The sequence below is a fragment of the Alexandromys fortis genome, unplaced genomic scaffold (assembly GCF_014885135.2).
Source record: "Alexandromys fortis isolate MF-2015 unplaced genomic scaffold, M_Fortis_MF-2015_v1.1 scaffold_6, whole genome shotgun sequence".
Classification (NCBI taxonomy): domain Eukaryota; kingdom Metazoa; phylum Chordata; class Mammalia; order Rodentia; family Cricetidae; genus Alexandromys; species Alexandromys fortis.
In genome coordinates this window covers 16,693,548-16,763,778 of record NW_026067902.1, presented here as the reverse complement: position 1 = coordinate 16,763,778, position 70,231 = coordinate 16,693,548, and the positions used below count along the sequence as shown (strand labels likewise).

General features: G+C 45.0%; 5 protein-coding genes across 6 annotated transcripts in view; 3 read left to right on the top strand and 2 right to left on the bottom strand.

The window, feature by feature from the left end:
- The window catches only part of Spg11 (SPG11 vesicle trafficking associated, spatacsin), a 63,067-nt gene extending 57,995 nt beyond the window's left edge, over positions 1-5,072 (bottom strand). The window contains exons 1-2 of the mRNA XM_050132577.1: positions 4,784-5,072; positions 907-1,085 (exon numbers count right to left, since the gene is read on the bottom strand). Of these exons, the coding sequence (XP_049988534.1) occupies positions 907-1,085; positions 4,784-5,031 (427 nt within the window). The 5' untranslated portion in view covers positions 5,032-5,072. The remainder of the gene's footprint in view (positions 1-906; positions 1,086-4,783) is intronic.
- Positions 5,073-5,595: 523 nt separating this feature from the next.
- Positions 5,596-16,415, bottom strand: Patl2 (PAT1 homolog 2). 2 transcript variants are annotated; one of them, XM_050131477.1, is made up of 15 exons: positions 16,082-16,415; positions 15,066-15,376; positions 13,984-14,064; positions 13,131-13,240; positions 12,598-12,672; positions 12,230-12,371; positions 11,747-11,867; positions 11,561-11,658; positions 11,322-11,375; positions 11,081-11,214; positions 10,796-10,955; positions 10,182-10,322; positions 8,371-8,465; positions 7,765-7,914; positions 5,596-6,803 (listed from the first exon to the last, which is right to left on the bottom strand). In XM_050131477.1, exons 1-15 carry the CDS (start codon positions 16,152-16,154, stop codon positions 6,785-6,787), a joined length of 1,764 nt encoding a protein of 587 aa, XP_049987434.1. In that variant the 5' UTR covers positions 16,155-16,415; the 3' UTR covers positions 5,596-6,784. The 2 variants fall into 2 exon arrangements, with proteins under 2 accessions (XP_049987434.1, XP_049987441.1); XM_050131484.1 differs by having other exon boundaries at positions 15,165-15,376; positions 16,082-16,414.
- Positions 16,416-38,808: 22,393 nt separating this feature from the next.
- Positions 38,809-44,585, top strand: B2m (beta-2-microglobulin). Its single transcript, XM_050133790.1, has 4 exons — positions 38,809-38,958; positions 41,362-41,640; positions 42,147-42,175; positions 43,209-44,585. Exons 1-3 carry the CDS (start codon positions 38,892-38,894, stop codon positions 42,158-42,160), a joined length of 360 nt encoding a protein of 119 aa, XP_049989747.1. The 5' UTR covers positions 38,809-38,891; the 3' UTR covers positions 42,161-42,175; positions 43,209-44,585.
- A 3,898-nt stretch (positions 44,586-48,483) lies between these two features.
- Trim69 (tripartite motif containing 69) lies at positions 48,484-61,089 on the top strand. Its single transcript, XM_050133798.1, has 7 exons — positions 48,484-50,247; positions 52,186-52,662; positions 54,214-54,309; positions 57,221-57,454; positions 58,210-58,232; positions 58,316-58,440; positions 60,499-61,089. Exons 1-7 carry the CDS (start codon positions 50,242-50,244, stop codon positions 61,035-61,037), a joined length of 1,500 nt encoding a protein of 499 aa, XP_049989755.1. The 5' UTR covers positions 48,484-50,241; the 3' UTR covers positions 61,038-61,089.
- A 5,643-nt stretch (positions 61,090-66,732) lies between these two features.
- Terb2 (telomere repeat binding bouquet formation protein 2) overlaps positions 66,733-70,231 on the top strand; it is an 18,155-nt gene continuing 14,656 nt past the window's right edge. The window contains exons 1-3 of the mRNA XM_050134339.1: positions 66,733-66,796; positions 66,914-66,995; positions 68,803-68,942. Coding sequence (XP_049990296.1) covers positions 66,733-66,796; positions 66,914-66,995; positions 68,803-68,942 — 286 coding nt within the window. The remainder of the gene's footprint in view (positions 66,797-66,913; positions 66,996-68,802; positions 68,943-70,231) is intronic.

Genomic DNA, 70,231 nt, shown 5'->3' with positions numbered 1-70,231 from the left:
AGTTTATTACATACAAAATATTCTAATATGTTAGTTTATATAAAAATTATTAATGATCTATTTTAACTTTCCTTCTAGTAAGACTTGAAAACCTGGTATGTTAGAACCAGTTTGGTGTGCAGGCCTATAATCCCAGATTTTCAAGAGGCTGAGGCCGGAAGATTTTAAGTCCAAGGCCAGCCTCTGTAGCTTGGTGATAATCTTTCTGTAAATAAAGGCAAAAAAAAAAAAAAAAAAGCCTGGAGACTTGGGTATGTGGCTCAGTGATTGAGTGACAACCTAGCATGTATAGGCGATAGGTTCAATCCCCAGTATCCCCTGAAAAAGAAAGATTTTTTTTTTTTTGAGACAGGGTTTCTCTGTAGCTTTTGGTTCCTGTCCTGGAGCAAGCTCTTGTAGACCAGGCTGTCCTCGAACTCACAGAGATCTGCCTGCCTCTGCCTTCCGAGTGCTGGGATTAAAGGCGTGCGTGTTTTGAGACAGAGTCTTACTATGTTTCCCAGGCTGCCATCAACTTGAGATCCTTCTGCCTCCCAAGTGCTAGGATTACAGCATTATGGCCACCTCACTTGGCTGGGACATTTAAAGTACACTTTTAGGGTGAGGATGTAGCTCAGGGACCAAGGGCTTGCCTAGCATTTGTGAAACTTTGGATTTGATTTCCAGCATTGCAAAAACTGAAAGTACAACTTAATTATATTAACCCCATTTCAAGGGCTCAGTAGCCCAGTCTGGATAGTGGCTCCAGTGCTGGACAGTGCAGACTGGTCACGGCGGCATACTCCTGAGTCCCCAGCACTTGGAAGCTGATGCAGGAGGATCGCATTTGAGGGCAGCCTCCACTACACAGTCAGACTGTGTCTCTAAGAAGGAAACAGAGCAGAGCGAACTTAGCAGGACACTCACAGACTCCTCGGTCTTCAACAAGCGTCTGCAGTGTCCGCCCACAGCAGCTGTGTAACAAGGTCGACTCGCATCGCCCGTCCTTCAGATCAAACTCATACACGCACAGTTCATAATCCTCACGGACGGCGAGCAGCTTGGGCTTGTCTGTGCCGTGGTCACGACACTCCTCCCATACGAAGCTAAGGAAAAAAGTCTAGATTTATTATATTTCTACGCCCACAATCCCATTGACCGCAAAGGCAGGGATCAAAGGGCAGAACAAGAGCACTTACCTCACTCATCAGCACCAGTTCTGCAACCCAACTTAGGAGAATGGAACTGCTTTAGGGTCTCTTCCTTCTCCCCACTTTTCCCTACTCTGTCCCCTACACTGTCTGAGAGTAGGAGATGAAGTGAGCTTAGAGCAGAAAACTGCTTCCTCATCCCTTCAGCTTTCTTTCTCTCTTTCTCTCTTTCTCTCTCTCTCTTTCTCTCTTTCTTCCTTCCTTCCTTCCTTTCTTTCATTCATTCCATTCATTCACTTATTCATTCATTCATTTATTTGTTTTTTTTTTTTTTTTTTTTTTAGACAGAGTTTCTTTGTAGCTTTGGAGCCTGTCCTGGAACTCGCTCTGTAGCCCAGGTTGGCCTCGAACTCACAAAGATCTGCGTGCCTCTGCCTCCCAAGTGCTGGGATTATCCTTCAGCTTTTAAAAAAGCCTTATTAAATCCATTTATTCTTTTACCTTGAGCACCAACTGATATTTTTAAACAGATTGTTATCATGAAGAATAAATACCAACAATCAATCTTGTTTTTTTTTTTTTTTTTTTTTTGACATAGGGATTTTTCTATGTAATCCTGGCTGTCTTGGTACTTGCTCTGTAGACCAGGCTAGCCTCAAATCTGCCTGCCTCTGCCTTCTGAGTGTTGGGATTAAAGGTGTGTGCCACCAAGCCCAGCTCTAAATTTATTACTTATAAATATATTACTTATCACAATTAATAAAATGGGCTTACAGAGATGGAGAGATGGCTCAGTGATTAAGAGCTCATATTAAGAGCTCACAACTATCAGTAACTCCAATTCCAGGGAATATGACGCCCTCTTGTGGTCTCTGCAGGCACCACCAGGCATGTGGCACACATACATGCATGCAGGCAAACACTGGACACATAAAATAAATATTTTAAATGGGCTTTGGCTGAGTTGAATTATTTCAGATTTTAAAGATTCTTTACATATAGTTTTTGACTACTCCAGAATGTTATGGTACAGAACAACCCTGTCCAATAGAACCTTGTGATAATGGAAATGTTATTTTCCATTTCAGTGCTGCCCAAGGCAGCCACAACCAGTGGGCAGATATTGCTACAAAGCACTTCAGCTGTGGGCACTGCAACCAAGGAACTGGATTTCAACATTCATTTTAACAGCCACACGTGGCTAACGACAATTATTCTAGACAGCACAGTCACCAGTGTGGGCTAACAAGGGTGGGGAAAGACCAACTGTCATAAACATAAGGGTTGTAGGTGGCTAAGGGGTTAAGGAGCCGGCTCCACAAGCTTGAGAATGGCAGTCTGGGTACTCAGAACCCACATAAAAGCCAGGCAGGCATGGCAGCCTGGCCACCTGTTAATACCAGCACTCAGAAGGAAGAAGTAAGGGATCCTAGGGACAAGCTAGCAGCTCAGATCTGTCTGATCCTGTGAGCTCCTCCTTTCAGACACAGACTCTGCCTCCGGAAGTGAGGTGGAAGGCCAGCAAAGGCTCAGCAGGGAGAGGCACCTGCAGGCAAGTCTGGCAACCTCTGCTGGATCCCTGAAATCCATGTGAAGGCAGACGCAGGGAACCAACTCCACAGAGCTGTTTCCTGACCTCCCAAATTTGTGCAGCGCCACGGGTTCATGAGCATGTGCACACACACCCAAAAACTTATAATAAAATTTAAAAAACATTGTGGAGAGCAATCTACTAAGATATCCAGTGTCAGCATCAGGCCTCCACGTGTGCATATGCACACATTCGCACACATGTACAAACAAATACAGAAAGGACCCAAGCCAGGCATAGCAACACGGACCTGTTAGCTGCTCAGAAGGCTGAGGAAGGAGGGTCTCTGGAGCCCAGGAACTGGACAGCCTAAGTCACATAGCAAGACTATCACTAATACACATGAGCCAGATGTGGTGGCTCAACAATAATCACATTCCTCAGTGGCTGAGACAGGAAGACTGAGACTTTGAGGCCAGCCTAGGCTACAGAGAAAGACCCTTTCTCAAAAGCAGTGGTCACTCCGAAAACAACGCAGTTCGAGGAGATGAGGCACCCTCTGAGAGTTTCAACTTCTTTAAAAGCTTTGTTTTCTACAGAAGTAAGTTTTATATTAAATGGGGCGGCTATTAGGTCCTTAGTAGAAAGACTTGCACTTCAATCCGGGCACTCGGGAGGCAGAGGCAGTCACTGTTGGAGGCCAGCCTGGTCTACAGTGTGAGTTCCAAGACAGCCAGGGTTACAAAGTGAAACCCTGTCTTGCATCATCCCCTCTTCTCCCCCAAAAGGAAAAGACCAACAGTTCACATTTCTGCCTTTTAAATAGCAGGAATTATTTCTTTTTTACGAACACCTAATTTCTGTTTACACTGGAAATTTGGGAAATAACCTAAATATCAACCCTGGAAAAGGTTAAACAAAGTAAACTATTTAAAGGCACTGCACTATCCCAAAGGGAGATCACTGTGAGACCTTATCAGACAAGGCATTATTCAAGGGGCGCAGGTAAAATACTTGCTGATTTACCAAACTTGCCTTGTGTGTACAGAGCTGTTACAGAAGTTGGAGTATCTAAAGTGAGATACTTCTTGGCTCTACAGGCTCACACAGACTGGTCCTAGAATACTTCCCACTATTAGAAAGGTCAGCATATAGTCGGGGCATTCCTAAACTTTATGATGCTGACTGTCCACCCTGGATAGGATTTATGAAAATGGAAAGTAGTACATTATTGTAACTGTCTACCTTTTCGGTTCATGGGAACCTCGTGCCCAAGAAACAGCAGGCATGCAAGTACGGAGATGGAGGCACTAGAAAGGGTAAAGCAGGAGGATTGCGACTTGCAAACCAGCTACCTGGAGACTGTGATCAAATCCGTTAAAAGTGGGACTGGGCTAGTTCAGTGACCCCAGGGCACTTATGTGCAGAGTGGGGCTATGTTTGCAAGAAAGCATTATTTCCGTAACAAAAATGGATATTTGAAATGAGCCAGATCATCTGGCACTTTTGTTTGTTTGTTTGTTTTTCAAGACAGGGTTTCTCTGTGGCTTTGGAGCCTGTCCTGGAACTCGCTCTATAGACCAGGCTGGCCTTGAACTCACAGAGAGCCTCCCGTCTTTGCCTCCCAAGTGCTGGGATTAAACACGTGCACCACCACCGCCCAGTTTACGCGGCGTCTTTAAACAAGGTCAGGTGTGGTAGTTTAGGCAGAGGCACGTGGATCTCTGTAGGTTCAAGCCCAGCCTAGTCTGTGTACCAAGTTTTAGTGCTGCCTGGGCTGCGTAACGAAGGGGGGGGGGGGAGAGACAGGCTTAGTATTCCTTTCTGTAACAATCTGTTTTAAGTTAAAGAAACGGTTCCTGGACTGGGACCCATCCAGGGTTATCTTCTCTGCCCATCCAGAGAGTGAGTTAGGGAGATGCAACAAGGTGAGCATTTCGCTCCGGGATGGGAAAGGTTCCTAGAGGAATGGGACTCACAGTTTTGGGGTGATTCCCCCGCTGTCACCCCTCTCCCACCAACCCGCGCCGCGAGGAGCACGCAGGCTTCCCGCTCAGGAGCGGCCGGGGCAGCTCAAGGTCCAGACGCCTCCCGCACTGCACAGCTGTCCCGCAGCACTTACTGCCCAAAGGGGCCTTGGAGGCAGCAGCTGCTTCCACCCCTGCTGCCCGGCGCCAGGGAGAGCACTCGGAGACTGCCCGCAGCCGTCAGGCTCCCCAGGGCCTCCTGCTCTCGGTGCAGCTGCGCCCGCGCTCCGAGCTGCGCCGTCTCCTCGGCAGGGAGCTGCACCAGCAGCACAGGCAGAACCCGCTCCATGGCCCCGGCACAGCCGGGGGAGGCAGCACTTCCGGGCCCCGGTTCAGCGGCCATCCCGGCCCGGGCGCTTCCTCCCGCAGAGACGCCCGCCCGCCCGCGTGCGTGCGTCACGGGCATGCGCGGTGTTCTGTGCCTTATGACTGTCACCTGAACTGCAAGGCGTTCCTACCCCTGTAGTCTTCTTAGCTGGGGGTGGGGGCGGGCCTAAGCAGACCCCGTGAAACCACACCTGCGCTCCTCTCTCAGCTCAAGTCAATAAACGCCAACTCCTGTCAATTGCTTCTGCTGTACTTGTTACTACCAAAGCTTTCTGAGACTGACTCCTGCTCATTAAAACCCAGTTGCTGGCCCCTCGTCACTTTTTGTGCAATTGCTTGGAACAACAGTCATGCGGTTCTTGGTAGCAAGGACTTTTTAATAGACTAGGATTAAAGAACTCTTTCCTCTTAAAAACAAAAACAAAACAAAACAGGCGCACAAAACAGAGCCCACCCTTCTCCCCCGGGCTTCAAGAAATCTGCTCCCACGGAATTTTGCAAAGTTGCCATTCCCATCAGATGCCCTGGAGCCCAGGGTTTGCAAAAGCAGGCCACCTGATTTATCTCCCACCAGGCAGTTTTGAAGAACGTTTTTTACCCGAAAAGCATTCGCCAGCCTCTGCCTACAAAAATTGCTTTTCAGACCCCCACATAGTGAGTTTTTCTGTACCCCTGGATACATAACTGCACGGTTTGGGGGTGCTGACCTCTCAGACCAATAGGCCTCCTTTGGGGGACAGTCTATTCTTTATGGTCCTCCACCACTGAGTTTTCTATTCCTTACAAGCCTGAACGTTAGCGTGAATATCGGAGTCAAATGATATCCTTTGTAACAGATGGATTGAGTACAGAGTGAAGCGGCTCACTCAGGGACGTACAATCCAGTATAGAAAAGGGGGGAGAGCGCTGAGACGTGCTGGAAAGGCTTGGGAGAAATTGAACAGTACCTTGCCAAGTTTTTTTATTTGATAAAGGCTCCCTGGTGGCCTTGGACTCCCGTGGCTTCTTCCCCAGCCGTCTAGCTACTCAGGAAGTCAGGGGTATGTCTCCATGCTTAGCCTTGGTAATGTGGCCACTTCCACAGTCTGAGGATTGACTCAACAGCAACCTGTTAAAGCAGCGTCCTAGCCAATCCAATCTAAAGCCTCCTCCACTCCAGTCGCTCTCAAATCATCCTGCTTCCCGACAGTACTTATGACTGATTGATATTTTCTGTCAATTCTTACCCAGCCTCTATGTACATCTGAAAGTAGCAGAGACTTGTGCGCCATTGTTATCCTCCTACCTGGAACCCGGCCTGGTGCATGAAAGGTTCTCCAGTGTTCCTCGATGAATGCAGGACTTCATCTGACAAAATGCAACCAAGCCAAGGAAGATGCTTACATCCAAATCTCTCAGCCTTAGCTCAGCTGTTTGGTTTACATAAAATCTGGCACACTGAAACAATGTCCCAGATTACATATTTATTACACATAACAAGGCCTTGCCCCTTATATTGACACACTCACAAAAAATGGTCTTCATTGTAATTCTAAACTTACAAACAAGTTTCAACATATCATTTGATGTTTCTCTAATTATACCTAAAGTCATGCCTTAATTTTAGGCAAGTCACTTAGCTTTTAAGAAGGGCTATGACAAAATGGCAGGGTCCTCCAACATAACAAAGTATGGGAAATGACTTGGACTGTATCACTGTAGGCAGGTGATGTGATGTAGTTTCATTTCTGAGATTCAGCTTCTCACACGTAAGTTCAAGAACTCATAAATCAGTACATACAGGCAAGCCTAAAAAGAGAACAAGAGTTAACTGCAAACAATCCCATATTTACAAATATTTATGGTTTAATTCATGCTTGGCTCATTCTAACAGCTAGTAAAATTCCGAGGACAGAGATTATCTCTGTGTTATTCCTGATATTCTGAAATAATCTTTCAACTATTTTTTGAATGAATTATTCAACTTTTTTGAATTACTGCTCTGAAATAGCACATACAAATGACCAAACATTGGGAATAAACCAAAGGTTTGACTGAACAGTACGAAGGACCCTAATGAGTCCAGACTGGTTACTCCACAAATACACGAGGGTCTAGATTGACTTTTTAATGTTTTGCTATGTTTACATGCTTGTTCACACGCACACAAGACACACAATCTCTTTCACACACTCACACCCACCCATACTTGCACCCACCCACTGGAACCCACCCACTCACACCACCCCTCTCCCCACACTCACACACGCACTCTCATACTCTCACACATACTCTCTTTCACACTCACACACTCACCCTCACACACACACCCTCACCCACACACCCTCACCCACCCACACTCACCCACCCACCCTCACACACCCACCCTCACACACCCACCCTCACACACTCATACACTCACACTCATACACTCACACTCATACACTCACACTCATACACTCACACACACACACTCACACACTCCACAGTGAACATTTGCAGGTCACAGGACAACTTTTAAGAGTTACTGCCTCCTTCCATGTGTGCTGCCTGCTCAGCCATCTCACTGGGGTCTCATATCTCACTACGCAGAACTGGCTGGCCTAAAACTCACCTCTGTCTGACCCGAAGTGCTGGGATCAAAGGCATGTGTTACCATGCCCGGCCCATAGAACTCTGTCTAAAGCACATTACTGTCCATGCTCACAGCTTCACTGAGATTGGATCTGCAGACCCGGACGAGGCTGTGACTGTTTCTGTAAGCACTTACTCCATTCTGGCTTCCAGCTGCTGCACTAGCTGTTTGTCCATGTGATGGCAGAAGAGGGGAAGCAGGTTCCTGGGGAAGTCTAGGGGCTCTGCCAGGGATGCTGTGGGCAACTGAGATATCTCCCACGCAACCAGAATCACCAAGTCTGTCCTGAGGGAAGGAAGAGAGCTGCTGTACTATTCAGGAAACCCCATCCACCAGCAGCCACTGGTCCCATCCCACACAGCAATTGAGAGGTGACACGTGTACATTTGGTACATACCCGGCAATGCCTATCCGATCTTAATAACTCTAAGGAGTTAAAAGCACTACTCCCAGATGAAGAAACAGAGTAACAGGTGAAATGTCTCAAAGTTACATTGCAATAGACAGGTTTGTTTGACTCTAAAATGTATCTTCTTTAATTACTATGACCCTGTTCCCCATGGGAAACTAACATTGTAGGATACTCTGTGGGGACAGGAGAAGATACAGTTCTGGGATGTCTTCTTCTCTGCCCAACTTCCTCCCTGGTCCTCTAATATGCTATTCAGGATCTCTTTGGTCAGGCTCGCCCTGCACACCCAGCAATGTTGGAACGTTTTGACAAGGCCTTTGCCATCTTACCAGGCTGCGCAGTCACTGCTGGATTGGAGGGAAGAATCCAGGGACATCAGCTGCTCTCCATGACTCAGCAGGGCATAAAGCAGAGATATCCCAAACTGTGAGTGATAGAATAGACAATTTGAGACAAAAGGGGGACAACCTAGGCATTTTGGGCTTCTCTGGTTTTGCTGGCTTCCTCCTGAAGGACAGGCTTGCGTGTGCAGATGGAGACCAATGCCACAAGAGTGGTCAGATTTTACAGCTAAAAAAGAACTCACTGCCCTGAACTTTCCACAAGCCTTTGAGAGCTGACTAAATGGGGGTGGGGGAATGTCAGTCAGTAGATGAAGAATGATTCGGATAGTTTGTGGGCCGCACTTTCAGAAGTACCACCTTCAGGGGGCTGGAGAGATGGCTCAGAGGTTAAGAGCACTGCCTGCTCTTCCAAAGGTCCTGAGTTCAATTCCCAGCAACCGCATGGTGGCTCACAACCATCTATCTGTAATGAGGTCTGGAGCCCTCTTCTGCCCTTCAGGCCTACATGTGAACAGAATATTGTATACATAATAAATAAATAAATATTTAAAAAAAAAAAAGAAGTACCACCTTCAGCAGAGAGCTACAGAGGAGATTGCACAAGAGAATTCACTAGCTATAAACACAGTCTGTCAAGTCTAAAGCGGCAATACTTACAGACTTGCTGTTGTGGACTGGGGGCAGAGTTCAATGCTATGGGAAGTGCCTAGTTTGTGACTTATTTTGGATGCTCAGGACAAAGAAAAAGACTTTATCTCTTCTTTAGAAGAAAAACCTAATGTTATAAACACATGGGGATGTCTCCATTTTTTTTTTCTCTAAAGGTACACAAAAAAAAGTTTTGAAACTTCTGGTGTGGAAGCGGTTACCACCAGCAGTCACAGGGATTCCATCACAAAGATGTGGCACCCCTCCCCCGCCACACAGAGATCTCAGATAGTCCAAGCTAGCCTTGAAGTCACCGTAAAGACAAAGGTGACCCTGAAACCCGGGTACCCTCGTTTCTATTTTCCTTTTCAAGCATGCACCACCACTCTCGCTTTGTATGGTGCTAGAAACCGAAACCAGAACTTTGTGCACACCCCACAAACACTCAACCAACGAGCCACCCCCCCCCTCCAGTCAAGATGTGTACTTCTCTTTTCTAAATGCCAGGAGGTAAGAAGTCCTGTACCACACGCCATTCCCACTGTGGCATTCGCCACAAGTCTCACCACATACTGAGAAGCAACAGTGCCAGACGGTATAGAAAGAAAAGGAGAGAAGAGTTGGGGAAAGGAAGAGAACAGAGAGGAAATGGGGGGGGGCAGCCACCCCCCCCCCCACATAGCTCCTTGTTATCTCCTGGGAGTGGGACCGAGGACCTGGTACTTAATAAGATTTATGTCCAGATGATCCTTTGCTCCCTGGAAGGTTTTGAGACAGGTTTAGGGTGTCCTAACCCTCGCTGTGATGATTAAGCTGATCTTGAACTCATGGTCCTTCTGCCTCAGCCTCCTGCATACTAAAAGTAGACCATGTCCAGTTCTCACTGGACACTGAGAAGTGCTATTGAGGATAAGATTTGTGTAGAGATGAGACTATCCTCTTTACAATTTCTAGTAGGCCATTGAGAAGTCATCTATGGGAGGCCTGTCATGGTGGCTCATGCCAACATAAAGGTCATGAGTTCAAGGTTATCCTTGGCTATCTGGAGAGTTCTAGGCCAGCCTAAGCTATATGAGACCCTGTCTCAAAAAGAAATCTAAACAAACAAAAAGCCATCTATGGAAAGAAAAGTGTCCCGGATATATTACCTGATTCTGAAGCACCACAGAGACTGGCCGCTCTGTGGTGCCAGGGGGCAGCAACATTAGACCCTGAAGTCCATGGAGGAGCTGATGGAAGGTCAAATAACGGATGTATTTTCCCAGAGGTTTGAATAGAATGTGTAGAGCCTACAAGAAAATCACTAAGCATCTCTCCCAACTCTACCACAGCTTCATCCCCTCATCTTTACCTCCAGTTCCTTCCCTGGCTGACTGGCTGTACACAGCTCCTTGGTCCGGGTCCTCGCCAGGCCTCCCACTGCTTATGACTCTCTATTCCTAATGGAGTCCTAGAATATTGACTTATCTTACAGTGGCTTTCTATAGGACGCCGCCGAGAGCCGCCCCTCCTCAGAGGACCCTTATCTCTGCTCACGCGCACTCACCCCTGTACGGCCGCTCACCTACTTCCCTCTCTCGTCATACCTGAAGATGATCTGCTGCCGCTATGGTCGTTCGTTCTGTAACTTCCTTATTTGAGGGGTGGGCAGCACACTACTCTATCTCTTGCTGGCATCTCTAATGAAGGGAAGGGAGATAGGAGAGGGGAAAGACCCCAAGCCCATCGAGACCACCCTCTTTGCCACTCACTGCCGCAGTACCTGGTCAGCCATGTCCCTCAGGATCAGGAGAGGCAGATGGTAGGTGATATACAGGAGAAGGCTAACGGCTTGATCGTGGGGCAAGAAGGGGAGCAGCCGAGCCACCAGAATTTTCCCTTTCCTCACAGACAGCACCTGCAGAAGGCTATCTGCTGTCTCCCTACAGGGGAGAGAGGAGAGTGTTTTGAGACCTGTGCCAGGGAAGAAGGCTTCATGCCAGCAGCCAGCCCCCACAGCCGCTGAGCCTCCTCTTCTGAGGCTAAGGTGGGACTCTCTCATACTCACTCCAAGTTGTCCTGCCCCTGGGTCTTTAAGGCCTGAAAGAGCTTCTCCACCTGGTTGCTCTGTTCCCCCGAGTGGTAGAGCTGTGGAAACCCATCATTCTGGCCCTCCTCAATTTCTAGCAACTGAAGGAACACCTGGAAATTCGACAGTGGCGGGGAGGGGGGAGAGGTGGTTAACTGAGCAGTAGCCCATCCTTAAAATTTTAGTCAAGAGCATCCATCTCCCAGTGAGCTTGTCTCACCTTCTCAATCAGGGAGAGAACTCGGAGCCTCTGACTGCTTGCAGCTCCCGTATCCTAGGCACAAGGGGTACCTGGCCATCAGTCACACCGTCAGTGCGGCTGGAAAAGGCTAGATACAAAGTCTGACCGCGCTGCTTCCTCATCCGTATGTCACGATGTAAGAGTGTTTAAACCCAAAACACAAATGCATTCTAGACAACAGGGGCAGGGAAAATTCTAGGAAGATCACACTCTCCTACCTGCTCTTGAGTTCCGTGAGATACGGCATCAATAGCTCGGCGAGGGCTAAAACATGTTGATACAGCTACCTGGCCCAGGGAACCCTCAATTCGTACCACTGCATAAGAGAGCCGGGAGGAGCATGTTTCTCTACAGGAACACCCATGCACCCAGATACCCAGCCCAAGCCAGCAGTCTGGCCCTACCTGACTCATAAATTTCTGCCTTCTGGATGTGAGGCGTGACCAGTTTGAGAGACTCAGCCCCGTTCCTCTGCCCAAGCAGCTCTTTGTCTGCCTGTGTCTTCTCTAGCTTCTGATAGTATCCCTGAGGGTCCAGGGAGCAGGCAAAGGGTGTGGGTGTTTATAAGGTATCCTGAAGGCTTACAAAAGTGCACAGATGTGGACAGGCCCACATTTCCAGGGTAGAAATGGGAACCTCTCAAAAGGATGGAGAGAACAGCCTTGGGTATTTAGAAAAGAGTCAATAACTCCATTAGACCAAAGCGTAGGAGACGAGGAAGGGGCTTGGGACACTAACTTTAGGAAGATGGGTTCTTTCTTGGGCGTGACTGTGCCGGCACCTAATCAGATGTGGCCCCTAGGAGTTGGAGTGAGGGTCACAAGGCCCAGGAGTCCTAACTTATCTGGCCAAGGTCTAAAGGTGGGATGAGGGGGTCGGGAGCTCACCTGGTAGTAATAATCGTCCAGGCGAGGGTTCTCACTCTGCAGCTGAACCATCTGCACCTTTATCACCCAGTCCTTCTCTTTTCGGGTCATGAGGTTAGCATAGGTGTCTGGCTTCAGAGACCAAGGCTTCTTGGCTAGGAGACTTCAAACCAGTAGAAACATCCCTTTAGGCAAGCCCTGCCACTGTGACTTCCCAAGGTGATGTGAGCAGGCAGTGAAGTGTTCTTGGAAGGACTGGAAAAGGTGCAGTGTTGGGCAACGGTGATGGAGTACCATTATGGAGTGGGGGAAGATGGCTAGTCACAAGGAAATACCAGGTATACGTGCAGACTGCTTCCCCACAGCCCCGCTTCTCATCTAGGCCTTACCTCACGGTTTGACTCCTCTGCCGCAGTAGGGTCCTTTGGTGCTGAGGGTGAAGCTGGGTCAGATGACTGGGAAGGCTTAAAAGGAAATCAGCTGAGTGGAAAACTTCTGTCCTGCATCCCAACTGTCCGTGCATTCACCGGGTAAGCTCCAGTGAACATCTAAGGCAGCCCTGTGCATCTACATACCTCCCCCACAAAAAGCAAAAAACAACACAATCCTCATTTCCCCATGAAATGGTTCTCTGCAATCTGAATGCCGACAATCTGGGCACAATAGGCAACCTTTTGGCATGGTTGTTAGCAAGTCCTAATCTGTCGGGGTAGCCCACCTCTCTTCTTTAATTCCCTTGGGGCTCTGTTTCTTCAGCTGTGAGGGAGCAGAGACTGGACTATGCTTCCGATTTTTATTAGTGTATCTAAGTGTTTTTCCGTGGCAACTGACAGAAGGTAACGGAGGTGGTCCTTGGCCACCATGTCTTATGACCTATGGGAGGAACTCAGCCTGTCCTTATTGTGCAGCCCGTCCCTGGTACCTGAGTTTAGGGGGCCATGAGGCCAGTGGGTCGTAGGACAGAAGAGGATCCGGTGAAGGCTGGTGAGGTCCCATGTGGCAGGCTGGGAAGCTGGCTCTTGAGAATGGAGGCTGGAAAGGAATTGGCCACAGATAGTCCAGGGGACAAGCGGGGGATACTCCACTGAGAGAGGAGTGAACGCTGTCCCTGCTCGGGGTTTCTCACCTGCCTTTTCCCCTCAGTGATTTCGCCCAGGGTTTTACAAAACCCTCAAGGCAGCTGTGGAGACCGTGCTTCCTGCCTTTGACAGTTTGCCACCTCCTAGGAGATGCCTTTTCCGTCTTTGAGGATGGGGAGGAGGATGCTTTTGAACATCCTTTCTGCTTTTGTGTTCTGTCTTCAGCTACTGAGGGCAGGCTCCTCAGCCTTTTTTTCTGCCTCACCCAAGCCCTCAGCAGAGCTCAGTTACCCTATAGCTCTCCCTACGGGGTTTCCCAGTCTTCCGTTCTTACACTATTAAGTATTTCATGGGCAGCCGGTGTCTTTCCTGCCCCTGAGTTCAGTACTTGATCATCTGCTGAGATATTTTATAATGTCGCAGTAGGAATCTATTGCGTGTCCCGTTCCGTATGAGTGACAGTTGTTCCCATAGCACTTACTAAGGCCATCCTGCACCACCTGTCATTTACCAAGCTCTTCTGCCTGGTGTGGCTGTCCACCCCATACCAATGCCTCACTTTGGACGCTTCATCTCCAGGGGAAGGGTAGACTGAACATAATGAAGCAAGCAAGGGACATTCAACACTTCCAGAAATGGAAATGTTCTGCGTCACTCAGTCACCTCCTCACAGGATAGAGACTAGACTCGACTCACCTGGCACAGAAAACGCAAGGAGCCTTGTGACATCCCCAGGGTACCAAGGGCCTCGGCTCCAGAGGAACCGTGCAGGCCTCTCTGGAACAGAAAGGAAGAAATGCCAGGTTCGAATGGACCCCACACTGTCTTTTGCTTTTTGTTTTCATGGGAACAATGCTTGGATAGCAAAGTCAGTTATTTCAACAGCCGGGAGAATAACAACCTGGCCTTCCCCTTCATCCTCAAAGCCAAATGTGCCAGGCTCCTTCTTCCTCCTGAGAAGAGGGCTAACATTTTAGGGGTAGGCTGCAGGAGGGCCAAGTCACCTGGCTTATATGGGAAGTCCTCGTCTTTTTCCACTGGTTGTGTGAATGTAAGGGATCACATACTAGGCATGGCCTGCCAAGACACAAGGCTAAAACAAAAGGGACGACCAATAGTCAGGTGGCTATCTGTGGGAGACACAGGACCCTGCGGGGGTTTTGAGTCCACATGAACTCCGAGGCACACGTGTGTGTGTGTGACTGTGTGTGGTGTGGAGGGAAGAGGAGGACCTCAGATGTCTACAGGCTTTTTCTACCTTTTTCTTGAAACAGGATCTCTCATTGGCCTGGAACTCTCATTGGCCATATAGGCTGGGTGAACTGAGCAAGCTGGCCTTAAGCTCCTAAGGTCCCTCTTGTCCCTACCTCCCATTGCACTGGTTAGGATTACGGGGACACACTGCTGTATACAGGGTTTACATATGTTCCCGGGATCTGAACTCAGATCCTCATATTTGCAAGGCAAGGACTGTAGTTTAGTGGCCTCCTGCCCCAGCCTTGTGGATTTTTGCTTGTTTGATTTTGGGGCACACTTGTGTGTGTGAGAGAGAGAGAGTACACGCATGCACGCCTGGTCTGTCTGTCTGTGCCTGGGTCTCTTTATGCAATCCAGACTGGGGACAAGTCATGACCCTTCTGTTTCCACCTCAGGAGTCTTAGTGCTGGGATTGCAGGTGTGGTGTGCACCACGGCACCTGGCTTCGGACCTGATTTAAGGTAAAGGACAGCTGCAGAAGCGTCAATGGGAGAGGAGAAAGCCCCAGCTCAGCGTCATACCTGAAATAATCCATGGCAACTCAAAATGGGTCTTAAAGATTGTTGAGTGACAGTCTGTGAAGGAACGTGGACGTTCAGGACCTCTCTCTCTAGCCCTACCTGCCGTGGTACTTGGGTATTTTGGATGACACTCAGGATGGCTGGATCCCCGAGATCATTCCTTTCCTCCTCCACATCTGGGGCCTGATCTGAACACACATCTTCCTCTTCGTCCTCCTCTTCCACTTTCTCCAGGTGGAAGGAAGATACTGAGCCTTCTTCAGGAGCCAGGGGAACAGAGAACTTGCTTGGCCCCTGGTGTAAGTGCAGGCCTCGGGAAGAAGATAGCGAGAGACATTGCTGTATTAATGGTGTGAAAATTCTGATCTAGACAAGCTGATGCTCCATTTAGAAGCCATCTCTAGAATCATTTTTCTTTTCCTTTTCTTTCTTCCCCCCCCCCCCAGGGTTTCTCAGTGTATTCTTGACTATCCTGGAACTTGCTCTGTAGACCAGGCTGGCCTCGAACTCACAGAGATCCACCTGCCTCTACCACTGGGCTCTAGAACCATTTTTGAACACCATGCTGTCTTAGCTCCGCCCCAGGACACTCCCAAATGAGCCTCCATTAGCACTTAACAGACACCAAACCCCTTCACTGCCCGGGGATCACTTCAGTGGTCTGAATGGATACCACAGGCCTCTCTCTCTAACTCCACCCATTCTTCCTAATCTAACTCCACCCATTCTTCCTAATCTAACTCCACCCATTCTTCCTAATCTAACAAGCCCTTCTGCTGCCTCTTTAAATGAGCTCATCCCAGCTGTCCCCCTTCAGTGCAACTTAACCCTGGATGATCCCTACCCTACACTGCACGCCTACATACAGTCATACAGCGCTGTTAGAGCACTGCTGGTAGTTTTCCCGCAGCAGCCAGGAAAACAAAAGCCCAGACAACCCTGTCTCAGAAAGCTAGCCACGGTAGAGCTTTCAGTCACGGTACTGCGCCCGGTCTCTTAACCACGCTGATGGGTACCTCTTGCCTGCGGCCTTCTGGACATTTTCGGTAGACACTCGGCCCACGTGGTAAAACCTTCAAGACATTTCATCTCGGCAGCCTGGTGGGATTCCTTGCCAGTCGTGTCCCTCACTGATAGAGAAGCCTCGAGAAGGGAAACCTGGGACGGAGAAGAGACCCAGAGACCCTCTCTTCCTCGATGAGGATGGGCTGGCCCCTAAAACGTCCATGGTCTCCTTTCAGCACGGTGGGCAGAGAATTACTGACCCAAGGCTTCAAGAAGTCAGAGTCTGAGGTCTCAAATAAGCATAAGCCCCCACCCTCCTCCCTCCCACCCGAGCAGCTCAGCCCCAAGGAGGGACAGAAGTTAGGGATCTGGCTAGGTCCTGGAAGACTACAACCAGCCACTGTTTGTGTACAGTGGCATCCTGTTGCTTGACACCCACCACGTGACTGCTGCTGTCCTTCCCACGTAGGTCAGCCATGGCAGCCAGGGCCTGCTTGTTTCCCCTAGCTTTTGAAGACTCAGCTCTGCCTCCTGCTCACCTGTTAAAGGACCAGCATGCTTCACGGCTGAGCTAGTGCAGAAGTATGAGAACGCTAATAAGAAAATTCTTAGTCAGGTGTGGTAGCACAGGCCAGTGGTCCTCACTCTTGAGAGATGGAGACGGGAGGGTTAGGAGTTTAAGGAAAGTGTCAGCTATCTAGGAAACTTGAAGCCAGACTGGACTTCACAAGACTGACCAAAACAACAACAAAATAAGAACAAACAAACAAGAAAACTCTTAACTGATTATAGGGTCCACACCTGTAATCCCAGCACTTGGGAGGCTTAGATTTAAGGCCAACCTGGGCTACATAGTGAATTCCAAGTTGGTTTGTTCACCAGAATTTGGCCTTGTCTCAAAAGATAAAAAACAAACAAACAAACAAAAACAATAAAAGCAAAACAAACAAAATCCCTCTTGACTGGGTTAGAGAAATAAACTGCATATTTAACTGTCTAAGACTCTGAGTACAGTTTGATGGGGCTCACTGCAATTTTTCGGGCAAATGCTTAAAAAGGTGTCCTTTAAGGAGGGTTTAGGAATTAGTGATGAACTTTGCTTCCATTAGATACTCCAGCCTAATTGGGGAGGAAAGTTCTGGATGCATCCTGAGGAGGTTGCTGCTGGGACGAGCATCCAAGGCTCCTCCAAGTCCACCTGAAGGTGCTTGAGCCTCACTGGGTTACAGCAAGCCGCTCACTTACCCAGCTGCCAGTGGTGCATGGCCCTTAAGGGTGAGCCCGCCTTTGCACAAGACAGCACGGATTTACAGCACCTCGGCTAGTTTCACAGAAAGAGCTGGGACTGCGATATGTAGGTATGCATTTTACTGTAGGCAAAACACAATTATATTTCCATATCATTTGCTATTACATGTGCGTGGTTTGGACCAGGGCTTTGTACACGCTAGCCAGGTGCCCAGCCACCTGAGTTCCATGCCCAGCACTTGGGAGGCCGAGGCAGGAAGATTGTCTCCAGTTTGCGGCCAGCTGAGGCTTTAGAGCTGGTTCAGGCCTGGGCTGCATAGTGAGACCCTGTCTTGAAGCAAACAAATGGAGGAGGAGAAGAGGAGGGAGAGAAACTAGCTGTACCAAAAGACTCTGAAGGGCCCGCAACCTGGCACAGAGATGGTTTTCTCCAGGGATGCCTAACTACTGTCCAACCTAAAAATAGACTAGTGCAGGGCTTGACTGATCCCTGTAGGTGAGGCTTATTTTTTAAGGACACGGGGAGTGACCTGTATTTTGCCTTCGCCTCAACCTCCTTGCATACTCACGTTATTGACTCTGGCATGGATTCCCTATTGCACTGTTCCTCCCAGATGATTCGTGGTCTCTGGAGCATCTGTTATTCAGGTTGCAGCTGCCACCCGGGTGTGTCGTACTCCAGCCATGCCTCCCTCCATGTGGTCCCCCAGGACATTGCTAAGAACATAATGATGACACCTCATTGTGAAGCTTAAAAAAAAAAAAAAACATAAATTTCACCTCAAAAAGTAAAACAACACTGAAGATATTTATGCCAAAGTAAATTCCAGATAAAGCAAAGAATTTGAGTAAATAAATCCTTAAACATACTAAAAAAATGGGAGACTGGAAAGACGCTCTGTGAGTAAAGGTGCTGCTGCCAAGCCTGATGACCTGAGTTCAATCCCCGGGGTTCCACGTGGTAAAACTCTCGACTCCTGCAAGTTCTCCCCCATCTCTTCACACATACACCAGGGTGTGAGCATGAACACACGTGTGTGCATATACACACAACAGAAACAAATAAATGTTTAAACATTCTTTTTAAAACTCCACAAGGGGGCTGGAGAGATGGCTCAGAGGTTAAGAGCATTGCCTGTTCTTCTAAAGGTCCTGAGTTCAATTCCCAGCAACCACATGGTGGCTCACAACCATCTGCAATGGGGTTTGGTGCCCTCTTCTGGCCTGAAGGCATAGACATAGACAGAATATTGTATACATAATAAATAAATAAATATTTAAAAAAAAAAACTCCACAAGGAGCTGGAGGTGTAGCCCGGTTGTTAGAGCACTTGTCTAGCATGAACATGGCCTGGGTTACAGAAGTCTCCAATCCAGGCATAGTGATACACACCTCTAACCCCGGCACTTGGAAGGAGGAGGCAAGAGGATTGAGAATTCAAGGTCACCACAGCTAGTAGAGAGTTGAAGAACAGCTTGGGCTACTTAAGACAGTGTCTCAAAATCAACTAACCAAACAAGCCCCTCCCCCAAGCCTCAAAGTTCTTATTGTTTCTCTCCATATATGCTTCTGGTTACATTATGAGAAAAGTGACTATATAAATAAGAAAAGATACTTTGCTTTTCAAACCTGTATTCAATACCCAGTCAAGTAATTCTCTAGTGATTTATAGCTCAACACATTAAAAATTTCATTGTGTTCACGTGTGTGTGCGTGTGTGCATGTACTATGCACGTGTGTTCAGATGAATGTGCTCAGGGGAGGACAAAGGAAAACGTTGGGTGTTTTCTGTCACTCTGTCTTTTTTGAGACACGCTCTCTCACTGAGCCTGGGGCTAGCCATTTCTGCTAGGCTGGTGGGCCATCGAGCTCTTGTGATCTTCCTGTACCGACCTCCAACACTGAGCTTACAGGCACAGCCGAATTTTATTTAGATTTGAACTCAGGTGCCCCCGCGTTCCCACACAACGCTCTTACCCACAGAGCTGTTTCTTCAGCCCCCACACTTTCTATTATCAATATTTAAATGCTACATTTGCAAAAGCCCGGGTAAGTGAATCTTTTGTTTTTGAGAGGTCTTGCTATGGAACTGATTTTGACCTATAATTCCCTATGTAGCCCAGGCTGGCCTCAATCTCAGGATCCTCAGGCCTCAACTTTCCAAATACTTGAATTGTAGGTGTGCACCACCACCACCACCACCTTGGCTTGGAAGTTCGGCTTTCGGCAGACGTGTGATAGAAATCTAGAAACCCATTTTGCTCTACCTGCAAGCTGGTAACTGATCTCCAGTGAGGCTGGGGGGGAATCTGGCTGGCGGGAGTAATTGTTCTAGAGCATCATGGGAGGACAATGCTAGTCACCGGAACAGGCCGGTTCACACCGCGCTCATCCTACCAGGGGATCTCAAGCTGGAAGAGATGGGTGTGCCCAAGTTGACAGAGAACTCACAGTCGACAGTGGCTACTGTACTCAGAGCTAAAACCATAGACCATAATTCCTTCCTCAGCCTCTGCCCCTTAAAGCCTCCCTTCCAAGTGTTTAATTCTAAATGAGAAACTGAATGATCAAAGTAACCTATTTATTAATCTCTTTAATACTAATGTTCGAACCCAGGGCCTTGTGCATGTTAGGTAAGTATTCTACTACTGACCTACCCCACCCCCCCAGCTTCATCTCTGTGACTTTTTCTTTCGGCGTGTGTACAGGTTGCAGGGGGATGGGGTGGGCACACACCCATGTACACATGTGTAAAGGACAGAGATTCGTGTCAGGTGTCTTCCTCTATTGTTCTACTCCTCATTTTTGGTGACAGTCCTCCTAGAACCTGCAGCTCTCTGTGTCGGCTAGCCTGTCCAGACAGCGGGCATCCTGGATATGACGCACAGATGTTCTATGTCTGTGACCCTCCCAGCCCTGGGGTTATTGACATGCATTACAGTGCCAAGCATTGATGTAGGTGCTAGGGATCTGAACTCAGGTCCTTACTTTACCAACTGAGCCGTCTCCCCAGCTCCCACCCCACTTATATCTAATTCTAACAACTGGTTGTATTCAGAATACTAGACAGAGCTCACGATACCTGTTACCACAGAAGTCAAGGAGCAAAGACTGGAGAGGAATGTGCAAATTGCTCTTTGCAGTCAGCAGCTTGAGAAGGCATCAGGTTAACATCCTAAAATCTGCTGTGGTGGTTTGAAGGAGGTATTATATTTCCGTGATGTCTTAGACATTTCAATGCTTGGTGTCTGGTTGGTGGCTAGGAGGTGTGGCCTTGTTAGAGACACGAAGCCTTTGTGCTCACAGGTGTGTGCTAGACAGTGTTTCTCAGCTCACAGGTTGAGACCCACGGCAGAAGGGGGGGTGAAAGGGTGGGGGTGATGGAGGTGGAGGTCAAGGTCAAATGACCCTAAGACCATCCTGCATATCAGATATTTACATTATTATTCATAACAGTAGCAAAAATAGAGTTATGAAGTAGCAATAAAAACAATTTTATGGTTGGGGATCTCCACGACAGGAGGAACTAACTGTATTAAAGGGTCGCAGCCTTAGGAAGGCCGAGAACCTCTGCTCTAGGAGAGCCTGGAAAGTTAAACACACAGGGCTGTTCCTTCAAGGGAAGGAATTCAAAAGCTGTGCTCTGGCCAGAAGACTGGAACAGACATGTTTATTAGTCTAGTGACTTCTGCTTTATCTGTGTGGCTAGAGGTTTTCCAGCCCTGGATCCTCTCTCTCCCAGACCCTCACATATAAATTTGTTTTTCCCAGAAAGTCTTCATGGACATTACAGAGAGTTTGGATGATTTCACGCATGATCTGTTTCTCAAGGAGATTAATGTATGCTTTGTTGTGCATGCTGCATTGAGTTAGTTATCACCACAACAGTTTTCACTAAATTGTGTTGTACTTCACTGTGCTTAAAATAAGCAATTCGAGGTCAGACTTCCAAAGTTGTAGCATGAATAATAAACACCCATAAACAGATATTGGGCTCAACCTAAAGATCAGAAAAGCAAAGCAGCCAGCTCCTGGTTCTTCCCTCTACATCAGATGGAAAATGGGTGAGATCCTGTCTCCATGAATCCTGAAGACTCCACATCCACTCAGTTCCTGTCTCTACCCCCGTATACTCCTCTCTCCGCCCAGCCTTCTTGCTCTTGTCTCAACCTCCCTAGGGCTGGGATTAAAGGCATATGATCCCAAGTGCCGGGATCGCCTTTGTGTGAGCTCTGTTTCTCTTTTAGACAGATTCAATCTTGAATAGCCCAGGGTGGTCTTGAACTCACAGAGATCCGTCTGCCTCTGTCTCTCAAATCCTGGGATTAAAGGTGTGTGCCACCACTCTCTGGCCTATATGGCTGACTGGTATCGATGCTTTGCTCTCTGATCTTCAGGCAAGCTTTATTTATTAAAACACAAATAATATACCACTATACAAAGTTTGAACCAATACCTGCTACTGAGCTACTGAATCCTTTTGAACTGAACTGTCTTTTTTTTTTTTTTTTTTTTTTGAGACAGGGTTTCTCTGTGTAGCCTTGGCTGTCCTGAAACTAGCTAGCTCTGTAGATCAGGCTGGCCTCAAACTCACATAGTCCATCTGCCTCTGCCTCTCAAGTGCCACCGCTGCCCGGCCTGAACTGCCTTTTTGCTTCTGGCAGTTTGTCTCTCTGCTCTCCATGAAGGTCACCAAGATGCCCACAAAGTCTGTCACTGAGAACAGGCTTTGAACTTTCAAAGGGCTTGGGTCATTCCCAGTGGCTTTGAGCTTTCAAGGGCTTGGGTCATTCCCAGTGGCTCTCTGCCTCTTGCTTACAGGTTGAGATGTGAGCTCTCAGCCATTCCTGCTTCCATGCCTTAACTCTGCCATCACAGACTCCAACCCTCTAAAACCTAAGCCTAATTAAATGCTTTCCAAGTCGCCTTGGCCATGGCGTTTATCACAGCAATGTAAAGGGATTGCTTCCATCCCATCTCCAGGTAGCAGAGTATCCAGGGAGAGGGTGGATGTGTGTGCGTGGGGGGGGGGGGTGTCACAGAGACAATTGATCTTGTTAGAGTTGTGTCTTGGCTCAACATCCCTTGTGCTCTTCCCTCATTCTGTGGATGTTTGGGCTCAGGCACTATTTGAAATGTGAGTCTATAGTTACTTATAAACTGGCACCAACTTTGTACTCCTCTGGCAACATCTGGGCTGGGGAGTAGTTAACTCGGAACAAACATTTAACAGCGTGTAGATGCTAAGCTAGTGACAACACGTATGTATGTATGTATGTATGTGTGTGTATATATACAGATACCGTTTTACAGTGTGCAGTACAATTAGGTCTTTATAATACAGAAATCAAATCATATCAAACCATATCAGTCCCCCCCCCCCCCCCCCCCCCCCCCCCCCCCCCCGGTTCCCTAGTCACTTATATCTACAAAGCTCTGTTATTGGAAAGGTGGCATCCTGTCCCCACGCACTCAGCTGAGGGTCAGCCTCGTTTATTGCTGGCAAGGGAATTCTCCAGCGCACTTATGCACGTCAGAGCACACGGTGCACATCAAGCAGCCATGACTTGGTGTGAACATTTCTGACACACGTCTGTGTCTGAAATAAGCAGACACAGAATACAAGCGGGGTCAAGGTTAGAAGACGCTCAGGTCACGTTAGATAAGCGCCTGTGAGAACCGTTTCTCCATAACCTCCAGGCTTCACTGTTTTCTGAACGCCTGGCACAAGAAATTCCACTGGTGTTTGGCTTTGAGACAGGGTCTTTGTGTGTAGCCAGGTTGACCTCGAATTCACCATCTTCCTTCTTAGGAACCCATGGACTGGGATTATAAACAGAAGCCATTGTGTCCAGACTGAGTTTGTTCTGACCCTGACAATCCCCCCCCCCCCTCGGTCCCTGAAGACATCATTGATTTGACCTGGATTGTCCCTTGTTTCTGGTCTGACCTGATCCACACAGGGGGTGGAGAGTGAGTGACAGAGGTCAAGGAGTAAACAACAACAACAAAAAAGACCCAAGGAAAACAATTTTTATGGCCAGTTTTAAGTAAAGGCACAAAAGGAACGGCTCTTAGGCTAAGCCCACCTGGGTCTGTTCTTGAAATTAGTTTTGTCTGTCCTGGGAGTGCTGTCCTAGTATCTTCAGAAGCACAGTCCCTGTTCTTTGTCAGGAGCTGGACTTCTGCAGAATGTCAGTACAGAACCCAGTCTTATAAGGAGAATACAACACACAATCATAAATTCACAAAGGACCAAGGCTGTGGGTGTCAAGAGTCAGAATAGCCATGCTTAGGAGGCTACACAAAGTTTAGCAAGTGAACTTCAGCACAAACAGATACTCTGACTTTGTTAAAACTTCATTTCTTAAATAGTTAAAATGCCAACAAATAGCTGAAAACAAGTCAAACATATATGTACATATATGTATGTATATGTATATACACACACAATATATAGTATCACATCATACTGGTTCTTCCCTCTTACCCTTGTCATGAGCATGTCAATCAATATAATCATGGCTTAAGCTTTATTGTATACATGACATTGAATTATTTGTGACCAGAAAGTTTTCATCAAACTGTGTCATGCTTAAAATTTCTAAAATAAGCCGCATACCTTTAGTCCCAGCACTCAGGAGGCGGAGACAGGCGGATCTCTGTGAGTTCAAGGCCAGTCTGGTCTACAGAGTGAGTTCCAGAACAGTTAGGGCTGTTACACAGAGAAACCCTATCTCGAAAAACCAAAAAAAGAAAAGGAAAATTCCTAAAATAACATGGTGTGGTGACACATGCCCCTTAATTGTAGCACTCCTGTGGCAGAGGCAGGCGGATCTCTGTGAGTTTGAGTCCAGCCTGGTCTACAGAGTGAGTTCCAGGACAGCCAGGGCAACACAGAGAAACCCTATCTCAGAAAACAAACAACAACAACATTCCTAAAAGAAACTACTCAGGGTCAGACTCAGTTGTGTTGAAAGAACTACCTTGTTGCCTCCCTTGTGTTATTACTCTGCTGACTGTAGTGATCTGAGAGACACCCCCGCCCCCCGACACACACACTATGCAGACATACACACACCCACAACCCTCCCCCACGGGAAGAGAGAGAGAGAGAGAAACAGAGAGACAAAGACAGAGGGAAACAGAATTGAGTTGAATCAAGGAACATTCATTTTAACAAATTATCTGTCCACATATTGTTAAACTATAAATTTTTGTTTGTTTGTTTGTTTTTGAGACAGGGCTTCACTGGGTAGCCCTGGGTTCTAGAACTCACTGTAGACCAGGCTGGCCTCAAACTCATAGAGATCCATCTCCCTCTGCCTCCTGAGTGCTGGGATTAAGGGAGTGGCCCCCAATTCCCATTTATAAAGTTCTTGTCTGTTGCAAGTTTAAGCAAACTTTATTGTTGTTTGGATTTTTAAAAAGATTCTTCTACATATTTTTTTGTTTCATAAAAGTCTTTGAGGTCTAAAATGTTACATTTCATCAATGACTAGCCAAGAGATCAGAAATTCCAGCCCCGTAGACAGTGGACCAGTGAACTGTCTTGTATAAGCAAGAAGACAGAAGAAAAACGGCCAAAAATCAGGCTAGAGAGATTGTTCAGTGGATAAAGGGGACTCGTGCAAGTCTGAGGCCCAGAGCCCCAGGCTTCACATAAAAACCTGGCTGTCAAGCCGCAAGCGGGACGCAGGGGTGAAGGTGCGGCCCCTGGGCCAAGTTTGCTAGAATTTACCACACTGAAATAGTCAGTCTTAGTTGGAATTGATGAGTTCCAGTCTCAACAAGATAATTAATAAATAAAAGTAGCCTGGATAAATAACTTGGAGAAAGATCCTCAGGGCTCTGTGGTGATACACTCACATGTATGTGTACCTATGTGCATGTGCACATTTGATCACATAAACATACACATGTGGGGGTTGGGGAGCAAAGACAACTTTACAAGCCTGTATTGCTCCAGTGTGGGGGCATGGGTGTGTTTTTAATAGCAGCATAAGCACAATGACCAGTTCAGCTCGCCAGAACATGCATGCCTCAAGGGACTGTCCCCAGGAACTGAGGCTGCACCACCGTTCTGATAGAGCTTCCTGAAATAAACCAAATAGTACAGAAAGGGAGGCCATAGAGACCATAACCCAGGGATGGGAATGGAACAGGAAGGGCTTTTAAACCAGAGGTCAGGCGAGTCTTATCCCTGGAAGAACCAGACTAAAAAGTGCAAAGGTTTAACTGTTCAGAAGGAAGCTGTGTCAAGTGTCAGGGAGTAGAAGAAGGAAAAGTCCTCAAGCGAAATTGTTTGCTAACTTTGCCTCTGCTTCCGGAGTGCTAGGACTAAGGGAGTGGCCCCACCCCACCCCCATTTATAACTCCAGAGGCCCCAAGTCCAGGTGCTGATCAGGACTCCATGCTAACTCAATGACTTACGGGGGCGTCCCAGAGCCCTCCCAGTTGAGTCTCCAGAATATGCAGACTGGGGCTCATGATCCCTGTTACCACCGAGGCAGATCAGCAGAGGCTGGACTTGAATCTGTAAATTAGGCTCTGTTGAGAATCAGTAATCTGAGAAGGCAGAAGGCTAACAAAACCTTAAAAACTGCCTGTCTCCCATCTCCAGGCAGCAGAGTCCACAGGGAGGAGGTGGGTGGGGGCACAGAGCTTGGTGTTGCCCCTGTTTGGGTTGCTGGCCACATTTCTGAGACTTGGGATATCTCTCTTGTTATCATTCCCTCAAGCCCTTCTCTCATTCTGGGGATGTTTGGGCCTGGGAACTTGAAAGGCCAAATTTAGTTTGTTTCCACTTGTATTGAGGGCATCTGGTGGCGAGTGTGTGTTTGTGTGTTTGTGTAACTCAGAACAAACAATCCATTAACAGTGTGTGTGTTAAGATACAAAGAACAAGTATGTCTTTATAATACAGAATATGAATCTACCTGTTCCACCTCGTCCCTTATCATTACAAATATTCTTTAAATAAACTCTTTTTGTGCTATATCAATTGGGAGGCAGAGGCAAGTAGGTCTCTGTGAATTTGAGACCAGCCTGGTCTACATAGCAAGTGCTAGGCCAGCCAGGGCTACTTAGTGATACCCTGCCTCAAAAATAAACAAACAAATAAATAAATAAAAGTTACTTTAGCCAAATGTGGCATGCACACCTGTAACCCAGCACTTAGAACTTAGGGGCCAGAAGAGCAATTCAAAGCCATTCTGGGCTACATGACACCCTATGTCAAATTTGTACACACACACACACACACACACACACACACACACACACACACACACCAGTGTCCATCTTCAGTAGCCAGGGGTTTTGGCTAATAGTACCGTAGATAGGGAATTCGCAAACAGAAGTGCAAAGAGCATACATAAGCTGCCCAACAATCACCTTTTGTTGTGGAATAATCTTTTTATACACTGTGAAGAAGTGTTACTCTGATTGGTTTAGTAAAAAGCTGAATGGCCAGTAGCTAGGCAGGATTTCCAGGCACAGAGGACCCTGGGAAGAAGAAAGGTGGAGATACAAGGAGACAGGAAGCAGGATGTACAGTATGTAGATGAGATATAATATGTAGATGAGGTAAATGAGCCTTGGACAGCACATGGATTAATAGAAATGGGTTAATCTAAGTTATAAGAGCTAGCTAAAAACAAGTCTAAGCTATTGACTGAGCTTTCATAATGAATACAAATCTCTGCATCACTTTTTCTGAACTGGTGGCCCAAAGAAAAGCCCAACTACAAATGACACCCTACGTGGGGTTCCAAATTAAGCGCTTATCTAATTACTATTTATCAATAAAAAACTCTGGAGTCAGCTACTGGGATAAGAACCTAAGTGATCAGAGAAGCAGTGGAGAAGCCACCAATGACCTCCTCTCTCTCTCATTATTTGAACCAAGAGGGACAAGATGCCTCTTTACACCCTGCCCTGTCTGTCCTCACTTCTCCAAAACCTCTATGGCTAATTTTGGTCAGCTAGTAGCTAGCTCTAAACAAACAAATAATTGTTAATGCTCTGGACTCTGAACTGAGTTTGTATCTTGGTGGAACATGTCCCTTGAGGAAGAGACCTGGTCAGTCTGTCCTCAGCAATTCAGACCTTGAAACCCAATAAAAACAGGCTGCCCCATGCGTGCTTCAGCATTGCTGGGAAGGTTTCACTTTTGTTTCAGTAGCTAGCTCCGCCCTCTGAATCAAAAGAAACTTTTACCAGCCGTATTGGGAGTGTCAGAATGAGATCAAAATATCACACAACAATCTTTAAAGATTTAAAGTAAGGCCATTTTTCAGTGGCAATAAACCATCAAGGGAAGGTATAGGGAGCTAAGTAGATCTTTTGGTTAAGGTGGGAAGTATAACTTGCTACAAAGTCTCTGGAAGACAGCTTCATGATACAGAGGATGGGCTATAGTAAGGAAAAACTGGAAATGCCCCAATGAAGGATTAGGTTTAAAAAAGCATGGTCTAAACTGGGTGTGGTGTAGAAGCTGATAATCCCAGCATTCAGGAGGCTCAAGCAGGAAGACATCTGAGCATTCACGGCCTTCTATAATGAGAACCCACCTGTTAAAAAAGTGTGATGTATTTATATAAGAAAATATTATGAAAGTATAAAGCCAAAGTGCATATCTATACTGTCAGAGAAACAGTATCCATGACATATGGTTACTTAAAAGCCAGTTTGCATAGAAATATACGCAGGAGGATTAGACTTTCGTTAACATGTGTATCCATACACATATCTGTGTGAGCAAAGTCCAGGCATAATACACCAGTGGACTGGTGGTGGATATCTTGGAAGGTAGACTAACATGTGATCTTATTATTATCTATACTGCCTGAAATTTTCTTATGGCTGTGTAGTTTATAACAAGAAAAAGGGGGGCTGGGGATGCAGCTCAGTGGTAGAGCTAGCATATCTGACCCCCGAATCTGACTCACAACACCCCAAAACAAAGAAGGAAAGTCTTAAGGACCAAGGACAGGGGGGAGGGATGGGGAAACTAAACAAATAACAAACCCCGTCTTTAATCCCAGCACTTGGGAAGCAGAGGGAGGCACATCTCTGAGTGTGAGACCGGCCTGGTCTACACATTAAGTTTCAATCAGGGCTATATAGTGAGGCCTCACTCTGCGACATAGAAATGTCTAGGTTTCTAGTTACATAAACATGGTTTCTATGCTTTGATAATTAGTTCCAGAAAGGTTACATAGATAAACCCTGCCTGGGTGTGGGGGGAGCAAGCCTGTCTCTGCTGGCACTGCTTCACAGTCCAAAGGGCAAAGTTCGGATTCGTTCCCTTTGTTCCAAGGTCCTCTGTTGACCGCTCCTTATTGGCTCCCTGGAGAGTGAGTTGCTGTTCTGATATCATGATCCATTTGCAGGTCTATAAACCACAGTTCACAGAGCTCCTCTGGGGAAAAGTTCCCCTGTGCTTAGCAGGTAGCAGAAACCAGTACAGAACTGCTGAGTAACCGAATGATTTTTGTGGGCATTGATGTGTTAGGTGGACAAGCTGGGGCAGATTGTGGATTTTTTTTGGTACAGGCTAAGAAGAAAAAAAGGCAAAACTGTGGACACTTCTGTCCTGTTCTAGAAGTCCCCTCTTGTAATTCTCAACCCCCTGTAACACTGTAAACCTCAAGTGGAGCCCAGGTGGTCTGGCCCATCTGGAATGTGGTATCTCTGGAATAACGTATACAAGGCACATATCCAGGACTGGTCCCTCTCTTGCCGTGCTGGGCCCGCATTCCCAGGGCTGACCCAGCTCAGATGAAGGTGGTGAAGGAAGGGGATGGCGCAAGGCTCTAACAAAAATTCCAACTCCCCTCAGCCATAAAGCCATAAAGCAGGGAACACCCAATATGAGCGTACCCCAAATGCCCTGTGAAGCCAGAGCCTGCTTCGTCAAAGGCAAACTAGACTTTGGAAAGGCAAACATTTATGTGGAGCTAAGTTTTTGGTAAGCAGGTCCAAAGCTGGAGGCTTCTGGAAAGGAGGGCTGGGCTGGTTTTCTGTTGCCGCTGCGATGAGTTGCTCCAAACCCTCTCACTCAAATCACTTGGTTGTCTTTACTTCTGTAGATCCAGAGTCTAGCACGAGTCTCCTGGAGCTAAAACAAAGGTGGCGATGGGCCCGCAATGATCTCTGGAGACTCTAGTCTGGAGTGTAGCGTTCTGTCTCTACAGTCTGCCTTCATTTCTTGATTCACGACCTCTTCCTTTGTCTTCACCTCGCGTATTGAATGCCTCTGCTGAGCTTCCGTAACAGTATTGCCCGAATAACCACAGTCAAAAGAATAGTTCCCCGACTAAAACAATTTAGAGTTGTTTATGTCTATGAATGCTTTGTCTACATGAATGTATGCATACCAGGTGTATGTCTGATGCCTGCAGAGGTCAGAAGAGGGCATCAGATCCCCTGGAACTGGACTTACAGATGGCTGGGATCTACTGTGTGGGTGCTGGGAATTGAGCCTGGGTCCTTTGGAAAAGCAGCTGATGCTCTTAACCACTGAGTCATCTCTCGTTGGGATCCACACAGTTAAAATAGATTTGCTCAAAATTTCGCTAGCAATCCAGTCCCAAGGTTCTCAGCCTTGATTATATCAGCAACATGCCTTAAAGATAACAAATTCACAGGTTCCAGAAAAGAGGGTGGCTTCTGGGAATGGGGGAACATTATTCAGTCTGACAAGGTATGATGTGGAGAAAACTCTGAAATGATTGTTCATTAGGATTCAATTATCTATATAAATGATATAGAGGTGAAGCAAGGCTCCTTAAGGGTATTAGGCTGTTGAAAGTACATGGTGGCCCATACTTTTTTTTTTTTTGGTTTTTAGAGACAGGGTTTCTCTGTTGTTTTGGATCCTGTCCTGGAACTAGCTCTTGTAGACCAGGCTGGTCTTGAACTCACAGAGATCCGCCTGCCTCTGCCTCCCAAGTGCTGGGATTAAAGGCACGCGCCACCACCGCCCGGCTGGCCCATACTCTTAATCCCAGCATTAGGGGGCAGAGACAAGTAGATCTCTGTGAGTTTGAGGCCAGCCTGGTCTACAGAGTGATTACAGGGACAACCAAGGCTACATAGTGAGACATTGTCTTAAGAAACAAAAACAAAACAAAACCCCCACAAACCACTACCACCAACCCTCACAAAATAAAAGTGCTAACAAGCTATTTTTTTATTGTTTTTGCTGATGTGTATATGTGTATTTGTGTACTGTGGTTTTTTTTTTTTTTTTTTTTTTTTTTTAGACAAGGTCTCACTATGTAGCCCTGGCCTGCCTAAGAACTCATTGTGTAGATCAGGTTGACCTTGAGCTCACAAAGATCTGTGCCTCTGCCTTCATTGTGCTAGGATGGATTACTGGCAAGGAAATAGTTCTTTGCTGTAAGCACTCTGATGTGTAATTTTTCTATAAAAAATTAAGTTGTTTTCTGGTATATTAGGGTTCTCCAGAGGAACAGAATTTATAGAATGAATACACACACAGACACACACACACACACAGACACACACACATGTTAGAATGACCTACGGACTGTGGTCCAGTTTGTCCAACAATGGCTGTTTACCAAAGGAAGATCCAAGAATCCAGAATTTGTTCAGTCTACAAGGTGGGATGTCGCAGCTTGTCTTCAGTACACACCAGAATTCCAGAGAAGTAGTAGGCTCTAATGTGGGTAAAGGAATGGACTTGCTAGTGAGAACAAGCAGGCAGAGAGAGGGAGCTTGTGTCTTCCCTAGCCTTATACAGGCTGCTGTAAGCAGAAGCCATTTGTTCATTCCTGGCTTCCCAGACCAGAAATTATTACACAGAAACTATATCATTAGGAATACTGTTTGGCCAATAACTTAAGTGTATTTCTGGCTTACTCCTATATCTTAAATTGACCCATTTCTATTATTTTATATTTTATCAGGAGGCTCATGGCCTACCAGCAAGGTCCTGGCACATCTGTCTCTGGAAGATGCTTATGGTTTCTCCTTGACCCCACCTTCTTTCTTCCAGCATTCATTTCAGTCTTCCATGCTCAGCTCTGTTCTTCCCTATTGCAGGTCCCGAACAGCTTCTTTATTAATGAATGGTAATCACAGCATACAGAGGGGAATCCCACATCACCTCCAAGTAAAAAGGAAGGTTTTAACTTTAACATAGTAAAATTACATATAACAAAACTGTTGTTAAGCAAGAATTATAGTTACAATATTTATATCTACTTTATCTTTTATCATAACTAAGGAAAACTATAACTATCTATTCTTCAACCATCAAAGACTCCAGAATGAAATAATATTACCTAAGTAAACAGGAAGTGCATTGTAAGCAACTTCCAAAACTTTAGAATTGACAGACACATCTCACTGTCTGGACAGTCACCCAAAGTTCTTCTGTAATGTTGTGGGCACCCATCTTCAGCCTACAGGCTCATAGTATCCAGCAGACTTTTCCATGAAGCAGGAAATTTCAAAGACAGTTCCGCCTGTATTGGCAGTTTGTTAGTCACTTTCTTCAGAATGTCTGGCAGACTCTTTCATGAAGCAGGAACCCTGAACAGACCGTCTTACCTTCTTTAGGCAGCTTCAGCAGTCATTTGTCTGTGGATCCTGTAGGTCTAGGCAAGAAGGTGAAGCAAGAGCAGTTTCTTGCCCAAATGGCTAGCAAACTACATGAGGAGCCTTTTTGATGCCCATAATCCTCTTGAAGTAGATTGGTGCTGCCAGGAGCAGATGTGTCTCATGTCATAAAAAGTCTTAAGTTTTTAAAATATTTTAAATGCCATATTCTGTAGGTCTTTGAAAGGTTTGAAGATTATCTCTCTAACTGAAATACATCTCTATATATCTAGAAAACCTAACTAACAAGACTACAAGCTTGACTATGATAGATGACTATTAACCTATATTTCTTAATTGTACATCACATTTCTAAATGAGCTGCACAAACACAATACCTTAATGAAGACCAGAAATATACATATAATGAAATTGACCTTAAACTTGTATCAACAAACCAAGATTCACACCAATGTAAAGCATTTATCTCTATAGCATATCCCCCTTTAAATGGAAAGAAACATTTATAAGCAATATTTGGGAATTTGGGTGTAGTTCTCTTCAAACTTGGGGAGGAAGGGGCTCCTTTCATCTTATACTCCCAGGTAACAGTGCGTCACTGGGCAGAGTCAAGGCAGAAACTGAAGCAGAATGCATGGAGGCATGCTGCTTACCTGCTTACTCTTTATGGTTAGCTCAACCTGCTTTCTTACACAAAAACCTGTCTTTGGTGGCACCACCTCCCTGTCCCTAGGCTGAGCCCAACCACAACATTAATCAAGAAAAAGACTTACAGACTTGCAGATAATTTGGTGTCTCATTTTCTCAATTGAGGTTCCTCTTCCCAAATAACTCTAGCTTGTGTTAAGATGATAAGAAACTAACTCAGCCAGAACCTGGAAACAACCTAAATGCCCCTCGACCAAAGAATGAATAAGGAAAATGTAGTACATTTACACAATGGAGTACTACATAGCAGAAAAAAGTAATGACATCTTAAAATTTGCAAGCAAATGGATGGATCTAGAAAACATCATATTGAGTGAGGTAACCCAGACCCAGAAAGACAGTTATCACATGTACTCACTCATAAGTGGTTTTTAAACATAAAGCAAAGAAAACCAGCCTACAGCCTACAAATCACAATCCCAGAGAACCTAGACAGCAATGTATTACATGTATGTCTCTAATCTACATGGGAAGTAAGAAAAGATCTCCTGAGTAAATTGGGAGAATGGGGACCATGGGAGTGGATTGAAGGGCAGGAGAGAGGAAGGGAGGGGAACAAAGAAAAATGTAGGGCTCAATAAAATCAATTAAAAAAAGAAACCAGCCCAGACAACTATGAAGAGGAGACAGTGGTAGTGGTGGTGCAGCTACAGTGAGGAGGTAGCTAAAGAGTTCCTGAGAGCAATGGGCAGAGATGACAAAGGATGGAGGAAGCATACATGTGCTGGTTTGAATGTGTTTGGCCCCCATATTGCTTAACCAATGAAATCAACAGATTGATATATGACACTCCCACATCACAGACTGGGAAGAAGCTCAAAGGGAGTGGCACTATTAGGAGGAAGTTGGAGGATATGTGGTCTTGTTGGAGCAGGCTGGATGATACGCACCTTTAATCTGGTCCATACATTCTGGAGGAAATATGTCTGCTGTGGAGCAATCTTTGTACTGTAAATATTATTATTCCCTTTGGTTAACAAAGAGCTGACTGGCCTATAGATGGGCTGGAGAGATTGGGCGGGAGAGACAGACTTGTTGTAATTGGAGCGGCGGGGCTGCATCCCCAGTGCCCAGGCCGCCCACATGGCTAGCTTATGCCCGAAATAACAACACACAAACTGTATTCTTTTAAACGCTGCTTGCCCATTATATCCAGCCTCTTCTCGGCTAACTCTCGCACCTGGACTAGCCCATTTCTAATAATCTGTGTAAGCACTCCAAGGTGCGCTTACCAGGAAGATTCTAGCCTATGTCCATCCTGGGTCGGAGCTGCCTGGGAGAGCTGAGCCTGGCGTCTCTGCTCTAGAGAGCAGAGCTGTCGAGTCTGAGCTCACTTCCTCTTCCTCCCAGCATCCTATTCTGTTTACTCCTCCCACCTATGTTTTAACCTATCAGGGCCAAGGAGTTTCTTTATTGCTTAACCAATGAAATCAACAGATTGATATATGACACTCCCACATCACAGACTGGGAAGAAGAAGGGCAGAGTCACAGAGTCACCAACCAGACACAGAAGAAGCAGGACATGTAAAAAATGAGCTAACAAGCCATAAGCCATGTGGTAGAATTTAGATAAGAAATTGGGTTAATTTAAGTTGTAAGAGCTAGTTAGTAATAAGCCTGAGCTATCAGATGAGCATTTATAATTTATTTAAGTTTCCGTGTAAGTCATTTGGGAACTGTTGGGTGGGAAAGAAAAGTCCATCTACAAGTGTCACTGCGGGGGCGGGCTTTGAGGTTTCATGTATTCAGGATACTGCCCAGTAACTCAATTGACTTCTTGCTGTTTGCAAGATGTAAGGACACTTGGCTATTTCTCCAGGACCATGCCTGCCAGCATACTCCCATGCTCTCCACCACGAGGGACTGAACCTCTGAACTGTAAGCAAGCCACTACTATGAAATGTTTCCTTCGTAAGAGTTGCCATGGTCATAGTGTCTCTTCACAGCAGTGAAAACCCCAACTCAGACAATACAGAAGGTGAAAAGTTGAGCTGCTGAAGATGAGGGATTGGGAGTCATGGTCACCAGAAGAGTTCTAGGCTGAAGATCCCCATATCAAAGGTTTAGGAACCTTACATCGGCTGCTGGGGGCTTTTGGGACCTGCTGGGGACTGAGTGACTGACTGATTGACTCACTGACTGCTGCTGCTGCTGCAAACCAAGGGTTTCATTAGGTGCTGGGTACATGACCTTTGACAATCAAAACGCAGAGCCTTAAGCTCCATCATGACACCCAGAGCTCTCAGCCTCAGATGTGTGACTCCAGGCTCTAGAAATAAATCTCTAGTTCTCAGAGCTTGGAGGAATATGTCTCTGATCCTGGCAGGCTAGCCCACTAGCCTTTGAAAATAGAAATGACATTCCCTGCCTTTGCCTGAACAAAAGGACCCCTGCTAACAGAACATGGAAGCTAACCTACATTTTGTTAATGTGAAAACAAGCAAATTCAATGGACATACATGAAATTATCCCAATTTTGTAGAACTTCTCCCTACATATGTGTTATCCCTGTTTCAATGTTCTTGTTTATAAATAAAAATGTCCACCTTCAAAACAGTTGTACGGTTTGGGTCAGCACTTTCACATCTGTGGTGTATGTATGAGTCATCTGGGATGCCGTTAAAGGGGGATTTTGCTACAGTTTGTCTGAGATGGACCCAAGAGCCAGCATGTCTAAGTGCTCCTAGATGTTGTCAGTGCTGATGTTAGGTCATGTGTTGACTAGCAAGGGACTGAGGACATCATTGGAAAGATCTCAGCAAAACGCTCTATTGTTTCTAGTGGACCTGCTGTGTAGACAAACCTGTCTCGGAAAACTGCTGAGAGAGGTCCCTTCACATGAACTTAACCTGTTCCTGTCTCTCACTTTGATATCTTACTTTTCTTCCTTTCCAAGCACTTTGTTCTTTTTTTTTTTAATCTAGCAATAAGTATCTGTGCTTATCAGAGTTTGTCTTTCTTTTAAGCATTTATTTATTTATTTGTTTGTTTATTTATTTATTTATTTATTTATTTATTTATTTATTGTGTGTGTGTGTATGTGTACACCTGTGCCTACAAAGGCCAGAGTGGGGTGTCAGATCTCTTGGACTTGAAGTTAACAGAGTGGGTGCTGGGTTGTAAATCCCATGCTCTGGAAGAGCAGTAAGTGCTCTTAACCACTGGGCAATCTCCCCAGCCACAGGGTTTACCTTTTGTAATCATAATAAGTAATATACTGTAAGTATATTGAAGTACATGGCCAATAGTGGTTTATGAGCACATCTGTAAAACCCCATCGAACTCTGAATAACAGTTTTCACCGCCAACACTTCCTCCTACTTCTGAGGCCCCCTCTGTACCTGGGAACCACTCACTTGCTTTCTGTCACTACAGACTACTGTATCTTTGTAAGTTAAATAAGCAGACTCATGCAGAGTACATCCTGTCTGGCTTCTTCCAGAATAATTATTTGATCCATGCTCTTGTATCGTTAGTTGATTTCTTGTCTGTTCTTGGTAGTATTCCATCGACAGAGCTATACCACAAATTTTGTATCTGTTGGTAGTTATCTGGATTATTTCTGGCTTACAGCTTTACTTATTTTAGTTTTTCAAGACAAGGCTTCTCTGTGTAGCCCTGGCTGTCCTGGAACTCATTCTGTGGACCAGGCTGACCTTGAACTCACAGAGATCCCCCCTGCCTCTGTCTTGGGGTACTGAGATTAAGGGTGTGCACCAGCACCTCCCAGCTGGTTTACAGTTTTTTTTTTTTTTCAAATAAAGCTGCTGTGAATGTTCATGTACAAGTCATTGTATAACATGCTTTTGCTTTCTCCTTGGAAAACACCTGAGTACAGAGACTGGATCTAATGGTCCATTATATTTAATTAAAACCTTTTTAAGACTTACTTTGCTTTGTTTGTATGGACATTTTATCTGCATGTGTGTATGTGTCCCGTGTACATGACCCTTGGATCCTCTGAAACTAGGGTTCCAGAGCACTGTCAGTTACCATATGGGTGCTAGGAACTGAGCCCCAATCCTCTGCAAGAGCAACAATTGCTGTTAGCCACGGACCCATCTCCCTAGCCCCAAAATGTTTTGCTTTAAATAAAACTGTTATATTGTTTTCTAAAATACTTATGCTGTTTACATTGCTACCAAGAGTATATAAAAAATTCTAGTTCTTCTGAAAGAATTCTTGCCAATATTTACTATCTTGAAGTATTGATTGCAAAAATCTTTTAGGCAATCATGTAGCAAGAAAAAGAAGCCACCAGTTAATTAGTCTCCTGGGAGATTATACAATGGTATAATATTAAATTGTCATGTTTATGGACTCCCAAGGTCGGTCCTCTTAGACACACAGGGTTCTTGTCTTTTCTATTTGCTTGTTGACTGAGTGTGTGAGTATGTAGATGTGTGTGTGTTTGAGGTCGGAGGACAGCTTGCAGAACTGATTCTCTCCCAGGTGGGTCCCAGGGATTGAACTTGGTTGTCAGGCTTGACGGCAACCTCCTCGGCACTCACCTTTTGAACGATAGTTTTTCCTTCCTTTCAGTCTTACCATCCAGACGTGCCATAAATGGGAGTTTGAGAAAACACAGAAGTCCCCACATGCAGAAAACTGAAAATACTTCTCCATCCTCTGACTCTTCTTTGTTTGAGATAAGACCTTACAGTCCAGACTGGTCTCGAACTTCTGGCCTAAGCAATACTTCTCTCAGCTTTTCCAGGACCTGGGACTGGAATGTGTGCACCTCTCTCAGCTTCCCTCCTGGGACTTCTTTCTTTCTACTTTTAAAGTGGGTTTATATGTGAGTAGAAAAGATTCTATCTTCAATGAACTTAAATATAGTAATTTTCTGTGATATAGTAAACTAGGAACAAAACAAAAAAAGCCCTGTAGTTTTCTAGCTTCCGAAAGCATCTTCTAGTCAATTAATTCAACACTAATGCGTTTAGTATAATTTAACATTAATAGTTCATGTCTTAAATGTGTTAATGAGTTTTTTTTAAACTAGATGAAGAAAAGTATCTTAAGTTATGCTTTTTATGCATAACAATTATTCTTATATTTCAGACTTACAGAATGGGATGGCAAAATAACTATGACCCTCAAACATTACTGGATAATAATACTATGTGTTGGGTCGGCACTGTAGGAGTGGGTATCTGTTTATTACCTCATTAAGGTCCGTGGAGAATATTCTGTTTTCTCTAGTTTAGACACGGGCTCCACACTAGAGATTGTTAATGGTTTTAAAAACATGTCAAAGAAATCCAGAAATTATGTGCTCCTTTGGGAAGCCCAGCCCAGAGTCGCTACGGTAAATCCCAGAGACCCCACGCTCCACTTCCGCTTCCAACTGCGCGCTCTCTAACGCTGCTTCAACTTGGCAGCTCGGCGGCCGCCAAGTCTCCAGCACCGGGCGGTCACCGCTTGTCTCTGTCATGCGCGCTGCTGGCCAGGAGTTTAACTTCCTTGATGGGTCCATAGCTGATGTAATAAACATTCTGAATAAAATTTCCTTTGTCTTGCAAGCGGATAAAACAGGACCCCCAAGGGAACGCCTCTCAGTTTTATCGCCCCCATCCAGAAAAAGAATTTATTTGTGGACTCAGGTCACTTCTTTTTCCACTCAGTTTACCACACTGTTCTAGGGCGGAACTACTAAGAGAATGGTCTGGAAACTCAGAGCTCTGAGCCGTTGTCTTTCCCCCAGACCTACAAACAGAACTGAAATTTACCTAAATTTAGCAACGGTACCCGAGGACGTGCTCCCAAAACTCTCAAAGGAGAAACCTGGGGGAAGCAAGCGAGAATCTCCGAGCTGCTCTTGGGGCAGGAGGGTCTTTGGCAGGGAATCCTGAAACCTCATTTGAATTCCTGGGCTGGATTTATAACCCAAGGTTTGATTCAGTTCTGCCAGCTTATGCTCTTAAGAGTCTGGCTTTACTTTTCAAGAATGAAAACTTCAGGTCCTAAGCTCTTCTCGGACTGGGATACTGTTGGCATCAGAACGAATAGAACTGAATCAGCCAGAAATCCCTACACCAAGCTCAGTGCGAAGGGTCCAGCCCCGGCTATTCCAAGCACCACGGGACTTTATAAGAACATGAAACTGAAAATGGGAAAGTCCCTCTTTAACCTAGTTCAGCGTCACCAGCTAGGAGACTGATGACGGCCTCCGGATCTGGGTCTTGATTGGCTGCGGTTCTGGGGACTATAAGAGTGCGCGCCCAGCACCAGGCGGCACCCATTCGCTCCAGACCAGCGCGCAGAATGGCTCGCTCTGTGGTCGTCGTCTTTCTGATTCTTGGCTCCCTAGCCTGCTTGGATGCCATCCAGCGTGAGTGCTTCTTTCTCCTCTCCTGGAGTTAATTTTAACTTCTCCTTAGTTCTCTGTTCCAACGGAATTAGCTAGGGTTGGATCTCCCGGGGAAGGGGTGGGGGTCCCGCCGCCCCCTTGTTGCTGCTTTGAGGCAGCGGTGTGGATGCGGCTGGTTTGCGACTGGGTGGATGAACAGTCAGCGCTGGAGGTAGGAAAACTTTCTCTCCTGCTCTTTACCTGCCGGAACCCTCAGACTCTCTGAGCGCAGGGAGAAGGGTGGGCCTGCTCTGAAGGTGCGGAATAGAGAGCCTTGAACGCCTGGAAGCCAGGGCTGGGACCCGGGGAACCCGGGAAGTCAGACCGCGGCCGTCCAGCTGCTTTTGCACTTTAGGGCGCCTGGGATCCAACGGAGCCAAAGTCTAGAGAGATGGGCGTGGGTCCCAGCTCTGCTGTTTCCAAAGCTTTCTGACCATTAACTTACCTTGTCTCATTAATGTTTTTAAAATAGTCATATAGGCTGCTGGGTATGACAGTTTATTGTAATGCTGAGGACGCTGCTTGGTTTATAACTTTGAAACTGCGCCTACCTTGTAAACATTATGGTTCCTCTTTTGGGGAACCCGAGGCATCGAGATTTTAAGTAATTTATTCACACAAGGGATTAATGGCAGTCGGGATTAGGAAGTGAGGTTGATTTATGCCATCTGGGGTAAAAGTAGACCTTTTGGTTGTAACCCTCATTTGTTTCTAGAAGTGCCCCTGGCCTTCCTGGGTCATAGTCCGCTAACCACACTGGGCTGCCTTGGGCCTTTGGTCCTTCACAAAGGCGTTCCTTTTTGGCTCACTGCCTGGTTCTTTCCAAGATACATAGAACATCTACTTTCAGTTTTGAAAACGGAAAGTTTATCTAAGTCAGGGAGGTTGTGAATGCTGGGGTAAAGATAATTCAGTATAGTTACCAAGACTCTTGAGGATAAACAAATTACGAAGTCACAGAGGTAGCAAAGTGGCAGAGCCCAGATTCAAACCTATCCCAACACTTGTCTTAGTTGTCGGAGAAGAGATCGCTGTTTCCTAGAGGTTTCCAGGCAGGATGGACCTGGCCTCTGGCCTCTGTGGCATTTATTATTCTTGTTACTAAAACCTCAAATGCAAGGAGCTTTCCGGCTTATCTTCACTCTAACTACAGGAAAATTACTCAAAGCTTCACTGAAACCTTAACTCTAGTTCTTGACAGGGCTTCTAGATACATTCAGCTGACCGCAGTTCCCAGAGGCTCCTCCTTCTTCCTGCTGCCTTCTCTATGTGGAAAAACAGCTGTCCTTTAGAGACCACGTACCCCGAATATATGTGTATTTGAAAGTATATTATAAGGCAGGTGTCGTGACTCATGCCAGTAATCTCAGTCCTGGGGCGGCTGAGACAAGAGTTTGAGGCCAGTCTGGAGACTCAGTAAGAGCTAGAGAAATGGTTGGGGAAAACACAAAAGAGTCAGAGAAATGGCTCAGCAGGTAGAGACACTTGCCCAAGCCTGAGTTTGGTCTCAGATTCCAGTTAGTGGGTGGAGAGAACTGACTCTTAAATCCACACAAGAGCTATGGTGCTCATACACGCACAGTCACACACACGCACACACACACACACAAATAACAATTAGAACGAGTTTATAGTATTTTCTTTCCATACCCCTATATTGTCATGTCTAGTTAGGGCAGCCATCTGAAAGCACTGACTAGAAATGCATGTTCTACTCCTGTGTCCATTGCTCCACTCAGTTCTAATGGAGTGTGTGTATATATATTTCTGTAGATATTTAAATATCATTCGTTTTTTAGTTCATGAAATCAGAGCTTTGTTTTGTTTTAAACTCTAGGCTGGAACAGAGAGATTGTATCTTGGCCGGATTGGCCCCTGGACTGAGTCACATAGGAACCTAAGGAGGGAGGAGATAATCCTAACCCTGCCGCCCCGAGGGGCAATGCTCAGTTTTCAGCTCTGTAGCAGAAAATATAGGTCAGGAAGTCTAGGGAGGGGTAATAAGCAAAAAGGAAGGCGATAAAAAAACGAGAAAGTGAGAGGGGCTGATGCAGCAGACGAGGACACAGGTACGGTGGTGTGGATGGGGCAGAGGGTGTGCAGGATGAGGTATGGAATTTTGGAAAGTACGTGCGCCATGGGATTTCTTAAGGGAAGGGATGAGCGCAGTTCTTGAGAGCCTCCAATAGAAGCTTCTTAAAACTCCAGCAGTCTACAAGCCAGGTAGGAAAAACCAAAGGCCTGTACAGGATAAGTCAGAGCAGAAACGGACCCAGGAGATATAGATGACCATATGTAGCATGGGGCACAGTATAGACGGAGGTGCAGTTGGTTCCAAGGGGAAAGGCCCAGCAGTTGTCATCTGTCCTTCCCTGCGATCCTTAGGTCCCCCACAAGTGCAAGTGTACACACGGCACCCGGTAGAGAACGGGAAAGAAAACTACCTGAACTGCTACGTGTCGCAGTTTCATCCGCCCCAGATTGAAATTGAGCTGCTGAAGAACGGGGTGAAGATGGACAAGGTCGAGCTGTCAGATCTGTCCTTCAACAAGGACTGGTCTTTCTATCTCCTGGCTCACGCTGAGTTCACACCCAATGGGAAGGACAAATATGCCTGCAGAGTTACACACACCACTCTGAAGGAACCCAAGGTCGTCAACTGGGGTGAGTCTTCAAGCTCTTCCTTAGTTTCTGGAAGCTTGATCTGTGTTGAGTCATGGCCTAAAACTGCTTTGCTATTTCAAAAATTTGCATACTGAGATTGTTGGGGAATACCTCCATAGCACTGATCAGTGGAGCATGCTGGGTAGTTCACTGCTGTGAGGGGGGGAGGGGCAGAAGCAGCACCCACTGTCCTAGACTTCTTCCTGTGGCTTCCTCCAGTTTTCCTGGCAGCCTGGTACACAAAGTGCCAAAGAGCATATTGGGGAGACACAGGCCTTGGCCTGCAATCCCAGCCCTCGTGCATCTACAATTCTGGACTGCTCCAGTACCTTGGCTAGGTGTGGCACTGAAGATTGTAGACAGAAGTGGATCTCTGTGTAGTTGTCAACAAGCACTCAAGGCTAGCAACAATCTATTTTTACCAATCTTATTGTAATACGTTTGGATGTCTGTTAGTACTTAGCAGTATAAAAGTAAAATTTTTTTTCCATTTTCTCTTTTCATAGATCCAGACATGTAATCAAGCATCATGGAGGTATGTTTCTTGACCTTAAGAAATGGGCCTTTGAGAGGGATGAGGTTGGGGGTATAGCACAGGCCTAGCATGCATAAGGCCTTGAGTTCTATTCCCAGCACCGCAGGAAGAGACTCGTTCGCTTTGCTCTGCTAGGAGCTGCTTGTAGACAGCTCTAAGATGAGACCTGCCACTGTATGAAAAATGTTAATCAGGGTAGCTTGTTGGTAGCCACAGAAAAATCCTTTGGGCTATATTCCTTTATCCTGCGGGTTGGCACCAAGGAGGCATGTAACTGCAGGCTTGGCTCTGCCACCATCGCTAGCCCTCTGAAGGGAGAAGAGAGACTGTTAGTGTGTGGCCAGGAGAGACCAACCGGCAGTTAGCTATTCCACCTCAAGGGCTTGGTTGTTCTTTGTCTTCTCCTTGGCATTTCTTCTGAGAAGGCCTGGGACAAGGAACCACTTGCTTTCTTTGTGTGGCAGAGGCCTGCTTTTCGGCCAGAAGAGCTGGGAGGCTGAGTTCTGCGGCACCACCCCTCAGCCTTCTGTCCTGTCTCACTGGGTAGGCACTAGGTTTACCTTCTAAAGGATTCCAGACCACTCTAGGAAAGACATGAACAGAGAATGTTGGAACTTCACATAAAGGCACTATAGCTGTATCAGAAGGAAGTCCAGGAACACGAGAGAGGGAGAATCAGGCGTCTGTGTTAGATGCAGTCTAGTGGTAGAAAATAAATCACACTGTCCAGGGATCTTGAGGGTCAGAATCTCATTCAAATCTTGTATTATTTTATTTCTAGGAAAGGGGGATTGATTTGTGAGAGACAGTATTAAGAGAGGTTGGATAACTGACCAAACCATCACCTAAGGGTGGAGCCAGGAACCACTTCCTTTAAGAAGGTGGTTGCGTACAGAAGCTAGACCCAGTTGGTGATGAGCTCTGTAATGCAAATAAAGTACTTGCTCTACTAACTTCCTCCTTCTCTTCCCTGCCCCTCCCTCCCTCCCTCCTTTCCTACATCCCCTCCCTTCCCTTCCCTTTTTCTTTTCAGATCTGAAGATGCTTCATTTGGACCAGTTTCATTCTAAAGTATTTCTCAGTTTTTAATATGCTGTACAATGTATGCACGCAGTGGGAATACTAATGACACATTATCTTTATAACTTTCAACTCTGCATGTTTTCCAAAAAAGTGAAGACTAACATCTTAGATATCTGAAATATAAAGCATCAATGAGTATTCTGATCAGAAATAAACCATTTTGGTAATTTTAAAGAAAAATATCTGCTGGTGAATATAATTAAAAAACAATAGTTGATCATATATCAAACCTTTTGTACATCTTATTAGTTGGATGCAATTATTCATCCTTGGTCTATCACAACATAAATCAGTTTTTAAAAATCTAAGAAATCTGAGATGTTTTCCTTTTGGTAAACACACGGACCCGACTGAAGTCTGCCATTGTGTTTAGCCATCCTCTCCCCCAACCCCATAGGTTACTTCCTCTTTGTTATTTTTACTCCAAAATAAAGGAGAAAAAAAAGGGGGCTTTTGCTAGACATTGTTAGAGTGTTAAGTGGAGCGGTTTCTAGGTAGCCTTAAATGTCTGCTGTGTGCGTGTGGCTTTTTATTACCTGGAGAGCCAGTGAGTGTCTGAAGAGGGTCTCACAGAAGCAGGTCCTGAACTAGGGGTCTAGAGGACCGTAACTAAGAAAAGACTCCAAAGCAAACCAATAGGAGAGGATGGTGACAGGGACTAGGGAGAAACTGAGGGGAGTAGGGATTTCAGAAGTGCTGCTCTCACAGAGAGCTCTAGAGCGAAAACTACACCTTAAAGTTTGTCTTGGCCATGTGGACTAGCGTTTGCTGGTTCTACAGGGCTATGTGATAGGACGAAAGCCCAGAGACGTTGGTGTGCAGGTACTGGCGTGCAGAAACCCAAGACTGGCTCTTACTGCCGGATGTAGGCGGGGCATCAGCGGCTGCTGGTTTCCTGTGAAACTCTCTTGGGCCTTCGGCACACTCAGTCTGAAAGTCGCATTACCAGTTCAGTTTCTAAGGGCTAATGTCAAAGTGAGGCTAATCAATTTGGAACTAAGTTTGAATCCTAATACAAAAGTTACTATGAAATTCTGATACAGTTTTAGCCGTATCCCCCAAAAGTCCCTTTAAGAGGTGGGGTCTAGTGGGAGGTCCTGTGGTGCTCCCAGAGCATGGAGATCTTTCTGAGCTCTGAAAAGGCTGTTAGAAAGGCAGCAAACCTGGCCTTCTGTCCCTTTTGCTGGTCTGACGTGTAATCACTTGCTCACTCCCATTTTTCCCATTGCTATTGGTATGAAGGAGGAGGAACCTTTGGCATAGAGTCTGTACTAATGGTTTAATTTTGAAATTTCAAAACTGTAAGTTAAATAAATCTTATTAAGTAGCTTGTGTCAAGTATTTTGTTATAACAATTAATTACTAGTTAATAGTCACTATAACCCAAAAGTGAAGTAATTATTAATAGTAAGCTTATTCATTTGTTCATTCAATTGTTATTATTTCAAATTTAGAATTATTCATTTATTTTTATGTATGTGATACGTGTACATATATGTATATTGAAGTGTACATATGTATACTTCATGCATGCTTAGTGCCCAGGAAGTTCAGAAGAGGGTGTTAGATCCCTTGGAACTAGAGTTAGAGATGAATGTGAGCCACCATGTGGGTGCTGGGGACTAAACCCTGGGTCCTCTGGAAGAAGAGCCAGTACTCTTAACTGCTAAGCCTTTCAATTAATTTTTGTATGAATATGTTTGCACGTGCATGTGTGTATGTGTGTGTATGGATGCAGAGGCCAGAGGTGCTTGTTGTTGGCTGTCTTCCTCAATTGCTATTACTTGCCACCTTATATTTTGAGACAGAGTCTCTGTGAACCTCAAATTTGGAGATTTAGTTGGCCAGCAAGCCTTAGGGATTGTGGTGGTTTGAAAGAAAATGCCCCCCATAGACTCATAGGAACTGGCACTATTAGGTGTGGCCTGGTTGGAGTTAGTGTGGTGTTGTTGGAGGAAGTATGCTGCCTACAGATCCAGATGTAGAATTCTCAGGTGGTATATCTCCAACATCAACTATGCTTGCATGCTTGCCATGCTCCTGCCGTGATGACAATGGACTAAATCTTTTAACAGTAAGCCAGTGCCAATGAAATGTTTTCCTTCCTAAGAGTTGCCCTGGTCATGGGATCTCTTCACAGCAATAGAAATCATAACTAAGACAGGGATCCTTGGTGTCCACCTCCCCAGCCCTGGGATGATAGGCAATATCACCACTCCCAGCTTTTACATGAGTACGGAGGGTTGCAGTCAGGTCCTAAGGCCTAAAGACTGAGGCATCTTCCACACCCCCACTAATGGTTTTTATGGGAGGTAAATGGGCCCAGAAGACAACAATCTGGGACAGAGTTCCTTGGAGTACTAGGTATAGTGTTGGAGCCTCAGTCTCCTGTTTAATCTTACTTGGTTAGTCAAGTTTCAGTAGAACTGAAGATGGTTGTGATCCTGCTGGGCTTAAGCAAGGGAGGGGAGCTTCATGGGAAGTTCTTCCTTCGCTTAGACATCACAAGACTTCAGTGGCAGCCTGGGAACTCCGCAGAAGGAAAGGAGATTGGGCTAGCACTTCCAAAGGCTGCTTCTTCCAGCAGCCAAGAGCTCAAGAAGAGCCTGGGAGAGGGACCTGGGACAAAGAACCCCAGGCTCCACCAAGAGACCTTACAAAGAAACTTGGTCATGGCTGTGTGTGTGTGTGTGTGTGTGTGTGTGTGTGTGTGTGTGCGTGTATGAAGGCTAGTCCCCTTGGAGGCCAGAGGCTGGAATTATAGACTTTGGTGCTGGCAACCAAACTTTGCTTGAAACTGCTGAACCGTTTCTCCAGATCCCTACAAGACACCTTAAAAAATACCCTTATTACGTTGAAAATAACCCCAGGGCTGCTGGTAGAGGGGTGAACCCTTGCTACCTGTCCTTTGGAACTTAGGGTGCCAAGAAGGACTATATTTCCAACTTCCTGTACCTAAGTCCTGTGTCCACTGATTAAACCTTGATCAGTAAACCTGGCTTGTGTGTGTGTGTGTGTGTGTGTGCAGCCTCTCTGGCACCACACTTTGCCATATTGTTTGAGCCCCAGCTCTGATTCTATTGGCTCTGTGATGCTTTTCTGAAATGGTGACAATTTAGGTAAAATTACCAAAACAAACAAAAATCCTAAACTATACCTTTTGAGTTACCTTGTACTTATTCAGTTGTATTTGCCAGACATAGCAGGTGGTCAACACAATTTCAAGAAATAAAACAATTTTAAACATTTTTACATGCGATTGTAAACCCAGATTATAAAGACTTATGTGTCTGTAGGCTGCGACCTCTGACCCTCAGTTTCTGGACACTACAAGTAATGTCATCATCGGAGTAACCAGAAGGTGCCTTTTAATTTCCTGAAGCCTCACTGGGGACTGATTAGACAGTGGGACTGCTGATGTAATCTGTGCGGGCAGATGGGAAAGGAGAACAATGGCCCTTCCCTTTTCCTACAAAGGGCTTTGGTGAAAGAGGAAGCTAGGGGGAAGTGTGTGGGGAAGTCCTTTTGCTAACCAACCCGCACTTTTTGCCTGCAGTCTGGTGATGTGGCAACCCGCTCTGAGTGAGCAGTTCACAAAGCTTTAGGAGGCAGGGGTACCAGGGCTGGGGAGGAGAAGCAAGACTGGAATTCTAGATGGAATTTACACCTTATCAACCTGTTTTGTGATCTCTGCTCTGCAACCTGGAGTGTCCCTTGACAGCCTTCTTCCTGGTTATCTCCATCTACACAGCCTAGCACGGTCCAGCCCCACCAGTGTAACAAACTCAGCACATGCTCCAGTTCTCCCTCCCAATAGCTACCCTGGCAGGAATTCTTGAGATGAAAAGGATAAAACAGATAGGTTCCCGATCAGTTGCTGGATGCTTACGTAGAGACGAGGTGATGGGCTTTGCTTTCAAGGGCTGCCCAGCCTCACTGGAAGGCCTCTCTTTCCCTGCCTGGAGAGGTAAAATGTAGTCATGGCCTGTGATTGTACGAGGCAGAGTGGATAGGAGAGCCTACCAGAGTCACGTGTCTCTGTAGTGTTGCCTGGGTGACTAGGTTGGAGCCTGTGATGGAGTGCTAGGCATGGCTCCCACCCCTCAGCTCCACTAATTTCCTTCCGAGGCTTCCAATTGTCTACCAGGTTCCATGGTTATACCCAAATCCCTACAGTAATGCTGTATTGTGCGGTATTTTTGCCACTGTGTTTGAGATATGTTGTTGGTTGTTTTTTACTCTTACTCTTTTGACTCTTTGGGGCCCACCACCCAGCTTCCAAAGGCTCCCAGGAAGGTAGTGGTCTCACTGGGCAGCAGGGGTTTGGTGGAGCAGTCTATTTGTGTGTGGACATGCACGTGGAGGGAGCACGCATGTGTGGGTCAGAGAATATCCTTGGGTGTTGGTCCGTACCTTCCACCTAGGTTGAGACAGGTTCTCTTTTCTGTAGGTTAGCTAGCCTGCAAGCTTCTGGGATCCTCCTGGTTCCACTTCCTGTCTTATGGTAGGAACACTGGGATTACAATGAGCTATGGCACTTGGCTCTAAGCAGGTTCTGAGGATTCCAAGTCAGATCCTTAACCTCTTCATACAGAGCCACCCCCCTAGACATTTCAAACAAACATATAGCTGAGGTTGGCTTTAACTCACTATGATCCTCCTGCCTCCATCTCCCAAGGGCTGGGTATAGGCATGAGCCCCCAAGCCCAGCTTTTCACCGGATAGTTCTAAAAAGAGGTGTCCAAAGCTAGGAGCAGCAGCCTCACTGTTAACAGTTTTGAATATTTATTAGTACACAGTTCTGTGGGTTTTTAAAAAGGATTTCTGAGACAAGGACTCACTCTGAACTCCAGGCTAGCCATGAACTGGTTGGTTTCCCCGCTTGTCACTCAAGCGCTGGTTTTACAGGTGTGCACGACCATGCCTAGCAGCCCACAGCATTTTCTGCCAACAGAGCATAAGTTTTAAAGGTTAGCCTTGTGCGTCTCCCCTGCTCCTTTAGTTTCAGTGCCCCGGGATCATGCAGGTAGATTTCTGACTGGAGCAAATATGGGGGTTTGTTGTTGTGCTGTCCAGTGACAGAGACCCTCATGCTACAGAAGACGTCAATCAGGCGGTGTTTGAGAGATCGTCCCTCCACTCTTAGTTTGCAGCAGAGGAAAAGTTCCTGTGGTTTATACTCCTTTCTTCTGAGGCACACAAAAGACATGAACACCCCCCCCCCCCCCCCCCCCCCCGGTGTGGCTCTACCGGTCTCACTGTTCCTCTACAGGGAAGACAGAGAAACTGCCAGTGTGGTGTCTTCATGCCTCTTGGCTTCCGTGATAGGAAAGTGCTTTTTGTGGAAGAGCCACTCTCTTCTTTTTCTGAACAAGCCAGAAGAGCAGCGGTTGTTCAGCCATCCGATTGGAAAGAAGGCTGGGTTAGGGCCGTAATTAGAGTGCTTGTACAAGGTACTGAGCTAATCATAGCACCAAATATAAAAACCAAACATACATGCAGGGCATTTAATCCCAGCATTTGGGAGGCAGAGGTAGGCAGATCTCCTTGAGTTCGAGGCCAATCTGGTCTACATAGTGAATTCCAAGGCAGTCAATGCTATGTAAAGAGGCCCTGCTTCTAAAACCAAAAACCAAAACCAAACCAAGCCAACTAAACAACCAAACCACCTCCTCCCAAATATAATAAAACCAAACAAGCAAACAGAAAGGAGGCGGGGCCGGGGAAGAGGCCATCCACAGGTGCCCCTCATTTGTTCACTCTCTCAGCCAGCGTTTATTACATATTGATAGTGTGGTAGGCCTGGGGGCCTAAGAAGGTAGTACTTCCTCTCAAGAAGCTCAGTTTCTTGGGAGATATATAAAGCAAATAGGTTTTATGAAAGAAACAACGGAGTATAATCAGAGCTAAGATGGAAACAGCTGTAAGGTGCAGCTACATAAAGAGCTACCCCTCTCTGATTTCTCAGCAACTCTCTTGGCAAAGAGCGCCCCCTAGCAGAAGGGACAGCCTGTGCAAAGCCAGAGGAGCAAGGCATATGAGCAGACAGGCACTACCCACTGCAGACAATATATTGGGTTAGAATTACTATAAACAAAACAGCGAACCTTCTGGCTCTGAGATAGTTCTTTACATGCCCTGGATGAGCATGGTCTAGTGCAAATCTCTAAGCTAAAAGCACTAGAGCAAGCTGTGTGAAAGCATCTTCCCTGCCTCCGTAGGGCCCAACCTCAGGCCCTGCTACTCGCTCACATCTTCTTCAATAGATGGCAGGAAGGTGAGAGGGAAAGAGCTACCCGCTAAAGGTCCAGTGTCCTTGAGATGGCGGGCCCGGGGAGGGGGTGTGAAGGCTGTCTCTAAAGTCAGGTGGATAGCTGCTGCTGCTGTTTGAGTTCTCTCTTCTAGAGCAGCCTCATTCCGAAGTGAGATCTGTAAACCTGAAGATGACATTACCAGGATGAAGAGATGGCTCAGCCTTCAAGAGCGTGTACTTTGCTTACAGAGGACAGAGTCTGATTGCAGCACCCACATCAGGTGGTTTTTACAACTACCTGTAACTCCAGCCCCAGGGAATTTGATCCCTCTTCTGGTCTTTGTGGGCATCTCCACACATGTGGCACACACATGCACAGGCACACACAAGATTAAATATTTAAAAATTAGATTACCACCTCGATTTAAAAGAACCCTACCCCAAATAAACTAAAATGAAAGGGGTTGGCAGGCCATTCCAATCCGATCAGAGTTTCTTGAAAGTGAATATGACCAAGGCAACTGACAAACTGTCACGGAACCTGCCAGACCTCTCTTTGGCCTTGCCTCTCTTCTCCAGCTCCTGGACTTTCCCTCCTCCTCTCATGGGCCCTGACTCTGTCCCTAGCAAACTAACAAGCCCAGGACTACCGGTCTGCAGCCATCCTGGGCCCACTGAGCAAAGCCAAGTTGCCTGTCTCTGCCCCCTGGTGGCCTGATGACCAAGCTCCATGGAGGTAAGTTTCCAACAACCCTGTAGGCTTTCTGGATAGTGTGGAAAACAAGATCATAGGAATGGGGTATGGACTGTGGATCAAGAAAGGAAATCAAGGTAATATTTAATGTATAGCTTTAACCTTCTATGCTCTCTAGGCCTTTGAAAAAACAGAAATAAGAGAGGAGGGTAAGAAACTAAGAAAATCTACCATAACTTTTGAATAACGGAAATAAACATTATACAAAAGTTTACTTTTTAATAATATTATATTTTGATGAAAATTATTAATTATAATTTGTCATACTATCACATTTGGTGTGTTAAGTTAAAATAGAGAAGTTAATATTTTTAAAATTAGATTTGTGTATTTTGTGTATGTGTGTGGGTGTGCATGCAATAGCAAGTGTGGAGGTCAGAGGACAATTTGCAGGAATCTGTTCACTCCTTCCTCCATCCCAGGGATTGAACTTGGGTCTTCAAGCTTGGAGGTGAGCATCTTTACCTGCTGAGCCGTTTCCCCAGCCCAGATAAAGGTTTTAAATAGATTTTCTTGTTCTAAGACACCTTAAAACTAAAGGAAGTCAGACTTCTAAACTCTAGTGTTGTCAGAGAGACTAAAGAAAATGATAATTTACCAGAAGAGGGGAAACCCCACTAAAGCTCATCAAGAAATCCCAACACATGAACCCCCCTGCCCCCCACCTTGCTGACTTATCATTTTCCCCAAATTTTTACTTATGAAACTTACTGTTTGGTGTTCTGATTTGGTAGGTTTAAGTTTTGAGTTGAGATTTCTTTATGCAGGTTGGTCTGGAACTCAAGATCCTCCTGCTCCACCTCACAAATGTCGGAATTCCAGGCCCATCCCACCACAACAGCTTGAGGTTGAATTTGCCGCCTGCAGTTCTTTGCTATGATGATCAGGCTCTAACCTCCTCTACTGCACGACTTTGAGGTCTGCTCACATTCTTCTTTGTCCTTGGCCACTGAAGGAAACTGAGCAGCAAATATTTTGTTTACATTTTCTGGAGGAGAAAAACCAACTGCCATTGCCTTTTCATACTATACTCTGATCCCTTTAAAGTCAAAGTCAGGAAGACAATAACAAAATAGAAGAACACACTTCCTCCAAAGAGGTTACACCTCCTAATCCCTGTCATGTAGTCCACTCCCTAATGACCAAGCATTCAAATCTATGAGCCTAAAGGGGCCAATCTTATTCAACCCATCACACACTTCATATGATTTTAATCCTTTCAAATGTATTAAGATTTGTCTTGTGACTTAACATATGGTTTTAGAGAATGTTCCATGTACATATAAAAATAATGTGTATTCTGATGTCAGTGGGATAACTGTGCTCAGGATGGATGCCCCAGACACTTCATTTCTAGGTATGCGTGATCCATAGAAAATAAAAATATAATCAATGAAACAGAAACTGGAAATAAAAAATTCAAAGCATAACTGGAGAAGATTGGTAAAGAGAGTAATGTACAACAAAATATGTATCTTTATCTTTGAAAGAGTAATTTCTTCTCCTGCTTTGGGTCTGCATTAAAGCTTGAAATAGTGCCACAAACTATGATGTTAGAAGACATTAAATTCACTGTATTGTTTTATTTTTAATTTATTTATTTAATTATTTTAAATTATGTGTATGTGGGTCTAAATGTGTGTAGTTCCTGTGAAGGCCAGAAAACGTGTTGGGTTTCCAAAAACTGTAGTTATAGCCATTTTTAGTGCGTGCTGGGAACTGAACTTGGGTCCTCTGTGACAGCAGTATGTGTCCTTAACTGCTGAATCATCTCTTCAGCTTCCATTGCATTATTTTCAAAGAAGAGATTACGATGCTTTGGGTGAATGAATTCTCAGCTCCTTTAGGAATGGAGTTCTACATCCATGTGTATTGAAATGGGCAGTGAGAGAGCCTTAATTAAGCTATTCTTTCCCAAAGGTATCCTCCAGGCCCTCCTCTAACTTCGATCCAGGCAACTATGTTGAAATGTCTGATCCAACCACCCACGCACCCTCAAAAGTGGTGATACAAGATATTACGATGGAGCTCCACTGCCCACTGTGTAATGATTGGTTCCGTGATCCACTGATGCTGAGCTGTGGCCACAACTTCTGCCAACTCTGTATTCAAAACTTCTGGAAACTGCATGCAAAGGAAACGTTCTGTCCTGACTGTAAGATGCTATGCCAGTATAGCAACTGTACATTCAACCTTGTGCTGGAGAAGCTGGTAGAGAAGATTAAGAAGTCACCCCTGCTCAAGGGCCATCCGCAGTGCCAAGAGCATGGAGAGAACCTGAAACTGTTCAGTAAGCCAGAAGGGAAAATGATCTGCTTTCAATGCAAGGATGCACGGTTGTCTATGGGGCAGTCTAAGGATTTCCTGCAAATCTCTGATGCTGTCCGTTTCTTTACGGTGTGTGAGACCTGGGCCGCGAGCAATCCCTTAGGAAAACTCTTTTGGAGGGCTGCTTCTTTCTTCTGACCTCATCCCTTTATTCAAATAATGAGAAAGTGTAGTGCCCTCAGAAATACAACATGCCCTGGAAAGTTCTTTCCGTAGAGAAGCTCCCATGTAGGAAAGGCATTAAGGGGGAGCTATGGCTGACTCCTTCAGTCACACACTGGGTAAAACTTGAACAGAAAAGAGTGTTCCTGCTATAAAGGTTTCAAACTTTGATGAAGTGTCAAATAAGCACAACAATGGAAACAGTATATGACAATTATTAGTGAGAGTGAAGTTTGTCACATCTGTAATTTCTAAGTGTTCTGGATTTCTGAGAGGGGCAGGGGAGATTCAGTGAAGGAAAGGTATGAGACTAGAACTGGAGAATCGTTTGGGCTTGGATGGGCAGAAGGGAGAAGGAAATGCTCCAATGGGAACAGCGTAGGGAAAGGTGTCCAGATGCAGTTACGGTAGCCTCCTCAAATCCCTATATCTAGATAATAAGATGTTTGAGTATAACCTTATTATACTCAAAAATTTTGTTTTGGTGGTGTTTGGGATTAAGCCCAGAGCATAGTGTAAGCAAAACAAGTACTATGCTATTGAGCCAATCCTCAGCCCTAGTCACAGTTCTCAAGAGGCAGGAATTATGGCACAGTGGAAGTGTAACATGTCTTTGTTACAAGAGTTTACTTGAGTGAACACAGACTTATTAGAGAAAAATGAGAGAGAACTCCAGAGAGTGGGAGAACTCCAAAGAAAGAACACCTCAGAGCTTATTTATTTCCCGGCACACCATGTTTTTATAGATGTCTTTTCCACCCCACTTCCTTGTGTGTGTGTGCGAGATATACACACACACACACACACACATGAGAGAGAGAGAGAGAGAGAGAGAGAGAGAGAGAGAGAGAGAGAGAGAGAACAATTTGAAGGAGTTGGTCCTTTTTCCATGATGTGGTTTCTGGAGACTGAACTCAGGTTGACAAGTTTAGCAATGAGTGCCTTTTACCCACAGAGCCATCTCACCCATCCCAGCAATGCGCTATCGTATGTTAAAATTTCAAACAAATACTGGTGTGCCTTGTACACCGTGGCAGAATCTCTTCTGGAGCCAGGACTGGACTTCCCACCTTGCCTAGCCTGTCCTATTCCACATCTGCCTCCCTGTGCTATTGGCACAGCTCTTTTCCTGTCCCACAGATGTCTCTTTGTGCTATACACATGTGTGTACATGCATGTGAAAGCCAGAGGAAAATTTTAGGCTGTACCTCAAGGAGTTGTCTGCCTTGTTTTTGGAGATAGGGTTTCTCACAAAGACCTGGGTTTGCAGATTAGGCTGGGCTGGCTAGTCCCAAGGAGTCTGTCTCCAGCTTCCCAGCACTAGACTTAAGTGTGTGCCACCATGCCCAGCTGTTTACTCAGGCCCTCATGTTTGTGTGGCATCATCTCTCCAGTAATTGTGCTTTGTTTTCTTTATCTCCCAAATTGCTGTGGGTTAATTCTATTTGCTATTTTTAGGATGAGCTAGCTACCTATCAGAGCCAACTTCAGAACACCCTCACGGAGCTTCAGTCTCTCAGAACTATGCAGAAAGATGCTATTGCTGCTTACAAGGTGAGGGGCAGGGGAAAGGGTTTATGAAGCAGAGCTGGAATGTCCCCTCCAGCTATATCAATATATAAAGGGCACCTGGGTTACAGTTAGTGCCAGTTTGTTCACGCAGGATAGGAAGAAACATATGGTGGGAAAAGTTCCCAATATTTGATCAATTGAACAGATTGCCTTTTGTCCTAATATGCCGTCTTTTGATGGTTAAGTCACTAGGTGAACAATGTGTTATTGAGATCTGCTTTGTCCTTTCACCTATGGCAAAATAAAGACTTCCCCAGTAAAACCTACCAAAGATGGCTATGTCCAAAGAAATACTTTTATTTCCTTTGAGTTTATAACCTGGTACCTCTGAACCATGGATTCTCAGATTACATCCCCCCCCCATCTGATTTATCTTCCTTAACTGCTCCCAAACTATGTAAAGCTGTTGCCTATACATGTCTTTCCATTTTAGGCTTCACAGGAGTGCTAAACAATAGTAAAAAGTCAGCAAATCAGTATCTAGGTTGGGGGCTAAATTATGTGGCAATTATCTCCACAGAAACTACAGCCAATTATAATCAGAAACTACAACCAATATTCATTCAACAAATATTTATCAAATGGGCCAAGGCATTAGAATCCCACACTAGAATCTTAGTTTGGGAGACAGGTATTAAATAATGCCAGCAATACCAAGAAATAACAATAGTGACTAGTACAATATGATACGAAAACAGAGTATCAAAGAGAGAGCTATGTGGAGACTCTAATTTAGGTGGAGGAGGACGATGCACTAAAGAAGTCACGAGCTGGAAATGTACTCAGCTGTTGGTAGAATACTTGCCTAGCATGCATGAGAAAAATGAGTTAGAGAGCCGGGCGATGGTGGCGCACGCCTTTAATCCCAGCACTTGGGAGGCAGAGGCAGGCAGATCTCTGTGAGTTCGAGACCAGCCTGGTCTACAGAGCTAGTTCCAGGACAGGTTCCAAAACCACAGAGAAACCCTGTCTCGAAAAACCAAAAAAAAAAAAAAAAAAAAAAAAATGAGTTAGAGAGACAATGATAAGACCATATGGTTAGAAAACTGTTGCAGGTTAGTATGCCAAAAACAATGGCACTTGATTGTTTGGCACTAAATGAGCAGTGTATATACAGAGATAAACAAGAGCATATGGTGTAGGGAGGTGACCATATAGATGTGGTGATGGATCAAATAGGAGTGAATAGCGAACCTGGAGCCCAAAAGCTGGAGAAAAGCTGTCAGCATTAGATTTAAAGGTATTTAAAGCTGCTGGGGGGGGTATTTTCTAGAAAGCATAGAATGAGCTTAAGATAAATACTAATTTTAATATTTAAAATGCAAGCTGGGCGGTGGTGGCGCATGCCTTTAATCCCAGCACTCAGGAGGTAGAGGCAGGCAGATCTCTGTGAGTTCGAGGCCAGCCTGGTCTACAAGAGCTAGTTCCAGGACAGGAACCAAAAGCTACGGAGAAACCGTCTTGAAAATCCAAAAAAAAAAAAAAAAAAAAAAAAAAGCAGTTAGAGGAAGTGGAACTAATTAGACTGGGAAATCCTGAGAAAGGTGAAAGGGAAACTGGAAACACGTGGGTGAGAAGAACAGTTAAGACTATTTTAAGAGAATAATAATAGTTGTCCAAGGAATCTAAGCTACATAAGACAGGCAATGAAGATGGAAGTTTATTAACAGAAACAGGGGGCGGGGCAATGATTACCAACTTATTTTGTTGTTTTCTTAAATCTAATGCTGACAGCTTTTCTCCAGCTTTTGGGCTCCAGGTTCGCTATTCACTCCTATTTGATCTATCACCACATCTATATGGTCACCTCCCTACACCATATGCTCTTAATGAAAAGGGTCTCTTCATTTAGCCCTGGAACTCACTTATGTAGACCAGGCTAGCCTTGAACTCATAGCGATCTTCCTGCCTCTGTCCCCCTGTCCCCTCCACCAAGCTCTGGGAATAGGGCCTTGAATCACCACGCCCAGGTTGAATACAAACTTTCAACAGTGCCCCAGTAGGGAACAAGTGAACTTGGAGCAAAAAGTCATGATACATGGAGATGATACATTTTCTGTAAATGATAAAATTCTATGTGTGGTTGAGAATAAGAGGAAAAAGTTCTAAGTTATTAGAAATAAAGACAATGAGGAACTAAGAAGCCAGGCTATACAGAGTTCACCAGGGAGGAAGTTGTGGATGGACACACACACACACACACACACACACATACACACACACACACACCTTGCATGCACAAACTTCAAGTGTAGTGATTATCAAGTTTAGCACTTTATGCATTGTTCATAACCTGTTTCTTTTATGTTGTCCTGGCAGCAAGAGTAGTTTTGGTTTTGAAAGAATAGGTTCCCTAGGTTCCTTATGGCCCTAGTTTAACAGTATCATTTGGTAGATACGGTTTTGCCAGTCTAGGAAGGTATTGTTGGCATTAATTTTAGAATGTTTAGCTGGGTGGTGGTGGTACATGCCTTTAATCCCAGCATTCTGGAGGCAGAGGCAGGTGGATCTCTTGAGTCTGAGGCCTACCTGGTTAACAGAGTGAATTCCAGGACAGTTAAGGCTACACAGAGAAATCTTGTCTCAAAACCACCTCTCTCCAAAAACATCTTTTTAGAATGTTTGAATGACTCCACATTATTTAATAGAACACTGGTTATCATCCAAGCACTGAGGAACAAAATGAAAGCAAAACCTTTCCTCTTACACCATTAAACTAGTTGGGAAAGAAGGATTAAGCCTCCCATAGGGCTCTGCTAGGTAGGACTGAATGTTGATGCTAAATAATCACTTGTATGGAATTTTCCAAGGTGCGTTGTGTAGTGTGAGCCCCTGTCTCTAAGTGCTAGCTAGTCTCAGTAGTAATCGTGGTGATGATTATGGAGGTTTCCAGGACAACAAGATACAATTGCAACAACAACTTTCCCTGGAGTTTCTAAAACTGCATCAGTTCCTGCACAACAAAGAGAAGGACATTCTAAACGAGCTCCGGAACGAGGGAAAAGTCTTGAGCGAGGAGATGGAGGCGAATCTGAACCAGCTTCAGGAACAGTGTCTTCTCGCCAGAGACATGCTGGCAAACATTCAGACACGGATTGAACAGCAGAATCCCTTCGACTTCCTCAAAGTGAGATTCCACACCAATTTGATTATGGGTACACTTGGAGGAAAGGGGCCTGGGGTTGGGGGGCAAGGAAAGCTCAATTGATCTGCACCCAGCCCAACCATGGCAGCGCTTTAAGATCCTCTGGGAGAAACGTAGGCTGCTTTTGTTCTGAGTTCAGTGGGAAGCTGTGCTTTCACATCGCTAAAACACATGATTAGTACAAGTTCATCAATATTTTTGTTTTCTCCTAAAGAACCTTGAAGCTTTATTTCTTTTTTTAAAAAAATGTCTCTGATAGCCTTTTGTTGAGTTTTGGGCTTACAGAAATCATAATCTGAAATATTTAAAAATCTTTTTGTCAAACTTTGCTACCTGAAGTCTCTGGTGATCACCTCAGTACTCAAAAGTTTAGTTACCCTTGGCACTGGGATTACTTCTGATTTTATCTTGTGGGAGGATTTAGAAGTGTTCACTTTAAAAAAAGTTGACCTTAACTATGAACTTACTGGCACCTTTACTGTTTCCTATGAGAGTTGGGATTACAGAAATCAGGAAGTTAGCAAGTGAGAGGTCAGTTTTTCCCGGGTTAGATTGGGGTGTTGAGGAAAAAGCCCATGGAGGATGCAAACTGTTGTTGAAGATGGGCTGAGGACCACCTGCACAGGAAGCCAGTATTGACAATTAAACCTGGATGGTGTTCAACCAGAACAACCAGACAGACTTCTAGAGATGATAAACAGGCATCTGACTGCTCTATCTCTCCTTTTCTATTTTAGGACATCACAAAGCTCATAGATAGGTAAGTGCTCCTCCATGGCACTCTGTCCCTTGCCTTCTGTCCCTGAGGATGCCTAAAAAATAAACTCTTTGTGTCCCTTACAGTGTGGAGAAAGGAATGAGGGCACTTACTCCCAGTCAGCTTATCTCCAAAAAGCTGAGCCCAGGCCGCTTCAAAGGTCCCATCCAGTATACAACCTGGAAGGAAATGCAGTCCATTCTTTGTCCAGGTATAGTGGGAAGTAGCTACTCATTCCTATGACCTTAATCTACATTTCATCTGTGGGGCCTCTGCTGTGGCCCCAGTTAGTTCTTTTGTTTGAGACAGGATGGAGATGGACTTGGGTGGAAGTTTTAGACTTACTTATGTACTTTATGTACACAAGTGCTCTGTCTGCGTGTATGCCTACATGCCAGAGAGGGCATCAGATCTCATTACAGATGGTTGTGAACTACCATGTGGTTGCTGGGAATTGAACTCAGGACCTCTGGAAGAGCAGCCAGTGCTCTTAACCACTGAGCCATATCTCCAGCCCTTGGGGTGGAGTTTAGTCAAAAATACCTTTTCTTTTTCTTTTGCTGCTATGACCTAAGAATATGTATCTTTGAACTAATAATACATACGAGTCTGATATTATAATTACTCCTCAGCCTATGATTTTGTTTGATATAGAATGTGTAGAAATGGCCACAATTTATCCTATTTTGCTGCATCAGCTACATGAATCTCTGGAGTGTCTCTGCTCTGAAGGCATTTTCCATACATACTCCTTGCATATATTTAGAGTCCTTACAGGTCTTTTAGGGCTTGCCAGCCACAGCATAGAACACAACATTATAAGAGAGTGTTAGAGATCATCAGTGCTTCAAAAAAAAAAAAAAAAAAAACAACAACCAGTTTTCCCAAAGAAAAACGTATCTAATTTCAGTAGATATGACTAATGAGCGCATTTTTGTATTCTTGCAAATATCAAAGGTCTGAACAGGACAAAACACAAGCGGTATTTCAGAAAAAAAAAGAAGCAATAGTCTAGATATGTATAGAAATAAAATTTTAGATAGCTTTTGCAAAATTCATATAGATACTATTATTGTTTGTTATTAACCTAGTTAAAATCATAAATATATCCCTGTCACATTCTCCAGGTGAATGCAATATAATATCTAATACATGTATGCAACATACAATAATTAAATCATTAATAATATTTATGTTTCCTCAAACATTTATCACTTCTATGTGGAAACATTTGAACTCTTTTAGTTGGTTAAAAATATATAAAAAATGTCTGGGGATACAGCTCAGTAATAGAGTGCTGGCCTTACATATACAAGGCCCTGATTTCGAGCACTGTCAACAAAACAAATTCACTGGGAAAAAATATATATAGCAGATTATGATTACCATATTGTGCTATAAAACTCTGAAATTAACATCTATCTTACTGTATTTAGGTTTCTGTTATCCATTATCATTCTACCCCATCCCTCCTATCCTTCCTGGCCTCCTGTGATCACTAGTCTATTTCTATGAGGCAAATTTTCTTAGTTTTTACATATTTTAAAAATATCTCCATCTGTCACAGAATTCGACTACTGTAGAATACAATATAAATTAAGTACTTACAAATGTGAAATTAAAGATTGTTTACAAAGTACAGGCCTGGTTTTGTAATTAACAGATTCAAATGACATAAAACTACATTGTTAGATTGTCATACAAATTTCTAAATGTGGCTTTCTTTCATTGTGTGTGTTATCTTGTCCCAGGCTGGTAACCACATAGTTTGAAGAGCAGTGCACACACCACTCTAGAGCTACAATGCCTCTCTGCATGTTGAACCAAACACAATCTCTACCAGGTACCCCAGTCTTCCCGAGTTCTAACAGACAATCTCTCCTACACAAGCACCCAGCTGCATTTCATCTTCCTTCCAGTATCTGCTCGCCCAGAGTGGACATTTCCTGTTACATCCCAGTTGAGACTTGCTCCTCAGGGACACCTCCTAGGACAGCCTCACCTAATTTTACCCCTTGGCATTAGTCAAGATTCACGTTATTTGTATTGTTTCTTCAGTAGAACATAAATTAATTCAGAGCAAAGTCTGTCTTTATCCCTAATATAAAAAGGTCTATACATGGACACCACGCAACAGAAAGTACATGGGAAACTTTCTGACCAAGGGTTTCTGCATATTGGAATGAAAACAAAGTATCTATGTTAGTATTATTTCTTACTATGGAAAATGGCATTCACCCCCTTTCCTGCTATCTCATTTTCTTACTAGGCCTGTCTCAAATAACGCTGGATCCTAAAACAGCTCATCCAAATCTGGTGCTATCCAAAAGCCGGACCAGTGTGTGTCATGGCGATGTGAAGCAGGTAATGCCTGATGATCCAGAGAGGTTCGATTCCAGTGTGGCTGTACTGGGCTCAAAAGGCTTCACCTCTGGAAAGTGGTACTGGGAAGTGGAAGTAGGAAGGAAGCCAAAATGGACAGTTGGAGTCGTCAAAGAGTCCATCATTCGGAAAGGGAGCTGCCCTCTCACTCCTGAGCAAGGATTCTGGCTTTTAAGACTGAGGAACCAAACTGATCTAAAGGCTCTGGATTTGCCTTCTTGTAGCCTGAAAGTGGGTGAGCTCAACAGGGTGGGCATATACGTGGATTATGAGGGAGGGCAGGTGTCCTTCTACAACGCTGCCACCATGACCCATCTTTACACCTTCAGTTGTCTTTTCATGGAGAAACTTTTCCCCTACTTCTGCCCCTGCCTTAATGATGGTGGAGAGAATAAAGAACCATTGTATATCGTACATCCACAGTAATTAGTCATACTATTGTATAAATTCAGAGCATTATTAAAATGTTGAAATAGTTTACCAATTTCACTGGATTTTTTTTTCCAATTTACGGGGAACTCTGAAATAATGGAAGCAGGATTCACAAACTGACTTGAATTTCAGTTTCCTACATGGATTTTGCTGAAGCCTCTCAAGATAACATTCTACTTCTCTGGGGTCTTCCAAGACACAGGCGCTTCCCTGAGTATGATCCTCGTGTTTGTTTCTGCAGCAAACTGCTCCTTGATTTTGCAATGGTTGGAAGCCCTTTACAAATGCGCTGCCAGCATGAGTCTAAGAGGACGGACTTGCACATCTGCACTCTTCTTCCTGTTTAATTATCTTCTTTTCAGTGCTGGGGTTTGATTATAAAAATCCAGATTGCTGGGCAGTGGTGGCACACGCCTTTAATCCCAGCACTCAGGAGGCAGAGGCAGGCGGATCTCTCAGAGTTAAAGGCTAGCCTGGTCTACAGAGTTCCAGGACAGGCTCCAAAGCTACAGAGAAACCCTAACTCAAAAAACAAAACAAAAACAAACAAACAAAAAAAACCCCATCTCATTTCTTTTCCAAAATATGCTGCTGTAAATTTGAAAATTTGCTCCAGAGACTTAAAGTAGAAAACAGCTTGAATTAGCTTATAACTAATCTTTTCTGCATTCTCTCAACATACTTTTTAGTCGAGCAAACATTTGGCTCTTTTTCCTCTTTTCAGTTCTTTTTTCTTGCTTTATTAGTGAGAGTTACCTGTTTCTCCTATATTAAAACATTATTTGGAGTGAGGTAACCCAGACACAGAAAGACAATTATCATATGTACTCACTTATAAGTGGTTTTTAAACATAAAGCAAAGAAAAACAGCCTACAAACCACAATCCCAGAGAACTTAGACAACAATGTGGACACTAAGAGAGACTTCCATAGATCTAATCTACATGGGAAGTAGAAAGTAGAAAAAGTCAAGATCTCCTGAGTAAATTGGGACCATGGGGACTTTGGAGGAGAGCTGAAGAGGGAGGGAGAGACAGGGAGGGAAGCAGAGAAAAATGTAGAGCTCAATAAAAAAAGAAATTCCCAAAGAATTAATAAAAAAGCACATCCATATTTCCATCTGCTTTGTCCTTTTTTCACCAGTCCTGACTGTATTTCAGTTAACAGCATTTTTCATCCTACTCTTTTCAACATCTAGATTCTTCCTTCTTTCTACGGTTAGAGCTCTTTTTGTTTTTTATTTTTCGAGACAGGGTTTCTCTGTAGCTTTGGAGCCTGTCCTGGAACTAGCTCTGTAGACCAGGCTGGTCTCGAACTCACAGAGATCTGCCTGCCTCTGCCTCCCGAGTGCTGGGATTAAAGGCGTGCACCACCATTGCCCGGCCTAGTTTAGAGTTCTTAAGACTCACATTATTCTTGATGAAATGGTCCTAGTTCCCCTCCTTGGAATTTCCAACCTAAGTTGCTTTCATGTACAACATGTATATGTTTATAATAGATGAGTTTGGTAACTAACATGACATGATTAAAAGGCTACATTTAAAACTTACTATTTTTCTAAACAAAATACTTTATTTTTTTATTTATGTGTATGCGTTTACATCTGAGTGTGGGCCACATGGATGCAGGAGCCTGCGGAGTGCCAAAGAAGATGTTTCATCCTTGGAGCTGGAGTTTTAGGTGGTTGTGAGCTGCCTGATGTGGGTGCTGTAACCCAAATTAGGTCCTCTGAAAGAGCAGTACATGCTCTTAATCACTGAGCCATTTGTCCAGCCCCTTACTATGTCTTTCAATGACTTCACTCCAACCAGGATGCGGCGAGGACTCATTTGAGCCTGGAACTTTGCTCGGCGTTATCATTGTCTCCCCTATCAAATAATATACTTTAATTATTTCTAAAACTGCACAATGATTAAAGAAAGTGGTAAGACGGGCAATGGTGGCGCGCACCTTTAATCCCAGCACTCGGGAGGCAGAGGCAGGCAGATCTCTGTGAGTTCGAGACCAGCCTGGTCTACAGAGCTAGTTCCAGGACAGGCTCCAAAGCCACAGAGAAACCCTGTCTCGAAAAACCAAAATAAATAAATAAATAAAAAATAAATAAATAAAGCAAGTGGTAGATATGTAGAGGTTTTCTGAAAATAATAATAAAAATACTAATTAACTAATAACTTAGCTTTAGAACCCAAACAGTAATGAAACATTGGTGGCTCCCGTGTGCCTCTCTCATTCTTCAGGTACTCATTACTCTATGTTTTGTATTAGAACATAAGAGATGGGGCTGGAGAGATGGTTCAGCAGATAACAAACAGCACTTACTACTCTTGCAGAAGCTCCAGGTTCAGTTCCCAGCACCCACAGGGCTGCTTATCAGCACCTGTAATTTCAGTTTCAGGGAATCTGATGCTTTCTTCTGACTTCCTCAGATACTTGCACCCATGTGGCATGCATGCATACTCAGGCACACACACATACCCTAACAAATAAATAATGTTTTATATAAAATTCCTTAAAAATATAAACTATAGCTGGTTTTTCTATACATGTATTATTTTATTTTTCTATATTAAATATTTGTTTATAACTAAAATATATATTTTAATTTTATAACTTCTTTTGAACTTGAAAATAAATGGCATGTTGTTATATGTGTTCCTGGTTTTTTTTGAAAACTCAAAATTATGAGGTATCAGTATTCCTTCTCTTCTCCATGGTTTCATGTACCACAGTTACAGTTACCTACAGCCAGCTATGATCTGAAAATATCAATGGGAAATTCTAGACATAAATGATTCATTAATTTAAAACTGTGGCTCTGAGAGCTGGAGGTGCAACTCAGTGGTAGAGACTTCTTATCATATTTGAGGGTTTGGGTTGAATCCCCAGGACTGCATAAACAGACAGACAGACACATAAATAAAACATGCAGCTCTGAGTAGTAGGACAGGATCTTGTGCCTTCCTACTCCTCCCACTTGGGATCAATAGAGCAGCACATTCACAATGTCCATACTAACCGCCTTACGGTAGTTAAGAGAAAATACATTAATTTTTTTCAATATATTTTTATCATTGTTCTGATTCATTACTGTCAATCTCTTACCATGCCTTATTTACAAATTAAAATCTGTCAGAGCTATACATGTGTAGTGGTGGAAAGTGTAGTATATATAGGGTCTAGCATTAGCAGCTTCCGGCAACCACGTGGAACGCTGAAAAGCATCCTCTGTGCTTAAGGACTATTGTGTTTCATTGTATGAAAATACGGTATAATTCAGGATCACGAGTGGGTAAAGACCGTTGCCGCCAAGTCTGACGACCCGAGTTCAATCCTTAGGACCCATGTGGTAAAAGGAAAGAACTGATTCCCTCAAGTTGGCCTCTGACCTCCACATCCAAACCATGTCACCCCCCCAAAAAAAAAAACCCATAAATTTAAAATTTAAAGGAGAGAGTAGTTTAAATACCCAGCGTATAGTGATTGTTTCCTTTCCCCTTTTGGTTATTGTCCATAGCAATTAGGCTGCCATAAACACTCTATGTGTACTGCTGCATGTGCACACGGAGCAGGTTTCCCCAGGGACAGCTGATAAATGCTGGGTGACATAACCTTAAGTGAGACCGGATTGTTGATCAGAGAGCCAGTACAGCTTTACGTTCTCACCAGCAGCAGCAGCAGCAGCAGCAGCAGCAGCAGCAGGAATCCCTACGACTCTTGTCTTCGCAAATCCACTTTTTATTAATAAGGTCAGCATGTAACGGTATCTCATTGTGGTTTTAATTTGCATTTCCCTAACAACTATGTGATTAAGCAAATTTTCATGTGTTTATTGGTCATTTGTGTGTCTTTTATAGAAGGTCTATTCAGAAGTTTGCTGAATTTTCTAATTGGGCCATTCCTCTCTTATTGTTTTATAGGGTTACTTATATATTCTGGATACTAATCCTTTGTTGATTATTTGCACTGCAGGTACCTTCCCCTGCAGTACTGTGTACATTCACCCTAGTTATGGTGACTTGGATGAAGAGAATTTTAAAGGAATCAAATTTATGCAATTTTTTGGTCATGGTTAACACTATGTCTCAATTAAAAAAAAAATCCTTTGCCTGGGGCCAAAAATATTATCTCGTGTTCTATGTATCTTGAGGTTTTACCTTGCATATTTAAGAGCTCAATGGTTCAAATAAACAGAAAATAACAAGTATGAGTTTACATGAGTCTAATTAAAAGTAGTGCAGTACAAGGCCTGCACACACAAAAAAATTTAAGACATATAAGAATTGATAGATCCAGCCAGGTGATGGTGCCGCACGCCTTTAATCCCAGCACTCGGAGGCAGAGGCAGGCGGATCTCTGTGAGTTCGAGACCAGCCTGGACTACAAGAGCTAGTTCCAGGACAGGCTCCAAAGCCACAGAGAAACCCTGTCTCGAAAAACCAAAAAAAAAAAAAAAAAGAATTGATAGATCCATAAGATTTTTACATGGTTTTCCTATTGACAGAGAATTAGACAATATGAGTAATGTGACCCAACAAACATATATACAGAACACTATAGTCTAGAACCCCTAAGAGCATTCTTTTTAAAGATATAACCTCACTGTTTATATAGTTTCATTATAGAAGAAAATGCTAACAAACTTCAAAATATTTGATCAAAAAGACCAGTATTTCATTTTAATGCAGCTAAGCCATAAGTAAATCTTCACATGTGGGTGTTGAAGCATAGGATCACAAGTCTGAGGCTAGCCTGTAAATCATATGGAGACTCATCCAAAAAACAAACAAAAAAATTAAAATAACCCACTTTAAAAATGTTCTACTGAAATCTGAGACTAATTTGAACAGAGCAAGAAATAAGAAATAACATCTCAAATATTCTGTGGCACTCAGTTTAAGAGGAATGTCATAGCCTGGCCCTATAGGCTTAGAATTTTGTGTCTGAGTGTGTTCTGTGCCGACTCTGGGTCCCTTTCACTGAGTTCTCTCCTCAAGAATATCTAATGTAGACATGGTGATGTAGGCCTGTGATCACAACCCTCTGAAGGTGGAGGCTGGAGAACCAGAAATTCTAAGCCATATTCAGTTGAAGTTCAAGACCAGCTTAAGTTGTAAGAGACTGTCTGAAAACAATAAAAAATATAATACAGGGGAGTGGCAAGATGGCTTTGCTGATAGGAAGCCCTTGCCACCCAAGTTCAAGCCGTGGAACCCACACAGTGGAAGTAAAGAACTGACTTCTGAAAGTTGTCCTGAGACACAGACACGTGCACGCACGCGCACACACAGACTCACAAACACACAGACTCACAGAGGGATAGACAGACACACACAGAGATACATACACACAAACACACACACACACCACACACAGACACAAAAACAGACACAGACACACTGACGCAGACAGACACACAGACAGACACAAGACACAGACAGACAGACAGACAGACAGACAGACAGACACACACACACACACACCTCAGTGTTTAAAACCCACCAGGTCCAGGGAACTTCGTCCTCCGTGGCTAGTCTCTCAATTACGGTAGTTCGCGCCTCGCGCCTCTTTGCCCGCTTCCTGCGACCTTTCCCGTCCTTTTCTTTTGGGAACCAATCATCACGCTTGGTTTCGGACCAATCAGCGGTCTCGGCTGTAGCCCCCCCCCCCAGCCCCGGAGGCAGGCGGCGCCATGTTCCAGGGGCAGCGTGGTTGGTTCTGCCGCAGCGTCAGTCAGGACTTGAGGCAGTTCTGGGGTAGGAAGATGGCGGGGCAGGGCGTGGGCGCCCGTGTGTCCCCGGAAGCCCTCCTCCCCCATCCGGGGTGGGGGCGCTTGCCCTGCTCGGCGCTCACACGTGCTCTTGCCTCCACAGTGGACGAAGGCGGGGCAATCAGCGATGCCCAGGCCGCCGACTTCCTGTTCAGCTGTGATGCCTCGCATCCGGACACGCTGAGGTACCCAGGGCCACCGGCTAGAGCCTTTCCTGTCATCGTGTGCCTAGAGCCGCGCAGGGGAGTAGCATCCAGTTACCAGCACTGGGGAACAGCAAGTTTGCAGCCCTCAGTGCGAGGGATACCATTCTCCTTTCCTTCCTTCTACCTGTCCCTCTGGTCTCTACGGAATCCTGGTGTTGAGTGTCCTGCTGTCACCTTGTTATGGTATTGGTCCCTTTAAGAGACAAGCCACGCCCACTCCCTCCCCCATCTGCTGAGGCAGGCTGATCTTCAGCTTCCGGCCTGAGTTCGCTCTCTTTTCCATCTTCCTTTCAGAGAGGCAGCTTCGCTTCTGCCTCTCTCCCCACTTCTCTGCTTCCCCCCTTCTCTCTCTCTCTCTCTCTCTCTCTCTCTCTCTCTCTCTCTCTCTCTCTCTCTCTCTCTCTCTCTCTCTCTCCCTCCCTCCCTCCCTCCCTCCCTCTCTCTCTCTCTCTCTCTCTCTCTCTCTCTCCCTCTCTCCCTCCCTCCCTCCCTCCCTCTCTCTCTCTGTCTTCACCCGTCCTCCTCCATAACCCCCTGAATAAACTTCAACCTCACCCTGTATGTCGTGTCTATGTTTCTGTCTTCTGCCCGCCTGCCATGTGTCTCCCTGCCTGGGACCAGCCACTGCTCAGGGACCAGCAGCCTTCTCTGCCTGGGGCCCGCTGTCTGCCGCCACATGGCCCGCCACCACTGCTCTGAGACCGGCAGCCATCTCTGCCTGGGACTGGCTGCTCCCAGAGCCCACTGCCTGCCGCCATATGGCCCCCACCACCATTTGGGACCTACAGCATTTCTGCTGCCTACTGCCGCGGGGATCTTGCAGCATTTTTTTTAAAAAAGAACAACCTGGAAACTTGTAGGTCCCTACTCCATGCTTGTCAACCAGATGTCGCCTCAACACCAGAGTCCATCCTGAATTCTTCAAGCCGAAAACCTACTCATCTTTTTTAGTTTTTTTTTGGGGGGTGTGTGTCTATTTTCTCTGTAGCCCAGGCTAGCCTTGAAACTCATGCTCTTCCTGTTTTGGCATTGCAAGTGCCGGGATTTCAGGCATCTTAACCAACTTCTGTTACTAGGAATGAATTGTCTTCTAACACCAAGGAACAGGCTTCAGTAACCATAACCAGACTTCCTCCTCATTGCCGCTTTTACAGGCACTGGAATTCCCCCTTGCCAGGACTGTCACGGGAGCTTCCTAAGAGAGTACTCTGCCTTCACGTGCTCTGCCATCTCCTTTCATCACTGCTGTCGCGTCTTTACAGGAGACCTGCCCCTCCCTGGCCTGCCCTCACCCCACTGCCTGTGGATTTAGATTAACTAAAAGCTCTTTAATTTTCCATGCCTTTTGTAGTCTAGTCAACCTTAAGTGTCATTATTGCTCCTTCATGTATGTCAGTTTTTCTAATGTCTTTCTTTCTTTGCTCCCATGTCTTCTGCATGGGAAGGCTTCTCAAACTGCATGGCCACTCTACCTCAGAATGAACTGGTTTCTTATAATAGCAGTGACTATGAGTAAAACTCAGTGGGCTGCTGGCTCTCAGTCCACTGTTGATGGCTAACTACTGTTTTAGGTGGTCTTTTGTAAATTCTAAAGCTGAGATTTACTTACACTTAGGTCCCCAAGCTAAGTAATGAACCTGAAATTTATTCATTCTTGCCAGGAAACAAAGACCATCATAATGTATTCTTTAGTGTTAGCAGGATCCTAGCAGTCGTTTGGTTTTCTTTTGAAAGGGGGAATGCATTCCTGTCTATGCCATAACCTAGAAGATCTCCTTTCTTCTAGACTGTACCACAGCACCGAGTACATAGAAGATAATGCTACAGTTTTTCATGCCTACTATCTCTCTGCGGTAGCTAATACTGAAAGGAAAAACTCAGTGGCCTTGGGCCATTTTGTTCTTCCTCCTGCGCCTCTGCAAAAAGGTTAGCAAAGATCATAAACCCATCTGCTTGCCAATCGCTATTAAGATAACCAAATTTAATTTTACCAATCTCTGTTCTCAATTGGAATTCAGTGGTGAATAGGGTAGAGTCAGGTATTACCCCCAAAGTCAAGTGCTCACCAGCTAGGATCCAATACTTAATTTGCTTTTTTGGTGTTTGTTTTGAAGCAGGATCTTACTGTGTAGTCCTGATTGGCCTCAAACTCACTAGATAAACCAGGCTGGCCTCAGACTCACACAGATCCACCTGTCCCTGCCCTCCAAGTGCTGGGACTAAAGTTGTGCACCATCATGCCCAGCAGTTTTGTGATATGACATCCATTGACTTCAGCCGGGCGGTGGTGGCACATGCCTTTAATCCCAGCACTTGGGAGGCAGAGGCAGGCGGATCTCTGTGAGTTCGAGACCAGCCTGGTCTACAGAGCTAGTTCCAGGACAGGCTCCAAAACCACAGAGAAACCCTGTCTCAAAAAAACAAACAAACAAAAAAAAAAAACCCAAAAAAAAAAAACTAAACATCCATTCACTTCTTCCAAGTGATTCTGAGGATAAAATGAGGTAATAGGTTAAAGTACATGACATGTGGTGAGTATTAATAAATGTGTTGTTTGCTACTGTTGATTCTCTTCATTCTAATTTTTTCTTGAATAATTTTTATAATAGTAAATTCATTTTATTATTACTATGTACTTTTACATTATCTCAAAAACCATATGATGTTAGAAGGAAAAGTAAGTGAGCTGCCTTTGAGATTGGTGCTTTCAGTTTTCCCTGCTTGGAGCATGTTCTTAGCATGTCTGCCGAAGCTTAACCCAGGTTGTCTACCTAACCTCACACATCTCGTTTTTGTAGGTTTTTCATTAATTACCCACTTCTTGTTTAAATCTCTTTATTTTTTGTATATGGGTGTTTTGCCAACTTATCTGTCAGTGCACCACAGTGGTGCCTGGTACCTGTGCTGGCCAGAAGAGGGCATCAGATCCCCAGGAATTGGAGTTAAACAGTTGTGAACCTCCATGTGGGTCCTAGGAACCAGGGTTTTCTGGAAGAACATACAGTGTTGCTAACCTCTGAGCCATCTCCCCATCCCCTAGCCAGTCAGTTCTGGTGAAGATTTTGCTTATCTCATAGTTCTACGTCCATTTCTAGAAAGACAGACTGAAGCTGTTTATAGATTTCCAGTGAGGAAAATATTAAAAACAAAGCAGAGCAAACCAAAAACTCAGTTATTTTCCTAGAAGAATCCTTAGAAACTGCAAAGATTGGCTT

Bases quoted from the DNA above. Each gene is read 5' to 3' on its own strand.
- Patl2 (XM_050131477.1), bottom strand. From the start codon at position 16,154: ATGAAATGTCTTGAAGGTTTTACCACGTGGGCCGAGTGTCTACCGAAA. The intron at 12,673-13,130 runs GTACCAGGGACG...TTTCCTTTTAAG, and splicing joins TCATGGCCCCCTAAACTCAG to CCTTCCCAGTCATCTGACCC. The intron at 12,372-12,597 runs GTAAGGCCTAGA...ACTGGTTTGAAG, and splicing joins CAGAGGAGTCAAACCGTGAG to TCTCCTAGCCAAGAAGCCTT.
- B2m (XM_050133790.1), top strand. From the start codon at position 38,892: ATGGCTCGCTCTGTGGTCGTCGTCTTTCTGATTCTTGGCTCCCTAGCC. The intron at 38,959-41,361 runs GTGAGTGCTTCT...TGCGATCCTTAG, and splicing joins CTGCTTGGATGCCATCCAGC to GTCCCCCACAAGTGCAAGTG.
- Trim69 (XM_050133798.1), top strand. The intron at 54,310-57,220 runs GTGAGGGGCAGG...GGAGGTTTCCAG, and splicing joins ATGCTATTGCTGCTTACAAG to GACAACAAGATACAATTGCA. The intron at 58,441-60,498 runs GTATAGTGGGAA...TTTTCTTACTAG, and splicing joins GCAGTCCATTCTTTGTCCAG to GCCTGTCTCAAATAACGCTG.